This window comes from Mus musculus, chromosome 13, assembly GCF_000001635.26.
Source record: "Mus musculus strain C57BL/6J chromosome 13, GRCm38.p6 C57BL/6J".
NCBI lineage: Eukaryota > Metazoa > Chordata > Mammalia > Rodentia > Muridae > Mus > Mus musculus.
This window is the reverse complement of record NC_000079.6, coordinates 20,009,629-20,081,717: the sequence shown is the minus strand read 5'-3', so window position 1 is coordinate 20,081,717 and position 72,089 is coordinate 20,009,629.

The window sequence follows — 72,089 nt, the reverse complement described above, 5'->3', positions numbered from 1 at the left end:
ATGCTGGCTAGTTTCTGTTAATTTGACAAAAAGTAGAGAGACTTGGGAAGAGGGAAACTCATTTGAGGAATTGCCTCCATCACAAAGGTCTGAAGGCATGTCTGTATGGCATTGATATGGTAGCCCCCAACCTGGTCTAGACAGTACCACCTTAATTGGGTTTCCCGTGTTGGCGTCCCTCCGTGATGGATTAACCTGTAAACCAAATAAACCCTTCCCTCTTCAAAGTTGCTTTTAGTCAGTGTTTTATCACAGCAAAGGGAAGAAAACTAGGACACAGCCTGAACTTTCCCCCACTACCCAAATTCATATCCTCATTGATGCAACTGCAAGGAGAGGACTAGAAACTGTCTGCCGAGCTGCTGGGGGGCTCTCTGTTCTTGTAGACTTGGTCTTTGGAACCAACTTGCTCTTCTGGCATCCTTAAATCACTTTGGATTCAATCAAGCATCTGTCTCCCTGTATACACAAACTAGATAATAACAGGATGCTGTAAGATACTTATTAAGTTGCTCTTGTAGCACTCTGCACAGTGGTGAGAAACAATATTTGTGAATTTTTGGTTCATGTAGTGGTTAATAACTTTCTTATTCATGCAATCTCTAAGCCTCATTTTCCCGTTTCATTCCTAAAGACACCATGTGCTTTACTGGGATACACTTGTGGCCAGTAGAGTGGACAGTGTGATCTGATAGATAATGGACCTGTCTCTGCTTTGGGGTATAAATCACAGCTTTGACATTTACTCACTGTGTTTCCTTATAAAATCACTGAACTCATGGCATGAAAATGAGTATAAACTGGGACAAATGAGTGAAGACTAAAGGAATTAGTTAATATAGAAGTCCTAGAACAGGGTTTAGCACAGAAACACACTTTCAATGTGACCTTTGCTATTGGTAACACCTAAAGCAGCTGATAGCTAATGAACACAGCATGAGCAGACTTCAATGAAGAACCATCATCCTCTTTCCACATAACAGCCTTTGCCTATAGGAGAAGGAAAATGCTAGTATCCCTGGACTCTTACAGCCTGTGGTTCATCATTATTTTAGTAGAAATAAGGTCTACTGTGTAGGAGGAAACCGACTCTAAGTGCAGGCCTCCAGTTACATTCTGAGGAAGTCTGCCTGGGAAGGGTCTTGACCCTGTGCAAATGGAGCAGCTTCAGGGACCTTTCCAGTGGTTAGGGGAGTGGGCTCAGGAGCTATTCCGTAGGATACTCTCAGTCTCAGGTTAATAAGAGAAAACAAGCTGGAAGCACACGATTAGAAGGAAAACAAGTGACTTCACAATCTTAGAACTGCATTGTGTGCAGATAAAGAGCTCTTTAGAGGACTTTCCCAGACTTCAGTGACTCTGCCCACTGTTACCCAAACCTTTACCCTTCTTTCTGTGTTCAGAACCCAAACATAGGAGGGGTTAGAGGGAGCTTTATCAAAGTGTCACTAAGAAACTCCTAAGTGTAAAAGTGGTTTCTTGTATTTTTAATCAGTGATGACTCATATTGATCAATTCTATTCTTGCCAAGTGCTCACAATATTAATTTATAACCCATTAACTAGAAACATTTACTGAACTCCAAATGGGTCCTATACGTTTAATGATACATTTAGTAATTTGCTTCAGAATTCTGCCCTAAATCAGCAATCAGGTTCTTTGATCTATGTTGTGGAAGAGTGATGCTTTTTTTTTTCCTGTGTAAGAATCAGGCCCCTGATGATCTGTCTCATGTCATCAACAGCTCTGGGGCAGAGAGTATGGTCACAGTTCCAGGAAGTCATTACCCTAGGGATGATGAGTTCTGGACAGCAGGCAGATACCTGGAATTTAAGGCCACTAGGCTCTCCCCTGGGGGAAGCAGAGAGGTACAGGAGTCTGCAGGAGATGTTCCTTCACTGGTACTTAGTTCAATATGTATAAAACCTCTTAAATATGGTTAAGAAAGACTTAAGACTTGCATGGCTACAAAGGAAACACTGTGTGAACCTTCCTGACACCCCCAATCCACGCATGAGGGCTGTCTTATGTCAACTTGACACAGGCTAGGGTAATTTGGGAAGAGAGAAGCTCAATTGAGAAAATGTCCCCATCAGATTGGTTTGTGGTATATTTTAATGTGTCAGGGCTCAGCTCAGTGTGCGTGGTGCTCTGGGTGCTCTATGAAAGCAGGCTGAGTAAGCCATGAGGAGCAAGAGAGCAAGCAGCACTCCTCCAAGCTGTCTGATTCATTTCCTGCCTCCAGGTTCCTGTTCCATTTAACATCCCTCTGGGATGGACTGTGCTGTGGAATTTTAAGCTGAAACAAACTGTTTTCTTCCCAAGTTACTTTTTTTGTTATTCATGGTCTTTATCACAGCAACAGAAAAGTACCTAAGACTATCTAAGAAGAAGACAGATTTTTCACAAATATAAAAGCAGTTAGAATGCACTAGATGGGAGGGATAGCTTTGCAGTATCATATGAAGACAGGATGCTGACCTTATCTGCAAGTCCGGTCAGGACGAGACTTCCCTGCTCCAGGTCCCCATGACTGGGACCTCGGTGTGAATGACGTGGGAGAAATAAGCGGAAGATGGAAGTGGGTATGCCACAGAGGATGGTTTTAAGCCCAAAAGCTCCTTTGTGTGAAGGTCTGTAGACGCGAGAGTGTAAGGGAACCTTTGAAATCAATGTAACTGAAGTGTGGAAAATCGAAATCATATTGATGAGAACAAGGGCAGAAGTCAAAATGTTAAGAACCACTGAGGATCGACTCACAGAATCTGGTCACTGGGTGCTGGGAAGTTTTCCAGGCTTGCTCTGCTTTCCCCTGAGATGCTACCAGGGGGAGAACATCACAGTCAGCTTTGTCCTGTCGGTCCTCACACAGATAATGGAAGGAAAGGGAGAGAGAGAGCACGCATTCTAGGGGAATGGTCTCTTACTCTGTTCAGGATGCCGTGGCAGAGTTTCATAGCTGGGGAGGTGGAAACAAGAATACTTAGTTTCACACAGCTCTAGGGTTAATTTTTTTCTCTTTGTTTGTTTGTTTGTTTGTTTGTTTGTTTCTTTCTTTCTTTCTTTCTTTCTTTCTTTCTTTCTTAAGTACACTGTAGCTGCCTTTGCCTTTAGATACACCAGAAGAGGGTGTCAGATCTCATTACGGATATTTGTGAGCCACCGTGTGGTTGCTGGGAATTGAACTCAGGACCTTCAGAAGAGCAGTCAGTGCTCTTACCCACTGAGCCATCTCTCCAGCCCTTCTTTTTTCTTTAAGTTATTCCTCTGTCATATAATATATCCCAACTGCAGCACCCCCTCCTTCCACTCCTCCCAGGGCCCGGTCCCACTTACCCTCTCCCTAGATCTATTGCTCTTCCATTTTCCTTCACGAAAGAGCAGGCTTCCCAGTGATTATCAACCAGAGGTGACATAACAAGATGCAATAAGACTAGACACAAACACGCATATCGAGGCCTGACAAAGCAGCCCAGTAAGAGTAAAAGGGTTTCAAGAGCAGGCAAAAGAGTCAGAGACATCTACCAATCCCACTGCTAAGCATCCCATAAAAACCCCAAGCTAGACAGCTACAGCATCTATGAAGAGCTCAGCTCCTGCAGCTCATAGCTGTATCCTTCCCCGCTTCTCAAGTGCGGCTCCCAAAGAACCTCTGTAGTCAACTTCCTGGAGGCTCTTTCTCCCCTAAGACATTACCCGCTCTTACCCTATGGGTATAACATGTCCTCTTTTTGTTGTGAAGATGTTAATGGTGTTTCTTTTCAGATGCTTCTGTTAACTCAATTTCCTTATGTTATCTCCGCTGAAGCCTGATGACATCGGTGGTGTATCTAATTTTGCATGGGTAATTCTCTGTCCTCTGCCAACACTGTCTCTACTTTCTATAGCTCATTGCTGTCTCCTGGCTCTCTCTCCCTTCCTTCCTCCAGTAGATATGGAATCTTCTTCCCGTATCTCTGCACTCATCTGAGTATCTGGAGCTAGAAGAATGAAGATGTGAGTAATTATATACAATAAGTTTTATTTAACATTGCTTTTATGTCTTGAATATTGATTACATTTGCATTCTGTTGTTTCCTACCTTGAAAACAGACATAAAGTTTTTTTTTTTTACTGTTGATATGTTATCTTGGGGGAAATTTTCCTCATATTTACTTCCCAACTTCTATATTGTTTGTTCTGGAAGTTCTAGTTATATTCCTGTTGGGGCTTCTGTACCAGTTGCTTGTCTCTAGGGCTGGGGAGATGAATCAGAACAGCAAAGTACTTGCTGCCAAAGCATAAAGGCCTATGTGGGATTCCCCCGCATTGGCACACAGTATCTGGAATTCCAGCACCGGGGAGGCAAAGACGGGAGTATTTGGAACTTGCTAGAGTAAAATTGGTGAGCTACAGGTTCAGGGAGAGACCCTGTCTGAAAAAATAAAGAGAATGGTGATAGGGAAAGATACCCAATATTAACCTCTGGTGTGCACTCACACACACATGCACAAACATTTGTACACACATATGAAGTCACATGCACACACACACACACTCATACACACATCACACCACACCATTTCATATGTCTTTCTTTGGCTTTCTCTAGCTTCTTGCTTTAAATTCTTTCAGAATCAGTATTCATGTCTTAGTTTTTCTGATTATTTCCATTTTTTTTTCTCACAGCATCTCATTAATTTTTAAAGATTTCATATACTCTGGAATTTCTTTGGAGATTTTAATTAAAAGTCATTGGTATTTTTTGTTATTGCTTTTATTTTTTCAATTGTGCTCTGCTTCCCGACTGATCAGTGAGGTAGTTGTAGAAGCATTTTCTTTGGCTTATTAGTGTTGGTTCTTCTCTCTGCCACTGATGGCTCCTTGATAGTCTAGTGCTCCTACATCATTAGTGCCTCATATTTTTAGCTGCACTCATAGACAGTGCCTGTGTGGGTGTTTGCAGCTGTTATGAAATTCCATTTCTCAGGAAACTTTTCGCAGAGTGTAAGAACTACCTGGCAGCCCTGGAGGTGGGGGTTAAACAATACTCTCTTTTTAAACTACACCATGTCATTGCTTGCCACCTTCTGAGTGCAGACAGAACCCTATCACTACCTTCCAAGACAATTGCTTCATGGTCCATTCTTGTCCCCAGTTGAACTCTATGCTGAAATTCACAAGGAATAGTTATAGCATGCTTAATTAGATTTTATAAGTGGCATACAGGGAACTCTGATCTTCAGCTCCACTTTTGTCCTAATTGAACAGTTGGCCTAGGGGCTCTGTGGAAACTCTTGAGTTTTCCATTTTTATTGTTTGTTACCTTTATGCCTCTAATATTAAAACTGAATTCCTAACATCTATGACCTATACGTTGTACAGAGTCCAGGTGTAACTTGTAGTGAAATGTAACATAATTCTAGATTTTTTTTGTTCTTGTCACCATTTTGTATATTTGCTACACATGTGTCTTAGCAGAAACTGGCTTTGGTGAGCTTTAGGTGAAATCTTTTTTTTTTTTTTTTTAAGCAAGAGCAAGTTATGGTGATGACCTCACTACAACCACACCAGACACAGCACTTCATTGTCCTTGTTCTCGCTCCCTGCAGCACCCTCAGGGTCAAAAATACCAAGTCTCTTCAGTGAAAACATACGTGTTTCCTTTATATTCCTAAGCACTAAGTAGGAAGCCATGTTATTCTTTAGAAAAATTGACCTCTATTGATTATCCCAAATTTGTTCTCAATTGCTTTCTTTTTTCCCCAAAGAATCTGTTTTAATTTTATTATATATGTATGGGCATTGACCTGCATATATCTCTGGGCATCCTATGTGTGCTCCGAGCCTGCAGAAGATAGAAGGGTGTGTTGTATCATTGGAAGTACTGTTACAGATGGTTGTGAGCCACCTGTGGGTCCTGGGTATTGAGCCCAGGTCCTCAGGAAGAGCTTGCCATGTAAGCCTTCTCTCTCTGGCCTGGTTTCCTATTTATTTGCGCTTACTTCTCCAGTTCTGACCTCCAGTAATCATATTTCATTTCACCACCAGTTCCAGGCTGCCTGGAATTGGTGCTTCCCCCAATTTTCATCTCCTTCTGTATCTCTACTTTGGTTGTGCTCTTACAAACTCTGCTCATGCCTCTAACAGAAATGCAGAAGCTTTTCACAGCTTTAGATTTAGTCTCTCACGCTACACAACTCAGGCAAGTACTCCTCTTTCAGAGACAGAGGGTACTTGGGCATATGGCACCAAAAAGGCTTCTTTGTGTGTGAGGATACCATTAACTGTTACCACTATAAGCTTTCTGGTGTTATAGTGAGTGCTTCCAGCAGGCTGTCAGTAGAATATGTCACTTTATCCTGTCATGAAAGTGTCCCAAGAGAAGTAACGAAATTGTTCTCTCTTAGCGTTTTGCTAGTACAGTGTACTTGTAGAATGTCATAAAATATTTGATGCTGGAACATTATATCAAAAAGATGCTTGCTTATCTCTTTTGATGGATAAGAGTCAAAACACATAGTGGTGACTATGATTGTCAGTTCCCCATGTCTCCACCATGATATATGGAGGATAGCATCACTGTGGCAGTTCATGCATAAGCAACAGATTACATGGTATGTCAGTTAGTTTTTTTATTGTTGTTTTTGTTTTTGTCTTTGTCAACTTGACACAAGTTAGGGTCATCTTGGAAGAAAGAACCTCAACTGTGAAAAAGCCTGACCTGAAGGCTAATTTGTGGGAGCATTTTCTTGATTAATGACTGATGGGGGAAGGTCCAGCCCACTGAAGAAAGTGACACACCTGGGCAAGTGGTCTTGGGTGAGATAAGAAAGCAGGAGGCCAAATCAGTGAGGTGTATTTCTCATGACTCAGTTCAGTTCCTGCTTTCGGATTCTTGCCTTGACTACTGTCTGGACCTTCCTTTATGATGGACTGTGGTCAAAATGATCAAGCCCCTAAGTCCTTTCCTCCCCAGGTTGCTTTTGGGTATAGTCTTTTATCACAACAATAGAAAGCAACTAAGATGTGTGACAAGACAAGGAGGCAGGAAAAAAAGTTGGTCTTGATCTTTTGTAGCCACTCATTCCGGAGTCAGACGCACTACCATTGCACCACGAGGCTGGCCTTAGCCACTCATTCTGAAGAACTAACCAGGGTGTAGATGAGAGCACGAATGACGGATACTTAGAGCTGGGTTACATCTCACACGGGCTTTACTAGCTCTGTACGCTGCTGTGCTAGAAAGCTTGCTGTGCTTGCAAGCTGCTATCACATGATCCCAGAGGGGCACCCTCGAAGCTCATAGAAACCCCAGCATAAAGGTTCTTTCATGTCTTACCTGCCAGGATTTTCCACTAATGCTTCTTTCTAACATCTCATTCTTCTTTCCCTGTGCATTTGTGGTGAATCAACTTTTCCTATTGAACCTCAGGTCAACACAAGTGCAAAATTTTGCAACACCTGTGCAAAATTCGAAAACCAAATAAAGGGTCTTGGGCACAAAGTTGTTGTCACCTGGGTCTCTAGTGCTGTATTTGCCTATGTCAGCTTCCTGAAGTTCAGTGCTCATTGCTTTCTTCCAAGCACCCTTTATCTTCACCTTTGGGGTTCATTATTCTCCATGACTTGCTTCCTTGAGTCTTTCTTACTTCTACTTTAGTTCTTTTTCATCTTTAAGAAAAAAAAATTATTTCCTGCCAGCTTCCTATTTTCTGTGAAAGTAAGGTCTTTCTATTCTAAGCCACACACTCTTTCCCCATTTTAAAATATTTCACTCTACCACTCATAGACAATATCTTCTAGCCCTCACACACAGCCATGCAAGCCCACCTCATTCACTCTCTCAGTCCTAGGCAGTCACGGATGCGCTTCTTGACACTTTCGGTGGACTCGGCCTTCTCTAGGACCTCCACTTACACTACTTGGAATCAGAGAGCAAACACTTTTTTTCATGTCTTGTTTTCTTTCCCCTGGAGATCTGAGAGTCATTCGTTATTTGTTACTGCTGAGTAGAATTTAGAATTACAATATATGGATGCATCATCATTTATATATGCAATTATATAGTTATCTGTGATTGGACATTTGGGTAGCTTCCAGTTTTTAGGCATTGCCAATTAAAGTGCTAACAGCATTGATGTAGCTTGTGTGAGCATACATTTTCTTCCTTCTTGAGAAATTGCCCTATCATTGGAGTGTGATGATGATTGTCGGCTGACAAAATGCTTCCAAAATGGAAACTCTCAGTGATGAGTACATATGAAAATTCCTGACTAAGTTCATCACACCATGGATATTATAGAGCAATACAAGAAACAAAGTGTATAGAAAGTTGATGAATTTACAAGAAATCATATTGAATAGAAAACATCCTAATTCAAAAATTCTAACACTATATACACTACATGGTAGTAGTAACATTACTGAAAAAAAAAAACTGTAGAAATGGAAAGTGGCTGGTGATCTCCAAGGCTAGGTGACAGTGATGTCACTACATGGTGATTGAACTGGCAGAATCGTGGTGGTGACATTTCAATATTATGACACCACCATCCTGCTTCTGATACCATAGTTTAACCGTCGGAGGAAATTGAGTAAGTGTTACATGGGACCCTCACTATCATGTTTCTCTAGCACGTGTTCATGTGACTATAAAAAGCCTTGCGCTTTATCTCAGGTGTGGTGGTGCACAGATGAGGTTCCAGCTCCTCAGGAGGCCACAATAGGTGATTATTTGAGCCCAGGAGTTTGGGGAAGCTTGAGCAACAGGACATGTCTCTCAGAAGCAATGACAACTCACTTCAATTTTGTTTAAAGTTCTTTTCTGCTGTGGAGCGCTCCTTCACTCCAAAGGCCACTCTTAGGCTCCCTGTAACTGTGGTTTTTTCACAGGCACACAGCACTGAAACCAGGTGCTTGAGCCATTTTGCTCCCCTGGCTGCCCCCATTCACTCAGTCTCCAAGAATCTCTGCCACATCTTGTAGCTTCTCCTCTCAGATCACCTCACACGGTTCAGGGAGTCAGTCAGCATACCCAAGCTCAGCTGTCAGATAGGACTCTACAAAGACATGTACACTAAAAGAATTTAGGTCATCTATAATTCCATAAACACGTATTGTTTGATTTTTTTTTCTTAAAAAAATTGTTGCCTTTAGAATTTAGAGCACAGGTTCCAAAATTCTGAAAAGCAAGATATCAACTTTATTTGAATATTAATGTCTTAATTTTTGCAATCCTTTGTCAATAGCCTATGCTTTTTGACCCCAGATATGACCTTATTTCTTCTTTATTTCCAAAAAGAAATAAGGGAGAAGCAAAACATAAATAAATAAAAAATTAAGTTAAATAAAAATAACCAGGGTAATAGTTTTGCAGCTAATTTTCTACTCTAAGGTAGATGACTAAGTGATCTCTAGATGAAGAAAATGTTTTACCACATATTTGAATAAAATTTGGGGAAGTAGCATTATGCTATCTGCTAACAAAACAACTTTCATGAACAAGGCAGTAGAGTCCTGCTTACAAGTGGTGCATGTGTCCCCTGAGGACTCTAGTATTTAGGGCATGAACAAGGAAAATAAAGGTTAGTCAAATACTCAACTTCTTAGCCTGAAGGCAGAAATTCTAAATAACTCTTCCTATCTATGAGCACAATGTTCTAGATGAGCCAAAAGATGTTTCAGAAAAGCATACCATGAACTTGAATAAAAGACCCAGGTAAGTTAGAGGAAGGCAGGGATTTTGTTATCTTAAGCATGCATAATTGAAGTGGGGTCCTCCCTAATTTGCATTTGAGTTTATGAAAAGAGAAACGTTTTATAATATTTGGGGAGGGCAATCTCTGGTTTATTCCAGGGGGACTAATTATAAATAAAATATTTTAGCATTTAGGCAGGTGGTTATGAATATGTTACTTTTAATTAATATGAAAATATTCTGCATTGGATGCTGACATTCCTTCCCACACCTGGAGAAGCAAAAATTAAGTAGAGAACAGGTTCTTTCTGTATTTAATTTCACAGTAACCAAAGAGAAATGTTTTAATACACCCCCTGCATCTTACAGAGCAAACAGTCAAAGGGTGATGTGGTTTGCTGAACTCACACACCAAGTATGTGGCTGATCAGGGTTAGAAGCAGATACCCTCACCTGGAGCTGGTGGTCGTTCCACTACAGTAAAAACCCATGCAATTGACTACTGCACCCAAGGCTCAGGGCACGTCACAGAACAGGGAAAGAAAGACTGTAAGAGCCAGAGCGCCAGGAAATCTGCTTTGAGATTGTGTTTCCTAGAAAGGCCAGGGAAGCTTCACTCAGGATATCCATCAATATGGCTACCTAAGTAAGGCCTGAATAATGACAGTACCAATAGCTGCTAATACGGAAGAAAGAAAGGAATGGGGCCCTACACCTAGACAAAGAATGACAGGCAAGTAAGGGATGCTGAGAGTCGGAGAAGTAGTCTTTCTTTGTGGGGAAGCCTCCTAACCGATTATCTGCCATCAAATAGTCAACCCTGAAACCATGTCCACTCAATCCTGAACAGACACAGGAGGTCGTACCTATGAATTTATGGATGTCTGTAACAATAGCGAAGAAGAGGAGCTGAGGAGTTTGAGAGAGAATGAGGAGTATGGGAGGAGCTACAGGAAGTTAAAGGAATAAAGGGAAATGGCATGCCATATTTTAGCTTTTAAAAAGATATTAATGATACCATTAATAAAACATAACAACTTATTCTAGGAGACTATTGTGGACTCATATTTAAAGACTGTCACCTGGTTAATGGTATTTTTCCAAAGCGTCTTTGCAGCCACAGAACTGAATCAGAACTGGCAAGCGACTCTACATTATAGGCCTACATAATGCTGAGCATGCATTAATTTAACGTTAGTTAGCTAAATACTTGCTGAGTATCATTCTGGAACACAGATTGTGCTTGGATGAAAATTGGCCTCTGTTATTTTACTGAGTTCTCTATAGGAAGGAAAATGAAGACGTGGGTACTTTTAAACTGGTGAGCCTAAGTTTCAATAACATTTATTTTAGGAACTCCAAGTGTGATGAGAAGGATTGTGTACATCAGAAGGCACTGGCATGTGTATCTGGGGTGATGCCAAGAGTCCTGGCATTGAGGTCTTGCTCTGAAGCCGGCAGCACTGTTGAAAGGTGATGGCATCTTTTGGAAATTGGTGCCAAGTAGAAGGGCATCCGAAGACTGAGGCTCATTTTTCTTTCTAGCAGATAGAGAGACCCAGTCCACTTCTTGGCTGTCTCTTTGCTTCCTGGCCTCTACAAGATGAGCATCAGCTGATGATGAACTGAAACTGTGAGCCAAGATCAAGCTTTTAGAGTTGTGGGTTTCAGATCCTTTGTCACAGCAATAGAGGGCTAGCTAACACAGGTGACATATATGGATTAATGTAAAGGTGGGAACATGCTAAAGATGCTGCTTCTTATTTACTTTTTTCATTTTGTTTAGTTACAAAAGCCTTCCAAGGTGAATAAATATAAGCATGTGTCATCACACTTCATTACTTCACAGTACTTTATCTAATGATACGAACTTAATCATGCTTCATCTCAGAAGTTGCTTTGGATATATAGTTTATGGTTTTTTTCACTATTATAAGTAGTAACACAATAGACACCCTTCTCTATAAGTCAAAAACGTTTCCTTACCTCAAACTTGCCTACCATTTAGGAAACTCTAGGTTCAATTCTTAGTGTCCCAAATTACGACAATTACAAATAAATTCCTAGGAATGAGACTGTTGGTCCCAAACATGGATGCGCGGCCTATGCTGCTGCATGTTCCTAAACTGTCTTCTGGAAGTGTATCAAAGGTAACTGAAGGAAGCTCTGATTCCTGTCCAACTCTGTTTTCAGTCCCTACTGCTCAGTTGCTGATCAATATTTTTAAGAAGCTAGTTTATGAATACAATTTAAGCTTGTTATTTGCAAAACTAATTGCATCCAGTCTTAGGCCACTCCGTCCTCTACAATTTTAGCCCTCCACGGATTTGTTCAAATAGATTCACCACACAAGTAAAGAAGGGTCTGTCTTCCTTTAATACCTGCTATGTAAACTCTAACTATATTGATAACATCATTTATCTCATACTTCAGCATTATACAGTAACAAAGATCCAAAATACAGACTATTGACAGCTTCCAGCACTCTAGGATCCCAGCTAATCTCCATTTATACAATACACACTGCTCAAGCCCTCCCCCACTCCACAGTCACCAGATGTTTCTGTGCACCTTTGCCTTGCTTCTGTAAAATGTTCTCATTAAAACCAGAGAAATTAAAAAGCAGTCCAGCAGCAAGGAAGATATTTGGAATATTTCCTGTGGATATGAGTGGGTTGCAGGTGTTGACATATAATAAATTCACATCATTAAAACACTAAACCTCTGAAACCTCAAATGAGCAAGAGATGATAACAGATAATTTAAAAAGACTGAAAGAAAAGAAATGTAGGCGGCTTACAGAACACTAAAACCATTCAACAACAACCCTAGATAACAATTAAGTACTGTTTCATGCATCACATTAAGAAATGTATTAACTTAAAATTTACTCGTACACCAGTCCAGTGTTTAGTGCCTTGGATAAACATGGTGATGTAGAAATTGCTGTTGTTTTTCTGGAAAGTGAATTGGCATTTTTGTTCTTCACAAGTTGTTTCCTCACTCCTGGCAATAGAAAGAAATCAAAGACAAGGCAAAAACTGGTCTACTCAGAAGTGTTTACTCCAGCTTACTTTATCAGCAATCAGAAGATGCATGGGGTAGTGTGTGTGTTCAGCACTGGCTCTGGAGATAAGAGCATTGCTTCTCTTGCAGAAGAACCAGGCTTAGTTCCCAACACCCATATGAGAGTTCAGAAGTGTCTATAATTTCTGTTCCAAGTGATCTGATGCCTCTTTTGGCCTTGGTGGGTCTCAAGAATGGACAAGGTATTCATATATACATGCAAACAAATACTCATACACATAAAAGTAATACATATTGAAAAAACTTGGATGGATTCCAACTGATCAAGATTGGAGAAATGTTTAAGCACTCATTTGAATGACTGACACACATAATGAGTTCTAATAAGGTTAGGAACCTACAGTGTGCTATGAAACACAATAATTATTGGGGGAACAAAGGGAAATTTGCTGTATATTATACATCACCCAGAGAGATGCAACATGGGAACATGAAGACACTTCAAGTAAATTACATGTGTTTGCTTTCCTTCTTTTCTTTGTAATCGAATCAGTGGGCATTACATTCTTTTAAAGTTACAAAATAAATATTAATTTTTCCAGAAGCCTTCCACAGTATGTTGCACCTCTTTGCTGTTTTCTCTTCTCCCCGTTTTAATGTCTGTCTTCCTTAGTTTCTTGTCAGCTTGACACAAACCTAGACATCTCCAGGAATAGGGAATTTTAACTGAGAAAATACCTCTGTAAGATTGGTCCTTAGTCAAGTCTGAGGTATTATCTTGATTACTGATTGATGTAGGAGAGCCTCGTTTATTGTGGGCAGTGTCATTCTTGAGCTGGGGTTTCCTGCAGCTATTACAAAGGCTGAACAAACTATACAACAAAACCAATAAGCAGCATTCCCCCATGGCATCTACATCAGTTCCTGCCTCCTGGTTCCTGTACTGAACTCCGGCCTGATATCTCTGGATGACGGTGTACACGCTGCAAGATGAAGTAAAACCCTTTCCTCCTCAGGTTACTTTTGGTGCATGATGCTCTATCACAGCATAGAAACCCTAACTAAGATGGTGCCTGATATTCCAGTGGCAACGGCCATTAAACCAACATTATTTTCCTGTGAAGGCTATAGATTTCTTCAAAATTTAGGCTGCTACTCTTGTAATGCTGGGATTTGTAGGAACTGAATTTATTTGCAGGATGACTAAACTCATGGATATCCACAAGCTTGCCAATCTTGAGCGTTTGAGTGAGTTATTTTACTTTGTTTTTTGGATAGATAGGTGTCTTAGTTATTGTTCTATTGCTGTGAAGGGACATCATGACCAAAGCAACTCTTATAAAAGAGAACATTTAATTGGAGTCTTGTTTACAGTTTCAGAGGGCTAGCTAGTCCATGAGCATCATATTAAGAACTGTGCCAGTTTACAAGCAGGCATGGTGCTGAAGAAGCTTTACATCCCGGGTGCAGAGGCAGAAGGCAGAGAGAGAAAGGGGGTGGAGCGGGCACAGAGGCACTGGGCTTGAAACCTTAGAGCCTACTTCCCAGTGGAAGTAGGCTACTATAACACATCTACTGTAAGAAGGCCACACCTTCTAATCCTTTCCAAATTGTTCCTCTAACTAGGAACCAAACTTCAAATACATGAGCCTATTCTAAATCTAGCCACCACAACCACCAATTGGTACAGGGCTGAGCTAAACTGGTGTTCTGTGGCATCCATCCTGTGTAGGACTCACTATTGACCATTGTGTCTCTTTTGCTAATGTATACTCATGCTTAGTGAATCTCTCAGTTGAAGGGTGAGTCTCAGTTTTTTTCCCTGGGAACTTGTCTTTGCCACTGTGTGAAGCAGTACTTTTAGTCAAATGTTTGGGGAGGCTTTTTTTTTTCTTCTTCTTTAACATGCCAAAGTCTATTCCTGTAAAGTACATTTTCATATATCTGATAGACCAGAAAAGTCTACTTTCATTTAGACACTTCCTTTATGAGGTTCTTGGGCATGTTGTCAGAGACCTTCTTTAGAACATTTAGTCTTAAATATTCTAGCTTCAGTGGCAGTTGAGTGCATTTCCTCCATCCTCTTCCCACTTGTATATTTTAAAAAAATCACACCTACAGCTTGCATTCATTTAGTTTCAGTACCAGCAAAATTGCCTAAATTACGTCTGAAGATTATTCATCAGAGATATTTATTCTTTTATGAAATTATTAGCAATCAAGAATGACCATATTTAAGTAAAGATGGTTATGATTCCAATTTTTGTTTGATGACATAAATTCTTTCCTTTTCTGTCCTTAGCTCTTATTTTGCAGAGGGTGGGCACGTGGGCTCTGTGATCAGAGTCTGAGCCCCCACTCTGATCTGCTGAGTAGCACTTGAGAATCTCACAGAACTTTCTCACTTCCCCAATGCTGAGGCTCACTCCTCATCTATAAAATTAGATAATCAGAATATTTTCCTCCCTGGATAGCTTTAGATACTGAACAAAATAAAATATTTTAGCTGGAAATTTTTAATTGCTCACAAAATGTCAGCTATTATTAGTTCAGCTGGGGAGGATAGAACAGGAATTAGCAAAAAAGTAAATGCACGGATTTTTCCCACACTCATTTCGCTTATTGTAAATGTTACTGTTTGGTCATCGGAGCTTATTGGCGTGGGCTTGATAAATATGCATTACAACATACTCAAAACAGATTAATGAGGCTATATGCCTGTAAGCTCTCCACTGACTTTGAGGTCAGCCTGACCTACGGTAGCAAATTCTATCTTAAAACAATAACAGAAAAACAAATAAATAAAAACACATTCTTTACATATAATGGGATTTGACAGAAAGTGTTGTTACAGCAGATCTTCTGTCAAGGTTCAAGTCCCTCTTGACCTTTCCTCCCTGAGCTGTTTTCTGCAAGTTATCTATTTACACAGACAACTCTTCCCACCGTTTCACGGATACTGCTTGGACAAGGCTACCAACAGCTCCTAACTCAGGAGCATCCTCTGGGCTCTGCTTCACTGACTTTGCTGGACTTGGCCACACAGCGATCTGTTGTTCCATCTGATATTACTCCTCTCCTTTTCTTTTTCTTCCAGCCTCATTCCTATACCCTCTTCTTCTTGGGGTCATCTGTGGATCCTCCCTCCTTCATCTGATCTCTCATTGTTTGGAGTGACTCAGAAATTGCCCTGGGTATTATTGTGTTCCTTCAAGGTGATCTATCTGTTCCTAGCCAGAGCATCCAATACCAGTTTCATATCAGCAAATATCTCTCAAATCAAATCTCTTGGTCAGATATTTTCTACTATATAAATTCATATTTCTCCAAGGTTCATATAGCTACCTGTCATCTGGAGTTTTTTTATGTTCTACTATACCATACCCAAAACCCACCCTCAGATTCCATTGTCTTCCCCATCTTAGTTTATGGCATTACTGGGCAATTAAAAGCTCATACTCTAGTTCTTTTTCACATCAGTCTTGTAAAAGCAGAAATAAGGTTATGTCACAGCCATACCTACATTCTTCAGTACTAATCCATTAATATGGATTGTATACCAGTTGTAGGGCTAGAACTCTAAACCTGGACTATCTAACTGGTTCAGACTCAGCTTTTCTTTCTTTCTGTTGAAACCTTCATCTGTTAGTCCAGATACATTGGTCTTTTATTTTCTCTAAATAAAATACAAAAACAAAAACAAACCAAAACAAAAAAACAGCTCATGCCATTGCCCGGGCCTTTGGACATGCTGTTTCAAAGTCTTGGAATGCACTTAACCTGGCCTCCCCACTAATCTAACCCCCCATCCCCAGATGACTCCTCCCACTTCAGACTGTGGCTTAGTTTCCCTTCCAATAGGACCAAATTGACCACCTTATGTGAAATAGCTCTGTGCATACTGTGTGGACACAGTTCCACTTTTTTAGGTCAAAGGTCTGTCAAAAGGAATTATCTTATGCTGTAGATGAGACTGGTGACTCTATAAGGACAGCATGACTTATTCATTATACCCTGAAAGTATAGAAGAGGGCCTGGCATCCACTTTATCAAATGGGTGCAGGCCACAGTGATGCAAGCAAAGGGCTGCAAAACAAGGGGATACAGGCCTGCACACAGCCCCTGCTTCCTTTATGAGCATTGTCACAACATTCCAGTCTGGGATGGAGTACCACAGATGCAGAAGGGACTCCACTGAGAAGGCAACCACCCCATTCAGAGGAGTATAGATCTGACAGGTGGCAGATAAGGGGTCAGAAAGCCTGTGTGGGCCAGGTAAGCATCATTAGCAAAGGCTGGGGTGTATAAAAAAGTGTACCATCTTCTAATTATTAACTTGGATACATTTTCCAAAACAGCAAAGCAAAGAACTAGCAAATGACAGTCAAGACCTACATAAATGCAGAAGATAGAGAAACGTTTAAATCTAAATAGAAAATGAAACTTCACAACTATGGCTTAATTTGGCTACTGTTAGTAAAAGCATAGGTAATAGCAAATACCCCTTGATTGTGAATAAACTTTAAAAAATAATGAGAAAACGGGGAAGAAATAGTTTGAGTTGGCTCAATATGCGCACAAAGAACTCTGAGGCAGAGCTCAGTGACTTTTGACGTGGTGATGGTGACTATTCCAATGGCATTAGCCATCCAGCCGAATGATCTCACTGCTTTTAGTTCCTGCTACTTAAGTGCGACAAACATATTCCTGTGTTCTGTGTTAGGTTGTCCTTCTAGGATTTAAAAAAAAATCTTGGTAAAAATAACGTATAAATTATTGTGTAAGGAAACACACACTAACTCTACCCCTTTCTGCTGTGATGTCCAGCTGAGCCTATATGTAAGAGGGACCCTGTGATTGTGTAAGAAGGACCTTCTGATGGTGTAAGAAGGACCCTCTGATGGTGTTTCATAGAACAAGTAAGTGTGGACAACCGGAAATATGTGTACCACTTCTAGTTTATGTGGACATCTCTTTATATTGTTTTCTATTTAAAGTTGTTAGTGCTTATTTTAGAAAACACTTAAAACTAAAAAGAAAAAAAAATGCCATATGTTACATGTAGATTTTTATTAGGCATTAAAAACTAAAGTAAGACTAATTATTTTTTCTGTACGGCATGACTTTTTTTTTTTAAGAATTATTTTGAGATTTGTTTTTGTGTTATAAGGAAATCCCTAGCATTTGTTTGGACTAAATGGTGTCATTTGTTAACATAGGATATGACAATTTTACATTCTTCAGTGCTTTTTAATTTTCAGTTTTCTCTTTCATTCAGGTGGAATGCAAATTTTGAAATAAGAGAAACAGCTTATATGTTTTCAGAATCTTTGTAAATGCAGGCATGTTTTTATGTCAGTTTCACACTGTATGACACCATCTTGCATGTGATAAAATTCTTGTTAGCATTTTCTCCCTCAAAATCCTGCCAACATTAGTCTTTGGTATTTAGTGTCACCGAAGAAAAGCCGGGGGTGGCTGGAATCTAATCCTGTGCTCATGACCCACATTTTCCTACCAGGCGTCTTTCCTGTCTCTGTGGTTTTAATAAATCAGGTATTTGTCAGAACGTAATCAGATTTTTGTGGGAATGTGGTGTGATTTATTGAGATGCATTTCCCGATGGCTTTTTTTTTTTTTTACTTTTATCTTTTGTCTAAGAAAGACATCTATACTTCTGTGGAACGCCTGCTTAACCCCATCATGCGGACTCTTTACTAGGCACCCACATGCTTTCTGGGAGTATTCTCTACTCCTCTGGACACCCTGATTACCCCTACCCTCCTTATTTTCCCTTTCTTTATTCTCTCTCTTGTTCCGGCCAGTAGTTGGCTTTTCTGAACTGCCACTCTTGGTTTTCCCCGTAGCTGGCTTTTCCAGGCCTGCCTGCCATTATATCTTAGCTTTTCCCTAATGGCTTCCGTGTCTTAGGATTTTCCCGTCTACCCTCATAGTCTCTTCCGTTGCTGTGGGCACTCTTTCCCAATCTGTTGAGCTTGTGTCTCCTGTCCATAACTCCAATTTGCAGGCATATTATGCTTCTGCCTTCTCCCTTCACCTATCCCTCCCCGGAGAGAGGGGATCTGCAGAAGGCCAGTCTCTGAGTTCCAGCAACCAAGAGAGAAAGGAGTCATGGCACCATGTGTGCTGAGGCATGACCACATTTCTTCACTCAATCCTGTTATCTTGATAGGTACAGAAGGAGCTTCAGTAAGCTCAGTAGAAGGGTATTGGAATCTTTTAAGGGGCTGTATGCCTCCCTCACATATTCCCTTGTACTTTGCTTTTGTAAGGTAGGGAAATGGGCCAATAGCCAAGCGGCATTTTTGTTCTCCTCGGCATGAGAATTTTCATCATTGTGACAAATACCTCACACAATCAGTTTTAAAAGGAGAGGTATCTTTTACTTCATGATGTCAGAGGTTTTGGTCCACATTCTGCAGAGTTCCTTATTTTGGTACCATAGTGAAATCAAAGTAGTGGCAGAAGGAACAGGGTTGGTCATCGCCAGGTAGTTAAAGAGCAGAGGAGAGACACCGAGAGAGGTTAGGGACATGATATGGCTCCCAAAGACACACCTTGCCCAATAACTTATTTTTTCCCTTGACTCCAGCCTCCCCAGGTAGTGCTACCAGTAGGAGAATAGACTTCCAGTATATGTCTCCTTTAGATCCACCTTAGATCCATGTGTTCCATAGAAATACATTTCTGAAGCTACTGTGCTCTTCCTGAGAGATAAGAGCGTCCCCATGACATAAAATATTGGCTCACCACTAGCAGATGCATCTTCTTGCTGTCATCAACGGTTCTAAGCCATCCTCCTCTTAAAGCTTAGAGCAGATGGGTACTCTGCTTCCTTGGCTAGGACCAAAAGCCTTTCCAGGCTGTAGCAAGAGTTTGCTCATCTTCAGTTTGGGACTTGCTTTGAGCTTACAGTAGCCTGGACTACCAGTTCTGGAGTCCCATGCTTTGACAGAGGTCACCATGAGAAAATCAGTTTACTGACATGGCAAACTAAATCCATTTTCAGTAGGGAACTAAAAAAGTTTTTGTTGACTACACCATTGCTACTTCTTAGAGCTAAGGAAATGAAATAAAACAATAATACTCTTCATTAAGGATTCACTCATGATGGGCTAGAAAGAAGGCTCAGTGGGTCATAATATGGGCAGTTCCTGTTCTTTCAGAGGATTCAGTTTTAATTCCCAGCACCCACATGGTAGCTAACAATGGTCTGTAACTCTAGTTCCAGGGGACCTGACACCCTCAAACAGATATATATACAGGCAAAACACCAACAAATACTCATAAAATTAAAATAAATTACACACACACACACACACACCACATTCTCTCATAAGGATTTGGGTGGGAGCTAGCTAGAGGTTAAAGGTACATGAATCCTGGCTCTTCCCTGAATTTAATTGTGGGTCCTTGGGAAAATTATTTAACCCCTCTTTGTGCTTTAGTCTTCCTCTCCTGTTAAATAGAGGTACCTCATCATGTCTACAAAACACTTAAGGTTCTTGGAGATTCAAGACACTTTATAAATATAAAATAATATCTATTGAAATTGGTTTATTTGTGGATGAAGAATGTAAATATAAGAACCATAGCGTTTGAGTGCAGCGAGAAATATAAGGGTCTCAGAGCTGCTGTCCATGCCCTGGGCACCTAAGCCTCCAATCTGTGCTTTCCTAAAGCAAGGAAAGGATTACTGCTAGAATCAGCACCAGACGGTTAGTTAGCATCCTCCGCCCTGGGCTGGCTAGAGCAGGCAAGAGGAGGCAGGTGAGCAGAGAGCAATGCCAGTTTCCAGGTGTCACTAGCCACCTGCAAGATGGCCTCCCTCTGGGGGTCAGCTTACCATCTGCCACACGTCATTCTGCCTACCAACTTCTCCTCACAAATCCTCTCCCCTGATGTTAAATGCTTTGCTTTTGTTCCCACTTTAGTTTTTTACTTTCTATAAATAAATTTTCCCAAGAACTAATGCATGCGTTATCTTGAGAAGCAACTCTTTCTTCTTGCAGTGTCAGCAGCCTGGCTCTGCCCTGACAGATGAGCCAGCTGGTTGGTACCCACTTTGTTAGAGGGTAAGGACTACCGTCCTGAAGATCTCAGTAAGCCAGGGCCACTTTGTTTCTCTGCTTTCAAGCAGACCATTCCTTATCCCAACAATTGCTTGTATTCATAACTATAGCCTTTTGAAGAATTACACAAACCAAATTTGCATAACATTATTGACTGTGCAATTATTAAACAATTCTGTGACTAAGTACTCCTGAAAATTGAAGTGCATGTATGATTTGGATTCATCTGAGATTCAAGTGACCTTCAGAACTTTATCTAAACCCTCAGGCATAAACATTGATTGAATGCCCTCATATGTCTGGCACTGCCTCAGACTCTGAGTACTATGTACTAGTGAACAAAATATAGTTCTTTTTATCATAATGTAAACTTCAGGCAATTTTCACCACAGCACAGAAACTGTCTTCTGAGAACTTGGATCTCAGAATGAGCCAGTGCTTGTTGCAGGTGCCATCTAACTTGTAGTCTGCCGTGGCTTTACGTAGCTCCAAATGAAACAGCCACCTTGGCTTAAGGAGTGAGGATGCCTCAGTCAGGCAGCCGTCTCAGACAGCCAGCCCATCTAATACCAAAACCCACATAGACCCCAATCTATGCTTCTAAAATATAGTAATACGAAGTGTAAATATTTAAATTTATCTAGTCAGTTCTTTGAACAGGTTAGTTCCTTTGTTTGTAAGGCTGAGGAACTGAACCCAGGATGTCTTTAACTCTGAGCCAGTGTTCTACCATTGAGTTACAATCCCAGCCAAGGCTACTTTATTCTAATGGTTGATTACACAGCAGTCAAGGCAGAAGGACACTTGTTCTGAAGTGGGTTATGGAGAAGGTTGTGCTTGGAGAGACCCAGGCTCCAAGCTGGAGAAGAGGATTGCATCCTTTCATTTGCACACCTGGTTTTGGCTCAATCAAATGTTGAATTGCTCTTGCCAGTTAGTACAACTGCCCAATAGGTTCTGGTATTAACTAGGCTAGCTGTCTGCTATGGCCACCTGTCTGAGGTGTATTCATCGGCCAGGTCCTGTGTGTTTCAGCAGGCAGCTGGGTGAGGCCAAGGCAGAGTCTGTTAGGTACAACATGAAACCAGCTGGGGGTCATTCTGAGAGCTGGGTTTTCAAAAACCTCTTTCTTGTACAAACCAGCTAAAAGCTAAGTTTTGACAAAAAATATTTTTAAAAAAATCTGACTCTGTCTCTGACCTAAGCAGGACAGAGTTTATTTTATTTTATTTTATTTTATTTTATTTTTTTATTTTATCTTATCTTATTTTTACATAGCCAGAAAATCTTACTCTCCTGGGCTTGTGCTGGGTCAGCAGGGATTAGGACCAGTGGGAATCGTGTTTTCTCTAGTAAGATACTAAAGCACATATATTTTTAAATAAGTAGCACAGTGAGATTTAGAAGACACTCTACTGTTCATGGTTGGAGGTGGCAATCTTTCTGATAAAGAGTGAAGGGCAGACGGGAGGACAGGATTCCTCACCAAGGCAGATGTTGTATGATGCTTGCCAAAGGCATAAGTGATAATTTGTCCTTGAGTTTATCCAAACGTGCTAAACGTACTCTACGATACTCCCAAAAATACATGGGATGGAGATTCTTTATAGGTAAGTCTCCTGGGGACGAAATTCATTGTGAATGCAACCCTATTTGACTTGTTTGTTTATTTAGCCAAAATTGCTGTGAAGTTGGAGCAACTTAAGAGATGTCTGGAAGTTAAAATGGTTTAGATCTGCAGGCCTTGGAACCTATATTCAAGACAGTACTCATTTCTTAAGCAGAAGCTGTGTGTTAAAATGGATACAGTGAGGTTGCTTTAGTCACTGGTAAAGTAGAGAACTCTCCAATTTCTCTCTCTTTCCATGAACCTTGAGAGTCTGGGAAAACCAAACGTAGGGATGCTTCAGAGATAAGCACACACAATGTGAATGCACAGCAGCGAACTCAATGCTTTCCTTTGCTACACCAAATTTCAGTGCCAGCTATGGGAACTCATTATCCAATGATTGCCTAATGAAATTTTGTATTCTTACAAAAAAGAAAAAAGAAAGAGAGAGAGAGAGAAAGAGAGAGAGAGAGAGAGAGAGAGAGAGAGAGAGAGAGAGAGAAAGGAAGAAAGAAAGAAAATACAGCCAACTTAACTTCTGAAGGGACTTTCCCAGTAACAATCCACCATATATATAGTCTGTTACTTGACAAATATATGGAGGATCAGAGTTCTACCTGAGATGAATAGGTCCTCGAGATCTAACACTTCTGTGTTCTCTGTAGCCAACAATGCAGTGGTATACTTTTGTAGTTATTTTTATTTTTGAGACAGATGCTCTTGACATAGCCCAGGCTGTCCTGAAACTCATTATGTAGACTAGGGTGGTTTTGAACTTACCTCTGCTTGCCTATACCTCCCAAGTACTGGGTTTAAAGGTGTGGACCACTATGCCTCGCAGTACTGGACTATTCTTACTAATTTGTTAAGAGGGTATATAGTTGTTGCAATGTTATTATCAAGATAGATGGGTGAAGAGGTGGGTAGGTAGAAAGGTAGGTAGGTGGGTGTGTGGATGGATAGACAGATGATAGGAATAAATTAAATAAATGGGCAGAAAACTTCTGGAGACTTCACAAAATGACCTCTGGGGGATTCTGAACCTGCCCCCACACTGCCTGGCTTCATTATGGTTTCTAAAACCCATAAAGTGAGATTTCATGATTACCTCAGTCCTGTGTCTTTCAAGCCTGCAAATCCAGGGTCACATAGATAATTCTGCCAAGCTCTGCTGCCAGCATGAGGTGGATCCTCTGCCCTTGAGCGCCACAGCTGCAACAGCTGTTGAGTGCAGTGTTGGGCAGAGACTTCCCTAGGCAGCTGATTTTGAGGAGCAAGGAACCCCTTCAGCTTTAGCCTCAGTTGAGTTTATGTCCAGTCCCTCCAGGTGTGCATGCATGTTCACAAAACAGAGCTCCTGATGAGAGTATCTCTCCTGTTGTCCCATTGTAACTCAGGAGGTCTCTTCAATACTGCTGATCTTTCTAACAATGGCGGCAGCTACTTTCTTGGCTGCAGCCTGAATGCTCTCCTGTCCGGAAATGGCCTCTGCCCAACAAATCAATGCATCACCTTTCAACTCAATTTAAATCAGTTTTCCAGGAACTAGGAGAGTAAAACCAGATTCTTAGGCAAAATATCACACAGAGGTCCCCATTCCTTATAAAGACTATGGTGACCTAGGCCACGTCTCCCTTTCTCTCATTGTTCTTTTCTTTCACGCTTCTACCACAAATGGCTTATTAAACTCTCCTTCTAGCATGCTTGGGCTTTTTTAGCCCTAAGTACCAAACCTTTCCACACTCTAGCCACAAAACAATCCTCAAAGCCCAGGAATCATGTGGTCAGGTGTATCACAGAAACATCACTTCTTTGCCAATTGGCCTATAGTATAATTTATTTAGCTCTGAAGGGTTTTGTAGTTGTTGATGCTTTGTTTGGAAAAGCTATTTTAAGACTGTTATTGTATCAAAATCTTCCTGACCTTTCATGCCCATTAGTGTTTGTTTTATGAGATTGGAAGTCCCAGCATTTGTGGAGTAAATATTTATTAGTATGTGGTGCCCTATCCCAACACTTAAAAAAAAAATCAGGTTTCAGAACAGCCACACCACTTTCTTTTTACATTAAATTGCTTGGTAAGTTGATTTCTTTCATTTTCTCTGAGTGTCTTTGCCAGTGAGGTGCGGGTTGTTTGTTTGTTTGATGGATTGATTTTGGAGAAAACAGATAGTTGGATTTTGTTTTTTAATCGGCCAGTCAGTCTCATCCCTGAATAATGAATTTGAGGATATTTGCATCTAAGGACAATTTCAATTACTTCTTTGCTAACGTTATGTGTTGAATTGATTACTTTATATAGCTGTTTATTTGACTCATCTATGTAGTCATTAAATCTTTTTAACCAGGACTCTGAAATATTTTTTCTGCCAGTTCAGCAATCTCATTATCTTTGGCTTCCCATAATGATGAGTTACTGTCAGTTTGTGGGATTGTCATCGTGGCTTGTATATGTGTGTGTGTGTGTGTGTGTGGTGTTTATCCTATAATTTTGAATAGGTACAGCCTCCAAACTTTATTTTTATTTGTATTTTATCCAGTGTCTGTGTGTGCTGTGTGCATGTGTTTGCATTCATCTGTGAGCATGTACATAGAGGGCAGAGGTGGAAGTTGGCTATCTTCCTCAATTATTTTCTACCTTATTTTGGGGGGAGAGAGTCTCTCCTCTGAACCTGGAGCTCACTGATTGGCTGGACTGACTAACAGTGAGACCCAGGGAGCTCTTTGCTTCCATCCCCTAGTGCTAGGGTTACAGGTGTGTGAACCACACCCTCTATCCACGGGGGACTGAAGATCTGAACTCAGGTCACCCCGCTTGTGCAGAAAGCACTTTACACACTGATTTATTGGACTAACCCACTTTTTAATTTTTTCATTTTACTTACTCTTTCTGTTTGCTTGATTTTATATGTCTTTTCCTGGAAACCTGTCTTATGTTGGGTTTATGTTGGCTCCTACTGTTTTGGGAAAAGATGACTGCAGTAAGATATACAACTTGAAAACGTTTCTGGTTTTCACATGCAATAGAGTAAATGTGTGCACCTCCCTTGTGTCACTGACCAGGTTCAGTCGCAGCAGCTTCAGAACGCTGATTAGAAAACATAAAGATCATATATAATATAATAATAATATATAATAATAATATTTATAATATATAAATATAAAGATTACTTTACAGATCAGGGCATTAGTAATTTAATGGTAAGATGGTAATAATTTAATTTTAGTGGTAAGATGAAAGTAAATAGGAAAAGAAAAAAAGTAAGGTATGAATGGAAGAGGAAATTTATAAAGTATAAAAAATAATAGAGAAAATGTTATAGAGTAGAGCTTGAGGAAGAAAGGGCTGCTGAGATGGCGCACACAGCAGATAGCAGATAGAGGCTCTCACTGCCAAGCCTCACAACCTTAGCTCCATCTCTGGGATCCCCATGATCAAAGCAGAGGACCAATTCTCTCATGAAAGTTAGCAGTTTTGGCAAGTTGTCCTTTGACCTACAACTTCCACTGTGGCACGTGTACACACACGCACGCACACACACACACACACACACACACACACACACACACACACACACAAATGAATAATTTTTAAAACAGAAAGAGAACTGAAGAAAGCCTATATAGAAAAGGTGAAAAACAAAGTGAAGTAGAAGATAGAACCTCAGTCTGTATTTCTTCTTAGCCGGAAAGAACACAGCTGTTCCCCCTCTTGATAGTTTTCTGAGGGAGCGTCTGAAGTGGGCTGAAAACTATAGCTAAGCAATCCAGTGCATCTTAGGGAAATCAAACACATCTCAGTTGAGAGGGATTTTTGAGTGAGGATAAAAGCTGGGGTCTCTGAACCCCTGCCTACCATTTCCAACTTTGTCTCTGGGGTTTGGAATTCCTTCTTCCCAGGCAAGGGACTTTAGAGCCATTGTTACAGAAGGCCCACCCACCTGTGTTTGCCTCTGTTCCCTGGGTGGTCTCTTCCCAGAATCTACCTTTAGCACACTCTTGGCTTGCTGTCACCAACCCAGGCAGGAGGTGAGGTGGGGGTGGCCCTGATTGTTGTCTGGTGTCACTGGAGCATCTCATTGTTTCTTTGCCACATTATCCTTCTGCCTCTCCTTGTCTCCTTGATGGTGTTTCCAGCCCTTAGTCATTTTGGTCATTTCTGCACAGTGCAATGGGTATTACCTACCTCTCTGGTTTTGGGGTCCTCAAGTCTGCAAAGGAAGTGAGCCTCTGTAGCTCTGCAGGCTGCTGAGGGGTGACTGGCAGTTTCTCCCTCTGCTTCTTTGCCAAGAGCTCAGATTGACTTAGCTCTTTTCTTTCCAGCTTTTTCTCTCCTGGGAATACAGTAAATTGGTTTTCTTTTGGAATCTCCTTTTTCTGGTGCCACAGAGGCAGTTTCTTGCCCCAGTACATGCTTTTTAGGACTACCTAAATATGATTTCCTTACTTAACAAAATGTTAAGGTTTTTCCATAGTGTAACATTTCTCAATATCTCCTTGCCTTTCTCCCCTCAAATGATATCCCATTGCATGAATGTATTAGGTTTTTATTTATCCTGAAGGTTATTGTATATTTGGGTCATTTCACCAATTTTCTCTTGCAAGTGTGTGACCACAAATATTCATGCACAATTCTTAATATGAACAACTTTTTCCATTTTTCTTGGGTATATACCTGAAAATTAGGAGAAATTTGGGGTCATATGTAAATTGTATTTTTGGCCATTTGCTGAAAGTCTAGACTGTTTTCTGAACTGGTCATAACATTTTTCATTCCCACCAGAAGTGTCTGTGTTCCAGTCTGCTCACTCATTACCGATACTTGTTATTATCTGACTTTTTAATTATCACCTTTCTAACGGGCATGTTGTTTTTACCACACTGTTTCTGTTGTATTTTTCTAATGACAACTGATTTTGAGCATTGTTTTATTGGATCAGTCTATCAATGAAGAAAACATGTTAAGACCTTTGATCCATTGCTAGACTTGGTTATCTATAGCTTGCTGCCACTAACTATAAGGGTTCTTACTCTACTTACTCTAGGTGTGAAATCTTTATCAGCTATGAGATTTGCAAGTATTTTCTTCCATCTTCTGGTCTGTTTTCATTTATTTAATATGTGTGGAAACATACAGCTATGTATCTAATCCAGTATAACCGTCTTTCTAAATTTTCCTTTGCCGTTTATATTTTTGATTGTTACTGGTGGTATTTTTTCCATTACATAAGAATTTATTGTCAAACCCAATATACTGGAGAACTTATGTTTTCGTATAAGAAGTTTATACTTTATGCTTTTGTTTATTTCGACATGATTCCCTTTTTAAATTTTTGTGTTTGTACATGTGCATACACCTCCACATGTCACAACACACATGTGGAGGTCAGAGGACAGCTTGCAGGAGTGATTTCCCTTCTCCTCTGAGTTCTGGAGGTCAAACTTAAGTTGTCAGTTTTGGCAGCAAGAGCCTCTATCTTCTAAGCCATCTTGCTGGTCCAAGGGATACATTTTTAGGAAAATTCTTACTTTATTTTTCCTTTACTTTTAGGTCTTAAGATATGAAATAATCAAAACTATGTAAAGCAAATTAAATGACAAGTGGAAATATTAACAAACTAGGTATTGTGTTAAAAATTATAAAATTTAGGTAAAAAAATTTAATTTTGTGATCTTATGGTATGTCATGTGATCTACATAATGCTTGCTGGTAATATCATGCCCAAACAAAACTCGGATTTCCATTTCTCGTTCTTCCTCACAAGTGAGCACTTCTTCGGTTTTCCTTATGAATATGCATACCTTCCTTCTAGTCTTGTTATACAAGCAATTCAGTGTTGCTTACATAACCCAGCTTTTGTTCTTCATTTATTAATAAAATCTCCTTCCTCCACAGCTATCCAGTCCTTTCTCCTTCACTCCCCCTCTCTCTTTTCTCACTATCAAACATACTTGCACATTCATACTCTCTCTCTCTCTCTCTCCCTCTCTCTCTCTCTCTCACACACACACACACACACACACACACACACACTTATATGTGTGCACTGCACAATGTCCTGCAGTTCACCTTCTCCCACAGCTATCCAATTTTCACACACACACATTTGACAATCCACAGTTGTTTCACAGGCATATTTCAGTGATATGGATGCATTCTTAAGTCACAAGGGAAAGACAGAGTAAAATAATGTGACGGGACTATTTAGTCATTCCTCTGTGTTTTAGTATAAAATGTAAGACTTAGCCACAGAGCAAACGTGATGCATAATTATCACATTGGGATGCTAAACACAGACACTGGGTTTGCTCTGTGCACAGAGAGATGCCGTTCACACTAGAAACGCAGGTCTTACTTTTTTCTCCCAGCAAAATAAATGTGTGGGCGTGGAGGGAGCCTGGCATTCTGAAGATTCCTTCAGAATATTAATGCCTACAGAGGCGGTGGCAGGGTGGCACTGACCAGCTCCCTCGGCATTATGCTGAGTAGAAGCTTTCTTTACTCTTTGTGGAAAAATGCATTTTATGGCAACAGCCAAACAGGTCCTTTGGAGAAGCCAACAAGTAATTCTTTTGCCCTTCTGTGGAAATAAACATTGTTTTAAAATTCCTGTGAGGATCCTTACAGAGCACCTATGTGACACATGAACATCATTAAGTTAAGCGACCTTCTATGTGGGGTGAGCTTGCAGAGGAGGAGGTCAGTAAACCTTGGTGGGGAGGTGCAGAGGCAGAAGGGGATGCCAAGATTGTGGTCATGTGGGCTGGGCCTGGACTGCAGAGATGAAGACAATTCCAAAAGGCACAAAGAGGAAAAGGAGGGTATGCGCGGTCACATGCAGGATGGATAGAGATGGCACCTAACATAGCAGCTACTGTGGTTATGATCTGATTGACACATTTCCAAATGCTGGAAAGGGATGCCACTCCTTTTTGAGGAGTTTTGTGACTTGTTCGTGGCGGAGTTATACCCTCAAAGCAGTAATATGGCTTTTGGTGGAAAACCAGGGCATCTTTTTCTCCAGAAACACACCATAGAGGTCCTGCCTAGCAGGCATAAGACTGGAATTATTACCATTTGTTTATGTACCAGCTCTGACTATATTCTCCTGCAGCCTCTTCAGCTTGTAGGGCAACTCTGCAATAGGAAATTGATGTTTCAGATCAGTGGGTTCCAGACTTGCTCATATTTATCAGGAGATAAAAAATATTTACATGAGTGTGGCTTCCAGTGTAGATTTTACAAAGCTGAATGTTTCCCAATAAGATTTTGAGATCAATTCTGATTGTCTGAAAACCCTGTTTCATACATTTGTCAGAGTAAGCATCATTACAAGTTTCCTATCTGCTATGAAAACATTTAAATTGTCTGTTCATCTGTTGACTTGAAGACTGAGTTCCTTATCACCTTGGTCCACTCGTCTGCATTACTGGCATGTGCATCCTTTGGTAGAATTGTGAGTTTCTGAAAGAGGAAACAAGGCTAATGGGCTTTTCACAGGCAAGAGGCCATTTTGAACACAAAGAGCATTAAAGTAGGACTTTAAGAAGGTAAACACCCATCTCTGGGCACCAAGAGAGAACACACACACCACACTTCTCTTCTCCCTGCAAACCTGACCTTCTTGTGTCCTGATATAAACTGCTTGGTAAAGCCCATCTTGGATGTTTCTCTTTTATATTATTAAATATCAATGCTTTAAGCATTTTTTACATGTACTGTCTTATGGAAGAGGAGAATGATGGATTGATTGTTGATGATTTCCCAAAAGTAGCCTTTTGTGGCTGCCTCATGGTAGGGGAGAGACGAGAAAGGTAGGTAGGTAGGTAGGTAGGCAAATCAGCATACTTTCTCTTGACTAATTCTATTTCTAACACGATTCAAAGTTAAATTTGCAGATATGCTTTGGGTGGCTTGTGTTTGTCAGAAAAACTTAAAGCATTGTCTGATTTGGTTCTAACTTAGAGTGCTTGATAAAGGGTCCCCATGGCTGTTTTTTGATTTTTCTCTCTCCAAGGCACTATCTGATCTCACATAGACTCATTAGAGATGTGTGGCAACACAGTTAGAAATGTTGGTGTCCTCAAAATGGGAGGTTGCTTCAGCTTTGGAAACAATTATTAGTACAATGAAAATAGAAAAGTCTGGAGGGCAGGAGTGATGGCTTAGCGGTTAAGAGCACTGTCTGTGCTTCCAGAGGTCCTAAGTTCAATTCCCAGCAACCACATGGTAACTTACAATCATCTGTAATGGGATCCGATGGCTTTGTCTGGTGTGGCTGAAGAGAGAGACAGTGTACTCACATACATAAAATATATAAATAAACAGGTAGAAAACCCTAGATAAGGTTCATCCTTGAGGTTTTCAAGGAATGTGAGTTGGCCTTCACTCAGGTTTTCCTTCTGCATTTGTTATTTTATTACTGTGTTTTGTTATTATATTTTATTATTATAAAGTGTCACATTGCCTATACAATATTTTGCCTTGCTGTCAGGTTTTTATTTGATTCAGCTTTTAAGTCAGGAACATTTGTGACTGAATCCTCCTATGTGAGCCAAAGGAATTTTCCATGCTGTAGGGTTTGTTGGTTCCGTAAACACACACATTGTTTTTCAAGGCTGAGCAGAAACATTTATTAACAAGCAAGCAGATAAATAAAATAACACCCACCCAAAGCAAAACACGACATGCAAAAGACCCAAGTGGAATTTGACTCAAGTTTGATAGGAACATCTTATATTACAAAAAGTAAAATTTAAAAATGGCAATTAGAATTTGTTTGACTGGGAAAGAAAACAGAGGGCATATCCCTGCTAATCATGGGCCAGTCAGTCAGCAGAGAGAACCGAAGAGTTCTTTACAGCTCGGACACTCCTGAGAAAGCTTTGCCACTTTGCCCTGGCAGCGCCATCCTCCCACGCACCTTCGGTTCCGCTGACCTTCACCTCACCATCCAGGTTTCCACAAAGCGACTGTCAGCCAGCCTGGGAGTCCTCCTCCCTAGCCCCCACACGGCTGCTGCCCCGCCTTTATCCAGCTTATTTCTCAATTAAAACTTTATTTAGTGAACTCTCCCCTGTGAGTTGAAGGGCAGCAGCCGGGTGTTAGGAGTGCATCCTTTCCCTCAGTCTGAAGAAAAGACAGAAAGAAAGAAAATGGCAGCCATCTTGAGATGAGAAATAGTTTGAGTAGAAGCAATCTAGAAAAACTCCAGTTAACTGAACCATGTAAGACCAGGCTCTCTTACTGCTGGTCTTTACAACTGTGTCTTGTGTGCGTGAAAACAGACATGAATTATCTTTTAAGAAATCAAATAGTTCTTCTATAAATTCAATTTGGTGTTGTTTGGACAAAAGACAGGACGGTTTGTGTTGTGTTTTATAAAGGGCATTATAATGTGGCTGGAGGGCCGAGGTATTCCCCTCAGCGATCACCAGCATGCGATGAGCCTGTAAAACAGGAAGTTGATTGGGGGAAGGAAAGGGGACCTAGAAAAGGGGTATAGGCTGCGGGGCAGATAGGACAGAGAGACAAGAGAGAAAGAGGCCGATTGGAACGGGGGTGGGGTGGGGGACAGAAAGAGACAGAGGGGCAAGGGAGGGGTGGAGGGAAAGAGAGAGACAGAGACACAGTGAGGGGAGTTAACTGAACATTCCTTCCTATATGCCAGGCTGGCTTGAACCTGGCAGGCAGGTAAGCAAGCTGTTGCTAGGTAGCTGTTGGGTGGATCCTAGAGGAATTGCCAAGAGTTTGCCCTTGCTTACAAGGACATACATGCTCATGGTAACTTTAATAAGTTAACAGATTTTATATATTTTCTGGGAAGGGATTTGTTTTCAATAGGTTTCCTCTTGGTAGAACCTGTCACAGATGAAATTCCTACCTTTGTCACAGTCTTCAGTGTGCTGCCTAGACTACCCATTGGAAGGAACATCTCATAACAGACTAGTACCAGTGGATCTGGGCAAGTGGCATACTGGCCTTTATATAGTTAGTAAAATGTACAACATCTGGTAGAAGAACACTTAACATGTTTCAGAAAAGCACCAAGTCATGAACATTTTGTTTTGAAAAAGCATTCAAATGGGGTGTACCTGAGCCCAACTTTGGTTTATAGAATAGCAAGTGAATGGATAGATATTAAAAAAAAAAAAATAGAGGCAGCTGGCTGCAGGAGGGAAATTATCTGAGAGGACTTAATACAATAAAGAAATACATAAGATGCAAAGCAATTGGCCTAAGGGCCATTGAGCTCCTGAATTTGCATAATCCCTAAATGGAATGCCTTTGAAACCAGAAGGAGAGTTGCGGGAGAAGGGATTACACCTTCGAGGGGGAGACTACAGCTAAGAGAAAATGGGTAACTCAGAGAAGAGTTCCCAAGTCACAGGCAGCAGACATCACTAGCTCAGCCAGCTCCTTTAATGACAATTTGCAAAGGTGGCTTTTGAGTAAGGTCCAGTTCTCTTGATAAATAGTGGAACTGGTGAAAACCTCTTGGCAAGGAATCTCCGGTAATTGAATAGATCTCTCGGCTGGCTGCCGCCCGGGAATATTCTCCCAGTTGCTGGTGCCTGCTTGGCAGGGGCGCCAACTACTCACCCTGTCCACCAGCCCCCCTTTTCAGGAGTGGGGGCTACACTTTCCCCTTGGAGGTGTCTCAGTCCCTCCTTTCCAAGAACAATCACATTCAGCCTTCTATGTGTCTGCAAAGCTGCTACTTTGGCTCTCTGCAATTCTCCCATGCGTGGAGCAGACAGACTCTGAGTGGATTTTCACTTCTGTCTCAACAGAATGGTTTGTGGGCATGAATCACCTTAATTGTGGTTTTTATCCTGGGCCACTTAGTCATGTAATAGACGATCATTCTGAGGTGGGAGATGTGTCTTCTAACCACTTGACTCACCAGTCTATGAACCAAAAGAATTCAAGCTTACTTTGTTATCGATTTCCATCCTCACCAACAAGGCTTTGGGGAAAGTGAAAGTCACAGACAAACGATGGCTTTCAGAACCTTCTGCAAAATGGCCCTGATGACTTGTGCAAGAGCTTCTTAGATTCTCTGGACCTTTATTTTACTTCACGGATTCTACTAGCACATCTACCTCAGTTCATACCGTGAGTTTCAGCCTTTCTCTGGATGCTTGCCTTGCACAGATGCCTGCCCAGTTGTGGCCGTGATGAGGAATTCTGACTGAGGTAAATCCCAGGGGCATTGTGAGTTTCCCTTGACTCTCCAAAGGCTGCCACAGTATGGAAAATGCTCTAGGCATCTTTAGAGTGAGTCTCTACAATTGCTTGTACCTCAGCTAGTGCTTCAAGTCAGTGTCTCGCTTCCGAAAGGTTTATAACAGTGTGCCAGCTAAGACAGTGAGGAGGTTCCTTCGTCTTGTATTCTTGCTGAGGCCATGTTGGGTTTAACTAGAGTTTGACCCCTTTGATGGAAAACCTCCTGGAAAAATTACCCAACTCTGTTCTAGGAACCCAGGTAACTTAGCTTTGTTAAACTGCCTGTTTGTGCAAACCACCCCCTCCAGCTAACCACTTAGCACCTGTTGAACTGCTTGCTTGGGCAAAACCTCCCTCAGTGGCTGCTAATTGAGGTACCAGGCTGTGATTTTTGCATTTAAAAATCCCTTACCTTAAACAAACTACACTTTAGTCCTGAACACCTGAGTACACTCCCAGGCTGTAAACTGTCTGAACAGTCTTCTCCGGTGGGCTCCCAGTAACCATAGTTTAAGGGATTAACAATAACAGATTTCTCAGGCAAACTTTTGAGCTCCTGTTCCCTCTTGGGACTCTGTCCTCGGCTGGCCTTGTTCAGCCACATAGGCCACTTTTTTTCTCTCCATGATAGATGCCCTTCTTGGGACCCACTCACTACTCCTATGGTCTTTCCAGTCAGAATTCACAGCACAACCAGAGGAGTACAGCCAAGTCCACCCAACCTGATGGAGGTCTCAACCTTTCACTTGCTATATTCCTCTTAGAAAGGAGGATTAGTACCATCAAAGGTATTTGGGATTCCTCAACAGATGAACTTTCATTTTGTGCGGCTTTGGGTGTGTGTGTGTGTGTGTGTGTGTGTGTGTGTGTGTGTACACAGGTGGATGCCAAAAGTCAAAGCTGGTATCTTTGTTGTTCATCCTCTTTGTTATATTTTAAGTCATAGTCTCTCAAATGCAAAGACTAGCTGGCCAGGGAACTCCAAAGATCACTTTTTTCTGTTCCCCAATGTTAGGATTCCATGTGAGCACCATCATACCTGCCTTTGTTCAGGAGTTCCAGGAGGACAAAGTGTGAGATCTTGCATTTGCATGGCAAACTCTTTTTCTAATCAAAGCACCTCCCTAGCCTCCTAGCTTTCATTTTCTAAAAGCCGTTTTTACAACATTCTCTCATTTTTTTACATGAATAAGCATTTGCTTGTGTGCATGTCTACGCACCATGTGCATGACTGATGCCCACAGAGAGCAGAAGGTGGCACTGAAGCCCCTATAACTGTCATGACAGGTAGTTTTGGGGCTGCTATGTGAATGATAGGAATCAAATCTGAGTCTGATGGAAGACTGGCCAGTTCTCTTCACCAGAGAGCCATCTCTCCAGTCCTTGACTTTCATTTTTAGTGAGAGCTTTTTCAGAAGCACTTGGCATCCAGATAGATTTCCTGGTGGAATGCAAGTAGTTGAAGCCCTGACCCGGGTTGACGTTGCTCACTGTTCGTCATGTGCCAATAAAAGGAGCCCATTTTACATGAGTGCTTGCTCAAATTGACAGCAATTCTCCCAAGAGGAAACTTGATTGGTTCTAAATTACTAAATGAAAAACATGGGTTCATTTTCCCCTGCAAGATGAAATTTGATAATAGTGGAAAACGCTTTTATTTTTGTATTTTTACAGACTAATGAGCATTGCCAAAATAGTACAGAGTGGTCCATGCTCTTATAGCTCAGCACTCACCAGCAATAACATCTCATACAATACAGAACGTTTACACAAGCAGGAATCTGGCAAGAGAGAAGCGGCATGGGAGAGTAGGCGTGTGCCTAGTCTGGAGGGTTTTGGTTTGTTTCCTGTATCAGGAACCGTTGGAAATGTCTGTGAGACATGGTACTTATATACTTTACAAAAAAGAAGAGTCTCAGTGGAAGCCTTCTAGGCCAGGCTGAGCCTTGTCCCCACACAGCAAAAGTTCTATACAAAAGGTGACATGTTGCTCAGGAAGGGGGACTTTCAAACGCATGGGCCGTCATCAACTTTAGTTGCCTAAAGCATGTTCTTGCCTAATGAAGACACTGCTGGCATAGTTCCATGTTTTGAATACTGTGTTGACTGATTTATAACGTTTAGGAGAAATAGAGGACTAGCTGTGAACATTGGTTTGTTAGCAGAATGTGTCGATGTGTGTTTATCTGTAGAAGTTAAGAGCTTAGGGCTTGAATTCAAGCAGAATTCAGAATTCTCTGTCCCGGCCTAATCCGCAGAATGACTTGTGGCAAACGATCTCATAGCCTCAGGCGTAACCGGACTGCCCCTTCCCCACAGTGCCTTCTACACATTTTCAACCTTGATCCAGATAAAATTAAAAATATTTTCTAGCCTTGTGTTATTAAACAGAGTAACTGCTGATTATATGTAGAAAATAGTTTTGCTTTCCACTGTAGTTATTATTTTTAAACAGAAATTGCTCAATATCCCATAACACGCAATAAGTCATTTATTTAATAACCTTCAAATTAGTAGCTGTTTGCTGATAAATTACTTGTGACAAAAATAGTCTAATACTGGATCTTAAACAGCTGCAGGACTGCAGAGCCTAAAATTAATATAGCTTGCTCTGGGCTCACCAAACTAAAGTCAGTTTAACTCATGTTATTGCTGCCTGGATAGTAAGGTTTTTCAATAATATATCAGGGCTACTGGAAAAGCCCATGGTACAGAAGCCCACCGTCCATGTATGTGTGTAGTTATGTACAGATATTAACTAGTTTTGGAAAATTGTACTTGTTATAAAAAGTACATCTATCGGTTACCATGGCTGCTTAGGTTTTGGTGGCAATTGCTAGTTTTGAAGAGGTCAGCTCAGGAACTTTAGAAAATTCCACCGGAACCCTCCTCTCCTGGAAGAGAAAGGTCATAGGTACCCCTCCCCTCCGGAAGGGAGGGGCTAATTATAATCCTCAGACCACAGGAAGGAGGGCCCGATCACCAACCAGCCATCTGCAGGTAGGGGAGGCCCAGAGCTGGTAGACCATTGGCCACCTACCTCATTCCCTAAAGACCAATCAGTTTAAAAGTCACACTGTTCTGCCAATCACATTGTACCTAATGGCTGCTGCCTTGAGAACTATATAAAGGCTCGCTGGATGGGCTGCACCTTGGTCGTTCTCTCTCTCCATGTGCAGGGTGACCCAAAAATGTTGAAACAATAAATTCCTCTTGCTTTTTGCATGGATTGCTGTATCTGCGTCATTCACTCAGGGAGTACTCGGTAAGCTAAGGCTCACCAGAGTCTTACATTTTTCTCCTCCTAGCTGTTATGGACTGCTTTAGAAAGCAAGAGTAAATCAACCCTTCCTAACACCAGTCCAACTTTAGCTAATAACTAATTAATACATTCCTAAAATTTGCATGTAAACAATTCCAAGCTTAGGTTTTCAGGTGGGCAGAGCAGCTGTGTGTGGTCTCCTGAAAACAGGGCTGTATTTCTTTGCAATAGAATATTACATTCCTGGTTGCTGTACTGCAAATTAGTACACTGGAAAAAGAAACTGGATCCTCTCAAAGCATGAATGTGAAGAAGGGTTATCAGCCAAGTAGCATTGACAGAACCAATGGAGCCCCCATTGTGGCATTTGCAGTTTCTGTTGCCAGATAAGCAGATTATGCTGAGCTCTGAGGATGTGCTGTGCTGGGATCCAGCTCAGAAATCAGGTATCTTGGCTAAAGTCAACAGTAAGACATCATGCATTATTCTTTGTCTTCTTATACTGTGACCATACCCAAATAAACTGCAGGTCAGATAAGGGAGCTTGTTCTGGTAACACCTAAGCTCAAACTGATCATCTCCATGTAGTTATCATTAGAAATCTTGACCTATGTGTGAAGAGTAACCATCATTGTTGTCTTTTTTTTAAAGATTTATTTATTTATTATATGTAAGCACACTGGAGCTGTCTTCAGACAGACCAGAAGAGGGCATCAGATCTCATTACGGATGGTTGTGAACCACCATGTGGTTGTTGGGATTTGAACTCACTACCTTTGGAAGAGCAGTCAATGCTCTTAACTTCTGAGCTATCTCTCCAGCCCATCGTTGTTGTCTTAACTCATCTCTGAGTGAGTCTGTGAGGGAATTTCCAAAGAGAAGGGACCAACTGAAAAACTGCAAGTTGGGGATCCATCAGTTGCCTGGGGCTTGGACAGAATCAGAGAGACTGAAGGACAAAACTAGGCAGGCTCCAGGCTCCTTTTTCTCCGTCCTAAGTCACTCAGAACTGCCCTGACCCTCCGTCATCCCCCTGCTGTGAGACTGACCCCTCTGAGAATGGAACTAGAGCTTTCCCTTTGAAGCTCCTTCTGTCAGGACATCAGCACTCCAAGGAAGAAGCAACCCAACTGCCATGCTGCACTTGCTTTCCCATTTTTGTGAGGGGCTGAGGAGAACAAACTTGTTGCTTTGGAATATTTACTTACAGTGTACCAGAAATGTCAGAAAATGTTTGCTTCCCAATTTGTTCTAACTATGAAGTCTCAGACAGGTGCAGGGCTGGCAATAGGCTTTGAGGTAGAGCAGGTAGGCTGAGGAACACAGGAAAAGAGTTTTCAGAGGTTAATATTGATTAAATCTTCCAGTAGAGAATGGTTCTTTCAGCACAAAATCCTAGGAAGAGAATCACAAAGAGAAGCATCAACATATTTGATGGCACAGGAGTGAAGAAATCTCCTCTGTCCAAAGAATACAAATAACTAAATCTCAAACAGGAACAATATCTAGCCACTATTCAGAGCCAAGAATGAATGTTTTTAGTATTTAACAAATTATATAATAGGAGAGTCAGTCAATAGCAAATGAGGAGAGAGATGACTCACTGTGGAGGAGACAGACATAACTGGTCAATAACTCTCTGGGAAGTAGCTAATGTTGAAAAAAGGAACTTAAAAACAGCTATGAGATACTTTTCTTTTATCAAATTGCCCCAGATTTAAACACTGTGTGTCCAGTAAGTTCTGGCAAGCTTCTCTAGGCTCCAAAACTGCTTGTACCCGAGTTTACAGCCTGACTACGTGGCCTTGGGAGAGTATTATTTATATCCACCACAGTGTTTCATCAGTCAAGTAGGCTTAAGAGAATCTACTTCATATTGTTATGGATAATGTTCAGAGAGTTGGCACATGACACACTGGATACCATGCCTGGTGTATAGTCAAATCCCAAGGAAAAGGTGTAGTGGCCTGGTTCCTTTATGAGTTTCATACTCTACTGAACGAACCTCAGTTGACATAGACTGGAAGGCTGTGGGCCAATACACAATTGAAGTGAGATATAAAGTGTATCTTAACAAGGCTTTTCTAAAATACTCACAAATATTATGTACAGTGATGATCACCAAAATACAGTATTCCAAATGATTCATTAAAATCATGCTTTCAAGAGACTTTAATGGCGTAAAGATGCTCAATATGTACCATTAAAGTAGAAAAAAAAGAGTATAAAACTAGGCACATCTCCATTGTGTAAATTTTGATGTTAGTTAAAGACAAAGATAGAAGCTGGCTATAGATGTATATACTTTTAATCCCACCAGGGTAAGACAGAGTGCTATGAGTTTGAGGCAAGGTCTACATAGGCTAACCAAGGCTACAAAGGGAGACTCTGGCTCAAAAACCTAACCAACCATATTCAGTGTGTTAGCATTTTGTCTAGGCTCTGCCCCACAGTTACCTGGCAACAGCCAGGTGTGTCTGACTCTCTATAAAGGGACTGCTTGCCTTCTCTACTCTCTCTTGCCTTCTTGCTCTCAACTCTGTTCTGGGTCCCTTCTCCCTTTCCCTCCCCGCTTCCCTCCCCCCTCTCTCCACATGCTCATGGCTGGCCTCTACTCCTCTACTCTCACTTAATCTTTGCCTTTCCCTATCTCTAAATACCCTCTCAACTCCCTACCCATGCGAACAAACTCTATCCTATACTATACTATGTGTCTGGTCCCTCACGGGAAGGAATGCTTCAGCATGGACCCGAGGAGGCACGCCCTTTCCCCCACAGCCTACACCTCCACCAAACATATTCCTTCTCTATTTTTATGAAATGCTACACAGTGAGACTGTGCATATTTTAAAAACTATACTTTTGCTTCCATGTTCCTGGAGTTCAGTTTTCTTACTTTATTTTTTTTTTTTACAATTTAGATGAGATGACATCAGTAAAGACTGAAAACAGTGTAATATGTGGTCTACTTCTCATTAATTTTAAATACTTTTCAAAGTCTTTAAGATGAAATAAGCCATGACTATCAGACACAAATAACACATTTTTTTTTTACACTACACAGCTCTAACATACTTTTGCTCCCCACACAAGTAAGTTCCCATTTGTAACTTTCAGGGCTCATTGTGAGCTACCCTTTTCCAGGCATGAGGCCAAGCTAAGAAGACCACCATTGAATCTGCAGTCAGGCTAGCCTTAGTAATTCCTCCAAGAGCAGTCCCCACAAATGAGCCAGACTCTCTATTTACACACTGTAAATTCACTGCTATCCTTCATTAATTAAAAATATAAACACTGTGTGCTCTGTTCACTGGAAGGAATGGTCTTTAGGACCTTTAGGCAAAGACTTTTCCATGTGTGTGAGGTATTGGATGTGGATGTGGTGGAGGGAGTGTTTCTCAGGAAGAGTGCAGGAGGGGACAGAGGCTTGAGAGCCCAGTGCTGACAGCTGGGCTGCAGGTCACAGAGAAGCCCATTGTTGTTCTGGGAAGCTCTTGTCTTTGTTTGCCGGCTCCTCCGCCCTGCCCCAGAGCCAGCAGACAAACAGCCACAGTGCTCAGAACCATTTCTTTGTCAAGTAATATCATTCCTCCTTCCTTAGCATTTCTACCATTTAATGACCTTGATAAAGAGAATTAAGCAATGAAAATAATTCAAGGACACCCCATTCAAGTACAGAGAAGCCTTGCCCATGAAGAAGTGAGAATAAGCCCTTTTCTCAGTCGGCCCAACTTCAGGCTCCTACTGACATGTAAATTTGTGAATGACTATCATGTATTATGATCATTCCTTATTCATGCTTTCACTGTCCAAGGTTTTAATGACGCACAGTCAACTGTGATCTGAAAATGCACAACAGAAAATTCCATATATAAATGAGTCACAAGATTGTTGTTTGTTTGTTTGTCTTTTAAATCGGGGTTTCTCTTGTAGCTCTGCCTGATCTGGAACTTACTTTATAGATCAGGCTGGCCGTAAACACAGAGATCTGCCTGCCACTGCCTCCTGAGTGCAGGGATTAAAGGCATGTGCCACCACTCCCGGCTCAATTCACAAAGCTTAAAGAAGCTTTTTTTTTTTTTTAAAGATTTATTTATTGATTATATGTAAGTACACTGTAGCTGTCTTCAGACACTCCAGAAGAGGGAGTCAGATCTCATTACGGATGGTTGTGAGCCACCATGTGGTTGCTGGGATTTGAACTCCGGACCTTCGGAAGAGCAGTCGGGTGCTCTTACCCACTGAGCCATCTCACCAGCCCTAAAGAAACTTTCTTACAGTATTTTGTTGTGTTGCTTTAGTTGAGGCTGTTCATCTCTTAGCATGCCCAGGTCCTAGCAGATGTTTCACAGGTACATATGAAGGGAAACACACACGATGTATAATGAAGTTTGGTAGTTGCCTAGGTGTGAGTCATCACTGGGCATCTTGGAGAATGATCAGAGGGAGACCTGCCCTCGTACACGTGAAAGGTAATGTAGATAAATGTACTGCTTATAACTGGAATTCACCAACACAGTCAGACATCTCTGTGAACAACAAAGGAAGTATCTGTGCTCCTATTAGTCCTGAAAAATAACAGACTTAAGCATTCTACAACTTGTTGCAGGGGTGGGGAGCAGGAAGCTTCTCTACAGATGCTGTTATTATTGCTACAAGTAGAAATAAATTAGAAAGATTTGCTTGAAATAACAGTTCAAATACGCAAAAGGCAATCCACCTTTTGGGAAACAATCAAAAGAGAGAAAATAATGAAAAAGGGGAGCTAGAGGAGGCAGCACAAAGTGGCTTCCTCAGTGTTGCAGGGATCAGGCCCCATGTCTACCTCCATCCTACTCCACACTCTCTTCTAACAAAGCCTGGCTGCCAGCCTGCAAGGCCCCTGCAGGTAAGGGCCTAGGTAGAAGGGCCTCCCTACCTCTTCCCCTAGCTTAGCTAACTAAAATAGCATGTGGAAGTAAGGGGGAAAGCGAGAAGCATGAAGTTTAAGTGCGTCATTCGTGGGTGGGGCAAAGCTGCGGGTTTCCGAGTTGTCCGCTAGAGCAGTTCTTACCAAGCTGTCGTTAAAGCCTGAGTGGGCAGAAGGGACCTCTGCCTTCAATAATGGGTGAGTATCCACAATCTGACTGTCTTAACATCTGAGTTTATTTTCATTCAGTTGATATTAGAGTGTAAGAAATATAGTTTAGAGTCCTGCTTTCCCTTAAAATTTTCAAATAAATTAGCTTAAAGGAGTGAGATTTAAATTTTAGAAAAAGGTTAAAAACCATAAAATGAATTTAAGATGTTTTAGAAGCCCACGTATATGCACACACACACAAGTATGTACAACGTGTACACTCAAGCAATCACACACATAATCAGTTGTACTTCAGAAAGGTACTTTCCTCTGTGACCCAAACTAAACGGGAAATAAACTGATTGGGTAAAGGGGCTGGAGGTTTGAAAGCATCCATAGGGAATGAGTAATGTATTTCTACAGACTTAGGAAATCAATGCAATTACTTCAAAAGACAGATCAATGCGGTTTAACTTTGGAATATCTGCCATATCACCCTTCCTTCCCTGAAGAGAGCCATATCTAGTACATTATACAAAATACACCTTTCCCCATACGCACAGCTCCAACAGCTGCTCAAATGCCCCATCTCATATAAGATTCAGTCTGCCACTTTGAATTTTCTTGGACTGCTAATCACAATAATTAATCAGGAGACTTTCCCTGTGAAATCTGTGACTCACATCCTCCCTTCAAAATACAAGCAACAGAAAATGCACCAACTAGACTTTCTTACTAAAGGATTCACTGAACAATCTGAATTCAGCTCTAAGGGCTTTGCATACAGATCAAATGCCCATTAGGAAGAGTCACTGGGCTTGCACTGCATCTGCCCATGCTGGTTCATGCCTTCTGTGCTGGAGGGTAAGGAAGCACGCCTGTACTTCAGTTGGCACTTCTGCTAGCAATTGACCTATTGAGAAATGCCTTTCCTTCTTAACGTCTCTCAATCCGTTTTCTTTATTGAATGCGTTGGATATAAATTGTTCACTTCTTTTTAAGTCTAGAATCACCCTCTTCTGTTTTTGTGACCTTGGGAAATGATTGTATCCGGCTTTTTGGGGGCTTTCTTAGACTTGAGCACGCCACCTAGCGAGAAGAGGCGTAACTGCAGGTTCTTCGAATGCAGTGATTCAGTTGTTTGTAATTCAAGGATGACTCAGTAATCCTGTTTTTTGCTCAGCGTTCCGGATACGAACTACCTCTAATCTCTTCAATGCACCTTTAAATCTGAAGTGGTTATCAAAAGGTATATTCAGGCAAATACTTAAAGAATTTGTTGTTGGAACAAATGTTTTGTTTAGGATAACATTTCTTAAATACTTATACTATATATATATATAATGTGACAGACACATAGTTCATTGCCATAAGGAACCCCTGTACAGTTATTATGTTCAACATATCCACAATGTGTAGAGCTATTATGTTCAAAATATTCACAATGTTGTCTGAATGTCTGACTACTTTCAGTGCTAAAACATAGAGCAGCAGTCTTTTATCTTGCTGAGTTGCCCCCAGACTTCGCAGTTACACCTTTGCGTTTGTGGAAGGATGCTGCTCGCTAGCTGGCTTGCTAAGTGCTCAGTCGGGTATTATAACCCCCGACTCTCAGGTCGTTTTGTCTCTTCAGAGACAACTTGGATGATGTGCTTTTAAAGACAGACTGCTTTTTTAGGGGGCCCAGGGAGGTAACAGCTTTGAAAGCTTACTTGACAAATGACATCAGATAGAAAACTTAACTTTATGCCGAATAGAAAGCCACAAGCATAAATGGATACTGCAGCATTTCCTGTGCTAAGATTACATGAATAAAGGAGAAGAAGCCAAATGTGTCCTCGTTCCATAGAGCACCATAAATTAGGAGTGCATTTTTACAAACACTCTGAGAACTGTACCTTATTTTAGAAAGAGACCACTCACAGACGATACCATCACTAATGCATATGACGAACATGATCTTATAAATAACTTTGAGACCATGAAGGAGAGGCGTTGCCTTCTCTTCCGTCCTCTTTGTGAGCCACTATATTCTTCCAGGTTGTCTGAATTAACTGCCTCCCATGAGCTCAGCACGACTGTAGTCATAGATGGGTACTATTCAGAACAGCTAGCAATCCATTTATATGTATCACCCAGGGAGAAATCCTTACTCATTGAATTGAAAGATCTGCCAGGCGAGAGGGGGCGTGTTTCAGCTCAATGGTAGAGTGCTTGGCAGCATATGCTAGGACCCATGTTCAATATTTAATAGCAGAAGAAAATCCTGGGGACCAGAGAGATCACTCCACAGCTAAGATTAATCATGTTAATCAATCATGAGGGTCCCAATCCAAGTTTGGATCCCAGTATCCATAACAGCTGACCCACAGATGCTTGCAACTCCAGGGGATCTCACACACTCTTCTGGCCTCTCCAAGCAATTACACACACGTGAACACATGTGATTGCACATGTAAACTAAAACCAAAAATGTCAAAGGACTGCCTATGAAAGTCACGTGCTTGGTTGTGAAATAGAGGGAGAGACTTTGAGGCCATCTGCCCAATTGTGGTGCCATGCCCAGTGGGATGAAGAGCCCACCTACATCAACCGTCAATCAAGAAAATGTCCCACAGTACTGCCCACAGGCTAAACTGGTGGAGGCATTTTTTCAACTGTGGTTCCTTCTTCCCAAATGACTCTAGCCTGTGTCAATATCACATAAAAGCTAGCCAGCACAGGGTCTCATCCCAGCCTTGATTCGATGGTTGAGATGACCCACTTCATCACAGACAGATAGAGGGATTTTGCTGGGGACTAGGAAGAACGTCAGCACCATGAACAAGAAGTTTAACATGAGGACAATAATGGAAGCTTCACCCTCAGTGTGATGTCCTGATGAGTCTATGTCACAAACACTCTTGCAGGCCCTTTGCAGGGATGCAGGGTTCCTAGTTGTCTTGCCTTCCGTAAGTCTCTGGTCTTGGCTCAAAACATCTTCTCTGATGTGAGCGCCCGATTCGCCAGCAAGTGAGACGCCACAACAGGATCCTTCTGCAACACGTTTATTGGGAGAGCATTGACTGCATAGGCGAAAGACACTGAGCCCAGAAATGGTGCTGCTTATATAGGCCTAGGAGTGACGTGTCCATACCTGATTGGTTATGCTACCAGTACCTCATTAATATGCGTCGGGCCAGGCAGTGACTCGGCAAAAAAACTCTTATGCACATGCGCACATTGGTTGTTTACCCATAATCATGGGCGGTGGCCAGTGGTAGCCAGCGCCACTCTGCAATGGCACATGTGGCTTCCCACACTCTGAGCCTTGCTTCAAGCCTTTCCACGGTCCTTTGAGGAAACTGTCCCTCCTCTGAAGTTTAGTGTCTCCCTATCCCCATCCGTCCTTCTCCTCTAGCTATTCCTCCCTTCCTGAGTGGAGTCCACCCTAGGAAGGCGTTCCTGGATATGAATACATGTTGAGAGGAGAGTTAATCTTCCGTTAGTAGCTCAAAATTCCTCAGATTTTAAGGCTTCTATATGCCATTCCAGGTTTTTGTATTTGCATTTTCAGCATAAAATATGTATAATGGCATTATGGAAACAGTATAGTGGCTATTTTATAATTTGTTTTTAAGCTTAACTGTATGCCATAGACAGTCATTACTATCAAGCATGGGTATTTACAACTCTTAACTGTTATGTGTAACTTCTTGTATGTGTGAACCGTCAGTACCAAATTCTGTCCTAATGGATGATAACTTTGTAAGAGAAGACAAATTTATCTTCACTTTTTACCAGTAGAAAAATACATATCACATGGGTTAAGAAATTGGCCCATAGTAACAATCCAAACAAGATTTGAGTTCAGGTATCCTAGCATCCCTGTAAAGATTTGTTTTTACTGATATGAGTTTTTACTGTTTTCTTTAGTAAATTATTCAGAAAATTGTGATTTCATTAGGTATTAAGGGTAATTTCTTTCTCTTGTATGCATCCATTAAAAAAAAAACATGACCCCCTTTTTTCTACTTTATCCTCAGGTTAAAAACTGTCCTAGTGGTTGTTGACACTGTCTGCAGGGAGCACACTGTGCTGTTCACAGCCACCAGCTGATCCTCACATCCCTCACAGTCTTATGGAAGTCTTCTTAGACTTTGCTGGGCTTTCATTTATGGAAATTTTACTGGCTTGAGATTCCCTAAATTCTGAGCACATTTAAGACTAACTTACCTTCACTCAGAGTTACCAGTGCCGGGCCTCTGTGGCCCCTCTAGTCCTTCAAGATGCTGAGCACAAGCTACCTTGGAGGTGGGGAGGGAGGAAGTCTCCTGAAGCACCTCATGATACCCCAGCATCTCAACAACCTCTGGCCACGCAATGAGGGGACTGCAGAAGAGAGATCTGATTTAGAAAGTTGAAACTGGGGAAAGATGAAGTTGTTCTAGTCCACTGATTCTCAACCTTCCTAATGCTGCAATCCTTTAACACAGTTCCTCATGTTGTAGTGACCCCTAACCATACAATTATTTTGTTGTTACTTCATAACTGTAATTTTGCTTCTGTTGTGAATGTAAGTGTAAATATCTGATATACAGAATACTGATATGTGAGCCCAAAGGGTGGAGACCCACAGATCAAGAACTACAGTGGAGGCCTTCATTGTTTTCAGAAACAAAACAACCTTTACCAGTCACCCTGTTCAAATCTGTCAGCTGACTTTGGGGTTGGAATTAGAAGATATCATCCAAGATTCTGTTAAGCTTCCAAGAAAAAAATACACATATACATATGTACAAACACACACACACACACACACACACACACATACACACACACACATATGTGTATATACATATATACCCACATACATATGTGTACATATATTGACTGTAGTCACAATATTCTTAAAATATGTATGTATGTATACACATGTATGTGTATACATATTTTTTAAAAGTATTGTAACTGCTGTTAATTTTTTTATATATCTGGGATTAAAGATCAGAGGGGATTTTTCAACCAGTTTTTTTTTTTTTTGAAAATTTGTAAAACAGTCCTATAGCTGTTTATCTGCCTTGAAATAAACACAGCTAGCTACTGGATGACTTCCGCATGAAAAGGTTGATTTTTAGCAGTGTGATGTAACGGAATCTCTGAGCAATCAACACATGAGTCCAGTGTTTGTCTTCACTTGGACCTATTGTAATAGTTCTCAAGTCAGCAGCTCCGGTGACGGATTGCTTAACGTTCGCTCAGCAAAGCTCACAAGCTTGGGGAGAATCCTTTACAAAGGATTGGGTACGAATGTGAGTGTGCCTACAAGGTGACATTTTATGAAATCTTGATTACATTGACAGAGAAATGCAGATAACTGGAGATTTCCTGACCCTCAAGGGAGCCCAGAGTCAGCCAATTTTTGTTCATAAACACGTCAGGCACTCTAGTTACAGCAATAAAAATAACAAGGCCAAAATATTAAGCACACAATGTTCTTGGAAAATAATGGTGTTTTGCAAGGTCAAGGGCATCCTCAAGTAGCTGCTCTTTCCTTTCATTCAGGACCTGGCTTTGTTGTGACTTCAGTCTGTTAAAACAGGTTTGTTCCTAAACCAACAGTTTTGACGTAGGATGTAGGGATGTAGCCGTAGAGTGACTCAGGATAAGTGCCCATCCCTGGAGGTAAGTACATATGTTCTCTTTCTTGTCGCTTCTAAGTTTAACCACCATTCCTTCCCTCTTGCATCAAATGAATAAAATGCCAGCTTACTAAGAACATTGTACTGTTCTAAAATGATTTCATCTAAATAAACAAAGATTTATAAAGTCAAATGGCTTCATTTTTCAGTTCCCATAGATATAATCCAGTTAACAGTGCCACTTGCAGCCATTAGACATCACTGCTGTCTATCTTTACAGCTGAGGAAGAAGGGACCAGCAGATTCAGCCCATTGGGGGGCAGGAAAGAATAGATGTCATCTCCTTGGTATCATTACAATGGTCCTTCAGCTCATTCTACTAAGACAATCTCACAATCTAGAATGTGCTAGACCTTCCCCTCTTGTTTTGAAGAAACTTTCTATGCCCCAATTTATGCAGTAACAACTTAGAAAATTCTACTTTACTTGAGCACTTTGTCCATCTGCCTAACAATACAGTTGTAGAGTTACTGTATTAGGTGGACTTTAATGTCACTACCCCAAATAAAATGCTTTTTTTTTTAAAAGATTTATTTATTGGTTATATATAAGTACACTGTAGCTGTTCAGACACTCCAGAAGAGGGAGTCAGATCTCGTTACAGATGGTTGTGAGCCACCATGTGGTTGCTGGGATTTGAACTCCGGACCTTCAGAAGAGCAGTCGGGTGCTCTTACTCACTGAGCCATCTCACCAGCCCCAAATAAAATTCTTATAAGTTTTGTTTACTCAAATCTAGTTCCATCTTAGATGTATTTCATATTAAGAGTAATCTCGCTTTCATAAAGAGTTATACAGTTGGGTAGGATAACTTTGGGCCCTACCTGATGATAGCAACTGAAATAAGCCCTTTGAATTTTAGCTCATTAATTTTTTTCAACTCTGTAAGGTAGATGTCAGATTTGGCATTTTTTCAAATGAAAAACTAGAAATTTAGGATTGGTAATTAGCTTGCCAAATTCACACACAGCCAATTAGCAGAATCGTTTTGGAAGCCTTGCTTTCCACCACAATTAGCAATTTAGTTGTAACACACAATTCAGTCACAAACTCCCATAATATATGTAACCCTGTTGTATAATACTGAACTATTAGTTTGATTCTAGGTTTTGGTGATAATAAATAGGAGCTGCATGCATTTTTCCCTACTATTTGTGTTGCCTCTTTAGGACACGTTAGCTAGTTTATAAACACTGCAATGTATTCCTGATGCTATTAACTTCTGAAGAGAAGTTGGGCTCACGGATCTGGAGATTTTAATCTGAGACTGAGATGCCCCACTCTTTGGGACACTGTCAAGGACTGCACAGAATTTGAAGAGAGCAGACCAAACAAATAATTCCCCTCCTTACTCAGGAATCAGAAGAGGAGCAGAAAGATATTGAGAGGTCTCACACTCTTCTTTGAGGCCACGCCCCTAATGATCTATACCCCTCCCCCAAACATGGCAACTCTTAAAGTTTCCACCACATCTTAATAGTGTCAACCTAAGGATCTTAGAAGGGCATTCTGTAACTTAATTGCAGTAGTGCTTCTTTTGATAAAATGAATAGCAATGCACAGTTCCTAAGTCAAACATTCATAATTTTACAGTTCTTAATATGTATTCCCAAATTGCTTTTCAATTTATGCTATGATCACCATTGATGTCACGCTATGTATTGTTCAATCTTCCTCCTCTTTGAAGGGTTATGGTTAGTAAACAAAATGTAAGAATCTATGGGAAGGCTTGAAAACCACTTCCCAGACAGCGCCCCACTGGCACAGGGGCAAGGAAGGATAGAAGGCAGTTCCATGCACCAGTGTATATTTAACAACTAATACAGTATCAGAATAGGGATAACAACCATGCCTGTGGAATAAAATATCACTATTGTCCCACTGCATCCCTCCCTAGCAAGGCTCATCTTGGATTTTACATATTTGGACAAAAAATTGAAAGCAGTTCAGGAAAGCACTTCCATTATGGAATCAAGGAATATTTATGTCTCTAGGTTCAAAGATAGAAAGTGACTTAGCCAGGATGAATTATTATAGACACTAGGTGATGTGAGGCAGAGGGTCATACATTTGGACATAGGATGAAATAAAAAGGGACCAAATTTCAAATAAGAGCAAACTCAAATTGCTTCATCAAACTGCATGAGTGTGATCAAAGAGTGACACTCCTCATTCTCCATTTCCTAATCTGTGGGGTGGGAGTGAAACTGACCTCAGAGTTCCTGGAAGAACTGGAATGAAACAAAATGTTGACCTATTGCCAGACCAGCGTTACCAAACGGGGGTGGTGGGAATAAGGGACGGACTGGACCGGGAGGGCAGCAGAAGAGCTTTAGCTTTAAATTTAACTGGGATAGTTTGCTTTTTTCGTGCAATTCAAAAGATGTGGAGCACATACAAACAACTATTGGCATTTTAAATCTGATCACAGTGCCTGTCATAAAAGTTTCTGTAGTCTCCTTTGTTTTTAATTATGAGAGATAGTTGGCACATGCAGAATACCGGAGTCTGATTTAGACCCTTTCATTTTTCATCAGAAACTAAATGGTAGTCTCCAAGATAAAAGTTCACGTTTGTTAGTGTGCACAGCAAGCCAAATGGACCCTATCACACAGGAGCTAGGTATCCACCATGACACATCCATTCTCTTCCTGGATACTGATAAGTATGCATGTCCCAACACAGCCTGCTTTGTCCTGCCTGTGATGTTCAGGGACGTGCTGTTCTGTGATCTGGACTCTGCAGGAAGATATCCATCCTCCCCAGCATTTCCTACGACCAAAGGCTATTTACATTTCAATTTACTGTGACACACAGCTCCTGCCAATATGTGTGTCACCACGATTGCCATGTTGGAGCCACATGGATGTTTATTTAGTCTATAGCTTGCTCAGGCTTTCCTCATGGAAATTCTCGGTTTAGGGCTATAAGAGTAACTTGCAAGAGAGCTGGCTTTCTCCGGGTTTGCTGGGAGTGAACTGCAATGTGAAAGGGCAACTGGTAGATGATATCTCCTACGTGCATCAGAGCTTTTCAGTGTTATAACAAATACCCACATAACACACCACACACAATTTCTTTACCCAGATATGGTTTTCAGATGCTACAATCAGAAGGCTGGTTAGCTGTTGAGTTGTTCCTTTTTGATCACCCATCTTTTAGTCTCTTTTCCCTTCCTCTCTTCTCACCCTGATTCTTAGTATTGACAAAGGAGCATGTTTGGAGACAGCAGTTTAATGAATTAAGTCTGTCCTGTGAGCATTGTTAAAGCCTCTGTCATTGCTCTAAAGAAAGGCTAATTGTTCAGGCATGCTATCTTTGAGAACAGCATTCTTCTACTACCCAAGGAAGAGGAAAATTGTTTCCCACCTTCTTTTATTTATATATTTATTTTGCAGTGTCAATGCAAGGAACACATTGCAATCAGCTCACTCAGAAATATGCATTGAGGGATTTCAGAATGTTTTCAATGTAATAAAATTGCACATAAACAGCAGACAGGTAGTTATGGAATCTAGGCAGCCTTTCAAATCACTTATCAGAGTGCTTACACTTCCCATTTCAAGACAGGTGAAATAATAATGGACGTTTGGGGCTTGAACATATTCAGTGCACTAATGAAAAAGGCCGTCTGCACCTAAATTGTTTGGCTAAATGGAAAAACCAGAATTGACTGGGCAGAGCCTGCAGTTGCCATCAGCACCATTTAACCTGAGCAGTCAGTCAGTGGCAGGCAGTCCAGGGATCACGAAAAGAGAGCTAATGCTCATACGGGTTAAACAGAACCTTCCACGTGGACCCACACACCACACTGGTCCAGGCTACTTGGAATGGGAAGTCAAAAGGAAAATTAAAGAACACAAATAAATGAGACAGCACAGCAGCTTTGGCTTCTGTAGAAGAAGAGGGAGGGAGGGAAGGAGAGAGAGAGAGAGAGAGAGAGAGAGAGAGAGAGAGAGAGAGAGAGACTGTAGAAGAAGAGGGAGGGAGGGAAGGAGAGAGAGAGAGAGAGAGAGAGAGAGAGAGAGAGAGAGAGAGAGAGAGAGAGAGAGGGACAGAGGGAGAGAGGGAAGGAGGGAGGGAGAAAGAGAAAGAGAGGGAGGGAGGGGAGGAGGGAGAGAGAGAGGGAGGGAGGGGAGGAGAGAGAGAGAGAGAGAGAGAGAGAGAGAGAGAGAGAAAGGGACAGAGGGAGAGAGGGAAGGAGGGAGGGAGAAAGAGAGGGAGGGAGGGGAGGAGGGAGAAAGAGAGGGAGGGAGGAAGAGGGAGAGATGGAGGGAGAAAGAGGAATGGAAGGAGAGACAGAGAGAGTGAGACCCCCTATCATTAAAACACAGTTTTTTCTTCCTTCACTGTGACTCCTTGGTTCTCTAATACACTAAAACAGCAATGTTCTTTGGAGCCACAAAACAATCTCCTTGACTTAATTATAGTGCAGCAAAGCTAACTTGATGTTATATTCAAGGAAATGGAGGTTAAAGAACAAATCAAGGGAAGGAGGAATCTTTCTGTTCATGATGATGTGAAAGTCAGCACTTTGATGGGATTTGGTGATGGTGATGTTGCTTAGCTGAGAGGAAGAACATCTAAAAGCATGAATCCCATTAAGCACACTGCAGTGTTTCAGAAGATTTTCCATGCAGACTAAGCGCAATTCTCAGTATCTGTTTGTGGGACTATCAATAACATTATTTGTAGAGTACTTTGCAGAATGATCTGGTAAATGATGTACAGCCAAATTAAGATAGAGAAGACTCGTTAAGTCAGAACTCTATTATCACATACAGCCCAGTGTCACTGAGCAATTGATTTTATGTGATAATGTAAATTATGTGATAATTTAGCTAACATATTCTATGGGAGAGTCATTTGTTCTCTGTCCTCTAATGTAGCTCTCTTGGAAACAGTATCCCTTTTGGGGGCCAAAACCATTAAATTAGGACAGCCAATTAGGGGGATGTAGAGATGGCTCAGCAGCACTTGTTCTTGCAGAGGATCTGGGGTCAGTTCCCTACATCCATTTCAGTCAGCTTACAACCAACTGTAACATACATGCCATAGACCTGCATGTATGTGGTGCACACATATACATTTAAGCACATCCATATGCATACACCATAAAAACAGATTTTTTTTTTACAAATAACTTTTATATTTAAAAAAGACAGTAAATTAGAAAAACAACCAACACTCCCTCCAAATGGGCCACCTCCACACTTCACACCAAGGGAGTCTTTGCGATGGTGGGGAGACACTACACCACTTTGTCTTCTTCCTCCTGCTGGGCATTGCTTATATATCCTGTGAGTTAGAAGGAAGGGAAGGAAGGAAGGAAGGAAGGAAGGAAGGAAGGAAGGAAGGAAGGAAGGAAGGAAGGAAGGAAGGAAAAAAGAGGTGATATAGATAGATAGATAGATAGATAGATAGATAGATAGATAGATAGATAGGTAGGTAGATAGATAAGAATAATACCCATCTGTGCAAATTATTCCACATCTTTAAGTGTAGATATATGATACAAAACTTAATATTTTAACCACTCTGATGTAGCACTATGCTTATTTAAATTGTTGGGAAGCAGCCACTAAGATTCATCCCCAGAATGTCCTTCACCTTAGGAGACTGGCATGCAAGATGTTAGAAGACACTCCCCAGTTCTTCCGTTCTTGGTGATGTCACCATTTGTGTCTGTGAGTTTGGATACTCAGACCTCATACACGTCTGTTCTCATCGTTGAAACATTAAGTTCAGGAAATACTTTTAAAAATTATTTTTATTATTACGTGTGTACATGTGTGTTGGGGGTGGTGGTTGTGCATTCAGGTGAGTGTGGGTGCTGATGGAATAGGGTTCATCAGCTTTCCTGAAGCTAGAGTTAGAGGCTGTTGTAAGCCCCTACAAGTGTACTGAGAACCTATCTCACCACCTCTATAAGAGTGGCTCTCCAGAGAAGATTAAGTGACACACATGCCCACACTTTCTCAAGTGCCTGTTAATTTTCATGTATTCACATAATAACGAATGTCACATGGAACTTCGATTGTCTGTGTTTCTCCTCCTCTTGGAGATATCATACTTACTTAGCGTGTGACCCCACTTATGGCAGGAGCATATGCTTGTACTTATCAATTGGTGGTGTCTCATTCAGGCAAGACTTTGAAGGGAACCTGAGATTCTTCAAAACTGGAGATTTGTCTGATTGTCTAAAGGATGACTGCGGACAAGCTAAAGCCACACCATGCTTTTACTATGCACAGGTATCTCTAACAGCCAAACAACAGGAGGAAAACACACTCATTTTTATGTGGGTATTGACAGCTGGCATGGATCCTAGCAGTTCAGTGTAGTGTAGTACTAGCTACAGCAGCACAGATAAGTTCTCCTTCATTTCGCCACCTCCCTGGCACTAACATCCCACCCCAGCCGACCCCTGGCCTCCAGGTGGATGTCCGTTGATTGCCTTTCCTAAGCTGGCATTATGTTTGCACTCAGTCTACAGTCTTTGTTACAGGCTGCATTTCTAATATCTAGCTGTTGATTTCTTTTGCTCTTTCTTTCTGCAAGTCCCTGCAGTCACTGGAGAGGTGATGTTCTCATGCTACACATCTACTGCTTATGTAAACACAAGCAAAGGAACAGAGCACTTTTCTCACTGTTGATGCTGGCAGGGTCGGAATGGAACAAATTGAACTAACACTGTCAGACTGGTGCGCTGACAGAGGCTGTATCCTGGAAGAGTTACATCTCAGCCATGCTGAGCTGGCCAGTGGCTTTATGACCATGGCCTTTGGCCATTATCATCTGATTTTTTATACCTTAGTCATAGTTAGTGGTTCAGAGCCCAAGCTTTGATCTTCCACAGCAAATTCCAGCAGTTCTTGACTTTCTATTACTGCAACAGAATTCCAGAGACAACTAACTTACATAGAGAAAAGGTTTATTTCTTCTCACAGCATTGGAGTGGTTAGTCCATGATAGCTTGACCTCTTTCCTTAAGCACCCGATAAAATGGCATTTCATGGGAGCACATGATAGAGAAGAAACATTTGCCATGATGAAAAGAGAAATGGATTAATCTGGAATTCCGTAGCCTCCTCTACAGTCATGGCCTCCCTGACCTTAAACATGTTACCAGGCATCACGTCCTTAAAATCCTCATCACTTCCCAAGAGTATTACAGTAAGGAACAAGCCTCTAACACTAGTATCTTGCACGGGACACTCAAAATGCAAAGCAGCGTGTACTTAGTTACAAAGGTCTCTGGCAATTTCCTTCCTTTTAGAGGTGTTGGGAGGAGTCTCAGGAGGCGGTGCCCAGAAAAGCAGCTCAGTTTCCAGTCTCCTATTCTCCCACAGTGGCAGCCACTGTAGTGTGCAAGGTACTAGACTCAAGGCTGGGCGCTGCCTCTGAGTTTCACCTCTAATTATGGTTTTAGTTTTTCTTGGTGAATTCATCCAATACTGTGTTAAAAAGACTTAGTTCTTAGAAGACTTATTATTTTATTATCATATCATATTATCATATCATTTTGCTTACCAACTTCTGGCATGCTTGAGATTTTCCAGAATAAAATGATCTTTCAAAACTAGCCTGAAGGTGGGCATGGTGGCACATGCCTTTAATCCCAGCACTTGGGAGGCAGAGGCAGGCGAATTTCTGAGTTCGAGGCCTGCCTGGTCTACAGAGTGAGTTCCAGGACAGCCAGGGCTACACAGAGAAACCCCGTCTCGGAGGAAAAAGAATAAAAAAAACAAACCAAACCAAACCAAAACAAAACAAAAAATATTAGCCTGAAAAGCAGCAAGGTTGGGTTGCTTGGGTTCCCTGCAGCAATTCTATCTTTCAGTGTTGCTGTTTGCTTTGTTTTACTTATGTCATCTATAAAGTGGGTATTGTGATGCATAGGTCAGAGTTGGGGGTTATGACCCAAACACGTAATCACTTTGAACTAGTACATGGCTTAGAAACTATTCCTCCTCCTCCTCCTCCTCCTCTTCCCCCCTCCTCTTCCTCCTCCTCTGCCTCCTCCTCCTCCTCTGCCTCCTCTTGCTTCTCCTTATCAATCATCATCATCATCATGACCAATCATCATCATGGTCAATATTCATCATCATCACCCTCACGATTATTATTGAGATACCCTGATGTAACTCAGATTAACCTTGGATTTGCCAGTATATCAGGGGATTCCTATTCTCTTTCAGTCATTTGTGTTTCAAGTGCTGGAATTATAGGCATGCTAAGCAAGCACTCTGCCAATTAAGATACATACCCAATACTATCTGTAAAATTCTTTTTAAAAAGAGATATTTAATTTCTTATTTATATGAGTACATTGTAACTGTCTTCAGACACACCAGAAGAGGTCATCAGATCCCGTTATAGATGGTTGTGAGCCACCATGACGTTGCTGGGAATTGACTCAGGACTTCTGGAGCAGTCAGTGCTCTTAACTGCTGAGCCATCTCTCCAGCCCTTGTAAAATTCTTGATTCTAGTATTGGGTTGACTTTTGATGAGTGAGATGGGGCATTTACAACATGGGGACAGAAAACAGACAAAGTAGGAGCACTTAGTTTCTGTGGGGAGGGGGTGGCTCAACATGGACCCTGATGCTTCTGAGTAGCATACAGTGCTTCTGCCTTGGTGTCCCCAGCCTGGGCTGGAATCACTCAAGAAATTACAGCCTGATTCTCCTTCCCTTCCTAATCTGAATAGTCTATAACAACCTTTCAGAGAACCTTTCCAGAAACTTTCTATGTCTGTGAATATGAAAGGATATTAGACTTTATGACGCCTGCGGATCTCGTTAATCACTTAGTCTCTCAAAGTGTACCCCTGTCCTGCTTTTTCTCACTAGTTGAAGGATGTAGTTAAGTTAAGGCAAGGTTGCCTTAGGCAGAATTCTAAATGCCCAGTTCTAGACAGAAATATATCTGACAGTCACATTTCTTTCACCTAAGATATACTAATTACATGCCAAATCCCTCACATACTGCTATTACTGCGCTGGCATGTGTGAAAGATCAGGTAGAATCTATCCTGAGATAGTGCTAAAACTTGAGCCCAGTGTGATGAAAAGTCCAACAGGTATTTCATGTGGTTTATGCTGCCATTGGTGATGCTAATAATTACATCTGAGGCTGCACCATATGATGGTACTGACACAGGCACATAGCCCTCTTTGTGCCCTATCTCCACCAGAGCTCCTCCACCCAGTGCTTACTCACTAATGGTACAGTGTGGATTGACTTAGCTTACAAAGTTCTTCTATATAAACTATTTGATCATATTCCCATAAAAGCCAAACAACTAAGACAGTATGCAGTAGTGTCCATCTAGCCCTCTGGGTGGGCTACAGGGCATGCACAGTATGCAGAAGTGTGAAAGCTGATAATTGTGGTATTCCTATCTATATATTTCCTGTCAGCTTAAGTCACGTGTAAACATGTTTTAAAGTTCATTCAATTTTTAGCTTTAGAAGAATAAGAGCTACTTTTTTTGCACACCTCCATTATTTTTGATCCTGTACCCTGGTTCTTTCTAGGTGCTGAGCTGTTGCAGCAGGCACATTGATTATTAGACCATCTCCGCTTTACTAAAGAGCCAGTTCGGTCAAGGTCGTCTATTGGTTTTTTAAAGCTTTATTTATTTTATGTATATGAGTACACTGTAGCTATACAGATGGTTGTAAGCCTTCATGTGGTTGTTGGGAATTGAATTAGGACCTCTGCTCACTCTGGTCAACCCTGCTCATTCTGGCCCAAAAATTTATTTATGATTATACCTAAGTACACTGTAGCTGTCTTCAGGCGAACCAGAAGAGAGCTTTGAATCTCATTTCAGGTGGTTGTAAGCCACCATGTGGTTGCTGGGATTTGAACTGAGGACCTTCAGAAGAGCAGTCAGTGCTCTTACCAGCTGAGCCATCTTGCCAGCACCAAGGTAGTCCATATTTAAAGAAGCATTCCACAAATAAAGGACTTACTAATTTTTAAACATCTAGATGGGTGATGTACTTCCTCCTTTCCAGGATCTGGGGAGTTTATGTGAAGAACTATGGCATATCTGCACATCATGTGGCTCTGCTAAATTCCTAGCTTCATGTCTGCATCTGCAAAATGCAAATACATATTAACTCTTTTAGTTCAATGAAGTTGATAAAACCATATCAGTATATATGCAGTAAACGAGATTATCATTCTACAAAAAGGGCTGAGAACGTATGTTGTTGCGATGGCATTACAGGCTACAGGATGTTCACTAGTATTAAGGTCTATCTGTTTTATGAAAACTATCTCCTACTTTGCAGCATAGGGTATAAAATAAAGATAAAGTAAAATAAAAATAAAACACACACTGAAGACTCACCTTCTCCAGGCCTGCCATAAAAGTGATGTGTGTATTTACTAGCGAGGCCAGCTGAGCCTGCTCCATTAAATGCTCATCTGAGTTCCAAGAACACCTCCACAGCTCTGTAACATAGATCATGCCTCCGGAAAACCAGCAGAAAGCTAATGTTTCACATTGCTCATGTTCTCTCCCTTTATAGCTGACCTACTTGTTTTCTTTAGAGAAAGACACACACCACACATTTGGCCCCTGCTTACATACACAGCTATGGTGTGTGTAAGCAAGGGCCAAGTAGATGGGGTCCCAGGGCTACTCCCCACCTACCTGCTGAGGAGGGAGTGTGGAATGGAAATTTTACTCTCTTAGCACTTGCTCTAGAATTTCTTGTGAGATCTACTTGTGTTGAGAAAAAAATATGACTTCTATGTTTAAGTGGAGCATAGTAGCACATGCTTGCATTGCCCACACTTGGGAAACTGAGGTAGGAGGATTCAGAGACTGAAGCCAGCCTGTTACATAGTAAGTCTAGGCCAGTGAAAGTTACACAATGAGATCCTATATAAAAATTAAAAAAGATTTCTACCTGGGGTAGAAATAGTTTCCAGAGTGGGGGAAAAGGACAGGCATGGGAACACATATGGAGAGGGCACTAGCACTTTCTAAAGGAACAAAGCTGATATGCATATACTGATCAGAGTAGTTTAGAGGTTGGGGTGTCTGGGCCTCCCAATGGAAATGTCTAACATCCAGTAGTTATTTAGTCTGTGAAACCGGATGTCTCAGCAGTTCCAATCTGGTACTTGAGGCTTAGACGATTTCCTTAGGAGATTCCAGTCGTCAGTCTACACTGGAGTCTGAAAGAAGCAGGTTCCAATAACAGCAAAGGAATGGCTCAGCAACAGGAGAGATGGGCTTGCCATTGAGGATGAGGGCAATCAGGCAAAAAGCAAAATCGTCCTTCTGTGTCTTCTTATGTGGGCAAATATGGCCCAGATTTAGGGTGGGTCTTCCCACTTCAAATGAAGCAATCAAGGAAGTCTCCCACCAGCATGGCCAGCTGCTTGGCTTTTAGTTGGTTCCAGATGTAGTCAAGTTGACAACCAAGATTAGCCATCACAGAAAGAAGGGGGAGAGGGGAGGAGAGAGAGAGAGTGGGAGAGAGAGAGAGAGAGAGAGAGAGAGAGAGAGAGAGAGAGAGAGAGAGAGAGAGAGAGAGAAAGAGAGAGAGAGAGAGAGAGAGAGATTGAGAGAGAGAGAGAATTGTTTTGCATGAGGCAGAGACCATAAGCATGAGAGGAAGACAGGGCAGTGTCATTGGCTGGATAACTCTGACACTTTCTCTGGGTAACTAAAGCTTTTATTTAAAAATTACGTTTATCTGTCTATGTATGTATGTATACATGTATGTATGCATGCATGTATTATGTATGTATTATGTATGTACTATGTATGGTCATGTGTATTTGTGATCATTGAAGAACAGAATATCCTAACTCTTTTACTATATATATACATATATGTGTGTGTGTGTGTGTGTGTGTGTGTGTGTGTGTGACAACTGAAGGACAGAACATCATAAGAGGTAAGAGTAGACAGTGGTAAGAGACCACGAGGAGAAGGGAGAAGTAGAAGGTGAGAGAACAGAAGATACCATGAGGTAGGTGAGTCATGAAAACATGGCCATGAGGGCTGGCCAATTGGAGGTACGAGCAACCCACATGGAACATGGCAAGCTCGAATTCAAGGTTATTTATAGAGAAGTTGATACTAATAACTTAGATGTCTTGTGCTTTAATGGCTTATTATAAATAAAAACGTTGTGTGTCTTTTATCTGGGAACTGAATGATCGAGGGTGGAGGTAGAAACACCTGACTGAGATTAAAGTCTTACTACAATAGGTTACCTCCCTGTCTTCATCTCAGGAGTGATCAATAAGTATTGACTGAAAGGTGAAAGCTGGAGGGCACAGTGTAGATCCTGGAGTCTCTCCCCAGGAAAGCTGACCGACATTTGTACCCATGTTTGCATGCAGAAGCCATGCTGGCCCTGGGCTGTCATAGAGGAGATACTGCAAACCCTAAAGGAGATGATTTTGTTCTTCTGTACTTAACAAGCATGCAGTAGTCTGAGCTCAAATTTGACTTCCAAGGAGAGGAAAATGCAAAAGATCTCATTGCCATACCCATCCAAGGAATGGACTTCAGGAAAAAGGAGCCTGCCAGGCCCAGAATGGGTGATACAGATGGTATTCACCATCCTTGGCATTTATATTCTTTGTATTTGAATTAAGAAATAAATTAATCTACATGACAGAGAATGGAACCAACAGAGTCAACTTGAGGCCCAAGTCAACTTCTTCCAGGAAATCATGGGTTAAACTGTCTCAAGGTTAAATTTTCATTCCTTCTGACTTTGTCTCACGATTTTCTATAAACTACAGGATGATCACAGGCACAGTGGGGAGGAAATTAGATTTCTCCCCAGCCCACCCCCATTGTTTGGCCAAACTGTAAATAAGTTCATTTTCACGTTTTAATTTCTGCTTCCTGATTTACTCCAGATGAGAGGGAAACTAAGGTAGGGTTAAGGCCTCACGCTGGAACAGAACAGCACTGGGTGCCTTTATCAGAGGCTGCTGCCGACCTTGAAGTTGCCTAAGCTTCTGAGCTGGTGCTTTGGGAACTCTTTTCTGGGATCTGTTCTAAGGCTCATTCCTGCAACACAGGGCACATCGTTTCTAGTCTCCACCCCATGGAACTTACATTGCCTAGAGTTTGCTTGGCTGGTGGGATGGTTCATACTAAAGCCCAACTTAATAGGATACAGAAGCACCTAAAGACACACCTTTTGGCTAGTCTGAGAGGGAGTCTCTAGACTGTGTTTACTGAAGTGGAAAGGCCCACCTAACTTGGGAGACACCATTTCATGGCTTAGTGTTCCAGGATGAATTATAGGAGTTGAGCGGGTAGCATCCACCAGTCTCTGTTTGCTTCCTGACTTCTGAGGCCATGTTTACAGTTGCCACAGGGTCCTCTGCTACTATGCCTCCCTTACCATGATACACTGTACACTTGAGCTGTGAACCAAGATAAACCTTTCCAACATTTAAATTGCATATGTCAGCTACTGTGCAACAAGAGACTATTAGCTATTATGTCTGGACCTTGGTAGCTTTCAAAGACCTCCTACCTTCCTGTGAGGAACATGCTATTTGAAAGTGATTGGGTCTAGATATGAATTCTGTCTCTTTGCATTGTCTTAGAGGCTATAGAAAATGATTATTTTGCATCTCAGTTTCCAAATACATGAGATGGTGCAGATTTTGCCAATGTGAAGGCATAAGGTTCTAGATAATATTTCATGCATGCATGCACTCATCCTTACAAAGTAAGGGGCATTTGTTGTTGTCATTTGGCTTGTGGAGGGCCCACTCCTTGTGGCTCATGGGCAATTCTAGTACAGAAAAATGGAACAATGGTGATGTCAGGTTGCATATTCCTTTAAGAAATCTCACCGTGAAGTATTCTGATACTGGCCGGGCATGTAGGAGAACCTAAGCCTGCTTCCACGGTGCTCCAAGGCTGCTGTCCTCATTTACACTGGCGTGTCTAGTCTGTTCCTAGCTCTTATTCTTAAGAAGGTGAGCTTCCATCACAATTAAAAAGGAAGAAGGATGTCCTAATTTCTTCCAAGCCACTCAGAAGCAGATCCTGAGGCAAAAAACTTGGGCACTAAATGGCAGATCAGAAGGTGGAATGGGCAGAGAGGCAGTGAGGTAGGGAAAAAGCATATTATGGAAGGGGCCTGTGGGTGTGTGTAGCTAAAGCTTGCTCCTGCTGGGGATTTTCTGAGACCCTAGAGTTAACACCTCAAAGTCAAGCTGGGAGACCGGTTGATGTACAGGCTGCCAGTCGGTCCCCAGAGTGCACCTGTGGATGGCCTCTATTGAAGTGCTTGAGGCTGGAAGCGGTCTATGTGCCATATTCATAGCATGGTTGCAGCAGAACTCAGAGGTTGGATGACAGATACAGTATGAAGCTCTGTCACAGACTGGGTTCTGGATAGAAGTTAGTAGATAAAATATTTTCAGAAGCATTCTTGGACTCAGCATCTGTAGGGGATAGGGAAGGAGGCAGGTTGGACTGACACTTGTTTCTGGTTGCTGTATGGTCCCAAGGAAATTCTTGGCTAATTAACTCCACAGGGAGATTTGAATTGCAGATATTCTAAGTTGGAGCAAATAGAAGTGGCTTTTATGTCTCACTGTGTACAGTCGCTGGCAGAATACTGCATGGGCAGGGCAGTTAGTTCCCTGTTGCCTAGGCAAGGCCCAAGATGATTGAAAGCTGAAGGCTGTTTGTCTGGTAGCCTCAAAGGCAACAGGAGCAAAGGATATCCCATTCTGAAGTGACCCCAGGCTAGCATACCACGTTATCTACTACAGACATCAACAGTGCCCCAGATTCGTGGCTTACAAGAGAGGGTGGAAATGGACATAGCTGGAAGGCTCCAGAAAGCAATCCTTTCTCATTAACCTGGGGACAGCTCAGCTGTGGAGAACTTGCTCTTACTTAGGGATCTATCCATCCATGACAGAAGCCCCACTCTAATCACTAAAGTTGCTCATTCTTCTAGGGTTTTTGACACGAATATGACCTAGTATTTTGTGTGATGTACAAGATGGCTTTTCTGAATCCATGTCTTTGGTGGCAATTATGGCGAAAAGTTCTAAAAAACCCTCTTAGTTGCTAAGAGTAGGGGCCATTCTCCAGAAACCCAGCTCTTAGCAAATATGTATCTGGTGGCCCTGAAGGGTGCTCCAGAGTGAAGACCTAGAGTAGACAGACAAGTGGGCTTGGAGAGTGAAGGGTTTATCCTGAAGGCACTGGGCTCTCATGATATGGTACCTGCTTAAAAGGCTACGGGAAGAATCTTGGAGTGGATCTGTGTTTAGCCACATAGAGGAGACTAAAGAAAACTCACAGCCCTTGACTTCTCCCCCCCCCCCATTTCCCCAAAGCTGTATTGAACGAGAAGAAGCTAATTTTGTTGATAGAAAGGATGATAATGACAACCCTACTATTTCTGAGGTCTATGCTTTTCAGCATCCACTTGCCCATGAATCACATCCTATCACACAGAGTGACCTTCACCCCCATCTGTCCAGAGCACAGTTACAGTTCTATGCCACATTGATGGAGTTCTTTGGTTCTGTGCAGCAAAGTTGCCACAATTCCTTATCCTGAAGAATCATTTGACAAACCTGCTAAGATAAGGAACCACCCGTAGAGAGAAAAACTCTCTCTGACCATCTGTGATTTGTTCTGTGAAGCTTTGGCTAGAATACAATGTCATAGGTGAGTGGTCCAATTGGAAAGGGAGTGGGGGCATATTAGAAGAGAACATGTCCTAGTCTTTTTAGCTCACAGGGGCCTTTGTAAAGTTAGATGGTTTTAGCTTTAGGTAAGATCTTCGAATTTCATCATTAAAATTCTTAGTCCCAGAGGCAGAGGGTATTTCACTGTCATGAAGAAGTAGCAGACAGTTGTGTGCTGTGGGATGTTTTAGTGGTAAGTCAAGTGTTGTAGGGTTTAACAATAGTTTAGACTTTGGTTGTTGTGTCCTCAGAGAGATTACAGTGATTTTCATGTCTTTTATTTAAGCATTTATGTTCATTCTGCAGATGCAACTTTGGGTTAGAAAAATACAAGTGTCTGGGGTATGACGTAGAAGGGAGTTGATGCAAATATTTTTGGTTCATTCTCTGGATAATCTCCCATAAGGGGCTTCAAGGGAACCAAACAACCCAGAGTTCTCTTGAAGCCTCTGTATGCCCAGCAGGAGTACCTTTGGCAGAGGAGGGTTAGGGCTTCACAGTGCTGCTGGAGGCTGTTTCTATCCTCATAACTCTTTTAAGAGACTTATGACCTACTACAGGAGTTGATTTTATTGTACTAGCTTGACTATTAAATGAGGATCCTGTATGTAGCTAAATTTTGTTTCTGATGTGTCCATGAGGATGTTTAGGGATGGGACTGGCATTTAAATCAGAAGGAACAATGTACTTGCTCATTGTGGGTAACATCCTTCAGTCTTCTGACAGTCTTAACAAAATACAAAGCAAGGAAAGAAGGTTTCAGGCTTTCTGGGGGATTTCCTGGCCTGAGGTATCTCTCTTCAGCAGTCTTTTGACTGAGACACTCTTAGCGTTCCTGGTCTCAACCACACTCAGCACTGCCTGCTGCTGCACATTTTCTCTTGTCTCTTTCTAGCAGATGACAGACACCCCATACAAACCATGCATTTTCCCAACTCTATTGTGTGAGCCAAATCCTCACATTCTCATTCTCCCTCTCTCTTTTCTGGTTTTATTTTGCTGGAGAATCTTACCTAATAAAGATTCAGTGCTATGCAATGAATATTTTTGTTCTTCACCCAAATTAATATGTTGAAGTCCTAATCCCCAATGTAATGATGCTGCTTACAGTATCTTTGGGAGTTAATTAGGTTATAAACATAGAGGCTTTGTGACATATTCATGTCCTAATAATAAGAGACATGAGAAAGCACCCCTTTCTCTATCACATGAGAAAACAATACAAGACAATTATTCACACATTAGGACTCTACTAGACACCAGACTTGCTGACATGGTGGTCTTAGGCTTCCCACAGTCAACTGGAGAAACAAGCAAAGAGACGATCCCACAAATGGTTGTATTGAAGCCAGCTAGTTCTCAGCCCTTTATTATAGCTTTCCTGTATACAATACCATTCTAGTATCTCAGTCTTACATCCAGTGTGGAGCGGGGAGAAAGGTGCTGCTAGCTAGTGCTGATGCAGAAACAGGTCTGCAGAGCTGTTTCAGTTGCTTGCACTGAGAAGTCACAGGTCTGACTCTGTGTCGTGGTCTCTCCTAAGAAGCAGCGGTGACAACAGTGACTTGCCCCTTGAGTTTCCAGCAGAGCCTTCTGTTTGTACGTTCTCAGAGTTTTCCACACTTCCTCCCTTGTAGGCAGCCGGCGCCTAAAAGATGGCGCCGGTCTCTGGTATACCGTTGCTGTAAACAATGTCACAGCGCAGGCGCTAGCCCGAATCTGGCGCCAACCCCTCCCGAGTGGGTGCATGCAAATTAAAGTGCCGGCAGACTGACCAATCCCAGTAGGACACATAGCCCTCCCCAATGCTGGGGTGTATATAAGCAGTCCTCCCTGGGTTCCTGGGGTTCCCGTAGTATCAAGGCTTTCCTGCAATAAAGCTGTTGAGAAGAATCCGACCGTGTTGCGGTTTTTCCTTGCCGGACAGACGAGGTGAGCTCAACAAATCTCCCTAATCTTTTCCTACCTTGCCACCCTCCTTTGTCCATCTCTCTATATATCCTGGCAGGAATTGACATAGCTTAGAAGTTTGTCCTTTAAAGAAAGACTTGAGTGCCAGAAGATAGCCAAACAGCTGCAGCTGGTAAAGCATTTAAAAAAAAAAAAAATAGGGATGGAGAGCTGGCTCAATGATTGAGAGCACTGACTGCTCTTCCAGAAGTTCTGAGTTCAATAACCAGCAACCACATAGTGGCTCACAACCATATGTCATAGGATCTGATGCCCTCTTCTGGTGTGTCTGAGGAGAATGACAGTATACTCATATGCATTAAATAAATAAATAAATAAATAAATAAATAATAAACAGAAAACAACCCCTCACAAGACAAAAAACAACACACACACACACACACACAAATACACTAATACATAGCCCAATACCAGGAATGAGTTGTGTCTTTTTGAGGTGTTGGCATCTGGGTTCCATACAATTCTAAATATCACAGGCTATTGCCATTGCTCATGCTTATCTTTTAGAACTTGATGATAAGTTCTTATTGCTGAAGATATCGCATACTTGGGTCATAAATGTTAAGAAATTGAACAGTCACTGACCCAGAGGCCTTAATCCCCCCACCCCCAGCTAGCTTTCATAGTGCCACAAGGTGCAAACTACTGAAGGAGAAAAATAAAAATTATTTTTGCTCAACTCTGAACCCTGTGAGGGTTCAGAATTAAATAACTACCAGTCCGGCAAGATAGTCCCAATGATGTAATAGTGGCAAGGACCTGTAACTAGTCAGGGCATAAACCTAGCAGAGAACTTTCAACTATTCTGCTAAACAGGCATAGTGTTAAAATACCCACATTAATTTACTCTTATGCCCATATGACAATGCACCCTGTGACTCTCATCAGAGAGCCACAACACAGAGACCCTCAATTGGTCCACAAGCAGAGAAATAGAGACTGAAGACCGCTCACCTTAAATAGATGTGTATATCAAACCCCTATTCTTAAGGATCAGGGATCACTGCCAAAGAGGAAGGTAGGGAGATTATGAAAGGTGGTAGATGACTACAGGGAGACAGTGTTTTTCAGACACAACACAGCACATATGAACTTGGAGAGACTGTGAAAACATGCACAAGAATCACACAAAGTCAAGCTAGACCAAATTCCAGCACTGGGGAAAGGGCAGGGGTGGCATGGGGCACGAAGTCCCACCTTTAGCTAAGGAGATATTAGTATTTGATAGCTTCCGGGAGAGGGAAGAATCAGTTTTTTTAAAAATTATTATTACTTTATTTCAATGTTTTTCATTCTTTGTTTTTTCCAAGATAGGATTTTTCTGTATAGTTCTCATGCACACACTTAAGCTGTATACTACACTGTCCTCAAACGCAGAGATCTACCTGCCTCTACCTCCCGAGTCCTGGGATCAAAGGTGTGCACCACCACAGCTGGCTTGAGAATCAGTTTTCTTTAACTGTGTGACCCTTAGTGGATTGACAAACCCCACACCAGTCTGTTTTGGGTGACATAAATTGGACTTAATGGTTTTTTTAAAAAAAAGAAAGAGAACAGAAATCGGGTGCGTGAGGAGGTAGGGGTGCCCTGGGAACAGTTGGAAGAGACAGTGAATATGATCACAGCATATTGTGCAAAATTCTCAGTTAATAACATATTAGTACTTTTTTGGAGATACATAAGCTTATGGTTTGTTACTAATTTATTCATAATATTTGATATCGCTGGAAATGGAAATACTAGTGAAAATTCATTAAACAAGAGTAGTTTTAATTTAGTCATTAAGCACTGTAGACAGCGACTGCACATTATCAGTGTTCACTGTACATGAAGAATGAGCCATGCTGAATACTCTGCACACCTGTCCATCTCAGGAAGGTCTTAATTCGCAAATTCGTTTTTGATTGGTCATTTGAGTAACTCTCTTTACTTAAACAGAACGTCTTACTAGGTGAAAATGAACGTGAGACGATGGGCTACTTTTAGAAATGACAGGGCGTATTGGCCTCTTATTATCGGAAAGCAAGGAAAGCAAGCTCTACAAGGCTGTGAAATAACGGGTTTGGGTCTCCAGGGAGGGGCAGAGGAGCTCTCTGCCCCTCTGTATGAATCCTAACCCCAGACAGTCCAGAGGGATTCCAAGGAGAAAGAAAAGCTCTGCACATCACAACATGGCGGCCGGCATTTACTCAGAGTAAAAGATTCAGGAAAGAAGGGAGAGGGAGTGAGGAGGGATTTGTGACATTTTTCTGACAGCTACAGCTTGTCACCCTAGGGTTCAAGTGCTGATGATGTGGTCTTCCATGTGTCATTATTAAGGGGTGGTGGGGCCTCTAAGAGGTAGGGTCTTGTGAGTAGTGGGCAGCTCATTGGAGTGACACGGGATTGACAGAGATGCAAACTGATGGAAGATGGAAAGATTTCTGTAGGACCCTGATGAGTTTCTGTGTGTTGTTATGAAAAGAGAAAGGCTCACAACTTTGATATCTCTTGATTGCAACCTCTCTATATGATCTCTTTCTCTCACAGGTACCCTCCCCTCAAATCCATCAACCATGTTTGACACAGCCAAAGGGACCCTAGCAGAGCAGATACTTTGTCATGCCCTGGAATTCACAAAACTGTAAACTAAAACTGTATTTCTTTCTTTCTTTTTAAGATTGATTTATTTATTACATGTAAGTACATTGTGGCTGTCTTCAGACACTCCAGAAGAGGGCTTCAGATCTCATTACAGATGGCTGTGAGCCACCATGTGGTTGCTGAGATTTAAACTTGGGGCCTTCTGAACAGCAGTCAGTGCTCTTAACCACTTAGCCATCTCTCCAGACCCCCTTTTTTGCATTTCTTTAGAAACTACACAGTCTGAGTTATTTTGTTAAGATAACAGAAAGTTCTGACACAGTGATAGAGTCTCAGAAGTCACATACCACTTCAATACTCTATTAATTATAATTTACTTATGTAAATGAATGCTCCTAGAAACTGCTCCTTCTGCAAAGCCATTTAACTGATTAGACTTGCAGGAATTGTAGAAAGGTTGGAATGGTTGCAGGTACAAAACCTAACTAAAATTTATTTTGAGCTGTCTTTGTCCCCCTTATTAGCTATTCATTTTTCACCTCTGTGTCCTATCTAACATCCCATGACTATCAGGGGAGACCTTTGGATCTTAGCAGGCCAGGCTGCTACCTTCCATAAGCTTCCAAAACTAGGAGTGTCATCCAGTAGCATCCAAGGCCTTAAAAAGAGCTTTTCCCATTTTGCTACAACCATCCACCTGGATGTTGCCACCAGTGTATTTGAAAAGTGTCTTAATTTGTGACCTTTGTTCTGTTTGTATAAAAGTGTCACAAAGTTGCTACTTCACTGAAGCATGGCATTTGCTACAACCTAAGTCTGTGTTCCTGGACCATGGTCACATATATTTTGCTCCAGAATAAACCATTTGCTTTATTCTTTTGAGGTCAGAGACCATTTCTTTCTTTGACAGTTCTTGGCAGCACAACACGAGGCCCCAAAGAACAATCCATTTTTCACTTGATGGAATCAGCTGGGTCCATGCCAGGTACCAGCACAGGGCTCCGTTGTTGAGACCTTTTGGCACTGCTTCCTAGCATGGAAGTTGATGAGTTCTCCCTTGGGGCTTGAACCTGCCTGAATTTGGTTGATGGTCTATTGGTTTGTTCTGAGCTGAGGGTTTAGGATCCTATTCCTGTGGCGATGCTTTTGTTCCTTTGCTTTCAGACCCTTAGCTTTAAAGTTTGTTTCCTTTGGAAGGATTACAATTTCTGATTGTTGTGGGGGTTTTTGTTGTTTTGTTTTTTTGTTTTTAATTTGAGTGGCTTTTAGACCTTTAAAGGTGTTTTGGTTTCTATCAGGTTTGTCCTTGTTTTGTTTGCTTGTGCAACATCTGATTTGTCACCATTTGACCTTTGTCTCCCGACATCCTCCTGGATACAAGTCTGCTCTTTCCTGTGACTTCTGCTTATTGCAATCTTCTGCCTTTTGCTTGAGCATTTTATGAGTGATTGTTCCCAGTCCGAAGGAACTTTATTGGTTCATCTTGTAAAAGACATATGCACCCTCGAGATTTCACGAACTTGCAGGAAAACTAACTCTGAGGCCCAGTGGGAGAAGATGGTTAATCCCAGAGAGGCACACAGACCTGACATAAAACACCATCCCTGAGCTAGCCGATTCTTGCAAGTGTTTAGAAAAAACAAACAAACAAACAAACAACAAAACAAAACAAACAAAAAAAGGATAAAAAAGCAGAGGTGTAGGTAAATGAGGATGGGAAGATAAGAGGTAGGCACAAGGTTTCAAAGGAGGAAGTGTGTAGATACGCTGCCATCTGGTACTCTAGCAGGCTTTATGTGTGATAATTACAGAGCTTCAACTTGCAAGTATTTGGAAAAATTGGGAGACCTAGCTAAATATAAAGTGGCTCCCCAATGTGTACTTTTAAATAAAACAAGAAGTCCTAGGCAATAAGGGATGATAATGAATAGGCAGTTCACTTAAATTGGAATTTAGAAGCCGAAAAGAAGAACAAGAGGGTCAATTTACAGGAAATGAATAAGAGGGTTCTGGAAACAGTATCAGGATTAAAGAAAGACATCAAAAAGCAGGAGATTAACAAAACAAGAGATTGTGTTAAAACTAAATATAAATTCCCAACAGCCTTACTCTTCTCCACCCTGTGCTCCCCCTAGCCCTCTGTGCTCCACCTATCCCACTCCTCCACCCAGTGCTCCACCTATCCTGATGTGCTCCACCTATCCTGATCCACCTATGCCTCCTCTATCAGACCCCCCGCTTCCTCTTCTTTCTCCAGCCCACCCTCTTACTCTTCTCGCTGGCACTTCCCAAGAAGAATCCAACAATTCCTAACTGGGTTTAAAGAATTCTTATGGGTAACAAAACTTCTGTTAAAAGCAAAAACTGAATGGTTTGTTTTCAGACAGAGGAACAGAGACCCAGATACCATTCCTGAACCAAAAAAAAAAAAAAAAAAAAAAAAAAAAAGAAGCTGAATTCAGTGCTTTCAGGCTTTTTTGACCCATGTCAGGACACTCTAGGATTTGCTGAAGAATTTCAGATCACCCTACTGAGAAATGAAGCCTGGTTTTCTGCCTTATACCAATGAATTCAATTATTAGCTTTAGGAAGCAAGGCACAGGATGATTTTGCTTGGCAGAATGAAGGAAACTCCTTGAAGACTTTAATAAAATAGATGCTGATTCTAAAAGTGTCCACTGTGAGTTGGGGAGCGGCCTCTGTGCTATGATATTACAGTTGCTCCCACAAGTTATTGATTGAGCAAAAATATAGCTATGTAAGATAAGATGTGACTTCCAGGTCGGATTTGGAATACTTTTAAACAGCACTCTGGAGTTTCTTTAAGATCGTGGAGGATCACGGAAATGCTGCCTTGTTAAATTCTGCACTTATGGAAGGGCTGGAGGAAGATTCAGACACGATGCGCCTCATTTCCCACAGGTGCCCTTACCATTTTAGCTAGCCTTAAAAACAATTATGAAGAAAGGAGAGGCACAACACTACAAAAATTATGAGCTTCCAACTGAAGTAGGTCATTTCCCAGGCAAAGAGATCTATCAAATAGCTCTGTTTGCAAAAAGACAAAGTTATTTGTAACTATTGTAAATGTCTTGGCTGTATTAAAAGAGATTGTAAGAAAAGTGAATGGGTGTTTTCTTAAAAGGGACCATGGGTCCCCAAGAGAGATCTTAAAAGAAAATCTAGCTAGATCAGGTAAAGGGCTATAGCAGGCCCGAGCCTGGCAAACATGGCATCAATACGTGTTTCCTTTTATTTTTCTTTCCTTTGCTAAACCATTAATTAGTTTACATTCGTAAAGCTAGCCACCAAGATCTATTTCCTTATTTGGGTCTATTCCCACATACCTGAGACTGATCACTAAGGTCCAACTATCAAAACATCAAAGTCCAGCAAACAAAAATCATTATTTTGACTATCCTAATTAAAATACCCAATTAGAACTTGCCAACTTGTCCTAGCTCATTCTAACACAGACTTCCCCATTTTCCTCTTAAAATGAACACTTGCAAAGTGATTTGCTGCTGTTCTGATCTAATCAGAAGTTTAGTTTATTGTCGTCATTGTGGGAAGCATGGTGGTATGCAGGCAGACATGGTGCTGGAGAAGTTCAGAGGTTTACATTTAGATTGACAGGTAACAGGAAGGAAGGAAGGAAGACTGAGCCCCATTCTTCCAACAAGGTCATACCTCCTAACAGAGCCACTTCCTATGGGCATATGGGGTGGGGCACTATTATTCAAAATATCATAGAAGTCCACCAAGTCTTGCCTGGGGTAGAGAAGCAGTCAGAAGTTTGCTATCTTGTTAAATTTGGACTCCTTATCTGTCTGCTTGTCAGGGTGTCTGAATCTTCCAAACATCATCCCTCCCAAGAGGCTGGAGGGTAAAGGTCACTCTGGTTGTTTTCTGCAAACAAAATGGGTAAAGCAGGGAAAGACTGTAGGCAAAGTGACTCTGATGAGTGTCAGTCTAAGAGGCCACAGTAGAACTTAGCCAATGACAGAGGTCTGGAATGAAGTACAGCCATTTGATGACAGTGTGACTGCAATGATTGCATGTAATGCAGGTGGAAAAGAACCTGTAACATAAAGAAGGCGAGAATATTAGTATAAATCATGCGGAAAGGATAGTTAGGACAACAGACAAGAACAGCATCCAAAACTGC